We start from the raw sequence: 72,089 nt of genomic DNA, 5'->3' as shown, positions 1-72,089 counted from the left end.
GCTATACATATACATTTGTCTTTTGAATTCCTGTGCCCTTCACATAGAAGGTAATTACTACTTCATTATTTGCTATTTGAGTATGAATCTCATCATGTATGTTGTAGCTTAATGTGTTGCCAGATGCATTTTCACTAAATGTGACTTTGAATTGAAGAGAAAATTCCTGTTCCTCATGCCAAGTATGTTTTCAATATGAGAGTGTTTTGTTTAGAAAATAGCTGCCAGTATTTTTCTGTAAAATCTGAAATCATAGATTAAAATGAAATCTAAATCTCTGTGATAATTGTAAAGAAGAAAATAATATATACATTGACAGGTTTGAACAGTATTTAGGGTAACTGGGGGAGACAGACAAGTAATGGGATATTGGTATGTCTGCAGGGGTCTGATTCATTATCCTGCACAGGGTCCCATTTGTCCACAATCTAGTTCTGACTCTGGAGGTGTATACTGCAACAAGCTTGCATTATATGTTCATAGGGTCATAGGTTGGTACTAGGCTATCAGCCCTAGGGCCTATACAAGCCTAGCCATAACAATTCCCGGGCTATTTCTTCCCACACTATTTACTTCCCTGGACCCCTGTCTAGCAGGGCGACTGACATGATCCCTGGGGTGAATTTCCTTTCTCCCATCCAATCATCAAGGTTCCTTTTGAAGAAGGCCAAAGAGGTGCTCTGCTTGACATGTATGGTCAGTCTATTCCAGAGTCTGGGGAGTCTCTGGGTCAGGAACCTATCCCTCCAGCATGTTTTGTTTATTGTGATGACAAGGTTTAGATCCCTGGAGCATGTGGCTCTGAAGGATTGGGATTTCTTTAAGTGTAGCATGTCCAACAGCTCTGGGTTTGACATGGCCTTGTATGTTAAGCAGAGATCGCCTCGGAGTAGACGATATGTGACAGAGTATAGCTGGAGTTTTTTAAGGCAGTCAGCATAGGGCATCTGCTTTAGGCCTGTGATTCTTTTAGTGAGGTATTTCTGCGCCCTTTCCAGTTGTTACAGATGTCTTGAGAGGTACATACCAAATGGGGCATTGTATTCTATAATAGGTCTAATGAGGGATGAGTACAGTGGGACAATGACCTCCTTTTTTCTGGATGAAAAGCCCTTTGTGATGAGGTGTGCCACATAGAAGGATTTCCTGATTGTTGTGGCAATGTGGTTATTAAAGGTGAGACCACTGTCCACCTGTGTCCCTACGTCTCATCACACTTTCAGTGTTTAGTGTACTGCCACCTATGTGGTAATTCACGGGTACATGTTTTTTCCCAAACAGGGTAACTATACATTTCTTGGCATTGAGCTTGAGCCCATGGCTCTGGCACCAGGCATCTGTTTCTGTAAGGCCCTTTTGTAGAGTATCCACATCATTTGGGGATTCAATAATGGCTCCCAGTTTGCAGTCATCTGCAAACTTTGTTAGCCAGAGCCCCTTAGTGTTGGCCTGTACTTCAGAGTAGTAGATTTCAAACAAGAGAGGTCCCAGGACTGAACCCTGAGGTACTCTACTTGCTACTTGTCTGGAGCTGGATTTGGAGTCAGCTACCTTTACAGTGTGGGTTCTGTCAGTAAGCCAGTTGGCAACCCATCGAGTGACATAGGGATTAATGCCCAGCTTAGTAAGTTTTTCTAGGATTCCAGAGTGGGGGATGGTGTCAAAGGCCTTGGCGAGGTCCAGATAGGCTGTGCGGACTGCCTTACCCTCGTCCACGGCTCTGGAGACTGATTCGAAGAAGTCAATCAGGTTTAGGAGACAAGATCGGCCCTTCACGAACCCAAACTGGGTGGGGTCCAGTGTTTTAAGGTTGCCAATGTCTTTGTTTATAAGTTCCATGATAATAAGTTCCATGGCCTTGCAGATCAGGCTCGTCAGACTGATGGGGCGGTAGTTCCCGGGACCAAGGTGGGTCCCCCCTTGTGGAGTGGGATAACTGTAGCTGTGCGCCACTCAGTGGGCACGAAAGCCTGAGGCGAGGGTATGATTAAACATGATACTTAGGAGAGGTGCCAGTTCATTTTGTAGTTCATGTAGTACACAGCCCGGGATGTCATCTGGTCCCATGGATGCTGTATTCTTAGCTTTGGAGAGTGCGTTTTTTACCTGTGTGGCCATTATTACCTGAATTTGGCAATCTACCGATATTGAGATGGGCCATTAAGGGGGTGAGGGGGGGGGGGTGAAGTTGGCACTGAATTGATCTGCCCGGATATTGGCAATATCCTTGGGATCAGTATATTTAATGCCATTCTATTGTAGCTCAGAGCAGATCTGAGCATTGCCATTTACATTCTTGACATAGTTATAGAATGCCTTGTGGTTGTCTTTGGAATCTTTGGCAATTTTATTTTCATATTAGCCATTCAAATAGTTCAGACCTATACTGAGTGATGTCAGAGGTGATATCTATTTTTGATGAAAAGAAGACATACGGAGGTCATAAATAGGTTCATAAGTTCATAGGTGTGTACTAGGCTAATAGCCCTGGAGCCTTTATAAGCCTAGCCCATAGGATTACCCTGGCATCATGCCACCCGACACATACCTGATATATCTGTCAAGTAGAGACACTGGAGTGATCCCTGGTGTGAATTTTCTATTTCCCATCCACTCATCAAGATTTTTCTTGGAGAGGGCCAGTGAGGTGCTCTGTTTGATATGTATGGGAAGTCTATTCCATAGCATGGACAGCCTCTGGGTTATGAACCTGTCCCTCCAGCATTTTCTGTTGATTGAGGTAATAAGGTAGAGGTCACTGGACCGTGTGGTGTGGAATGATTGGGATTTCTTTAGATGTAGCATTTCTAACAGAGCTGGGTCAGACATGGCTTTGTAAGTCAAGCAGAGATTGCCTCTAAGTAGGCAATATGAGACAGAGACTAGTTGGAGATTTTGAGTCTGTCCATATAGGACAAGTGTTTAAGGCCTAGGATCCTCTTTGTGAGGTACTTTTGCAGCCTCTCCAGTTGTTGCAGGTGTCTAGTGAGGTACATGCCAAATGGAGCATTGAGGAAAGAGTAGAGGGAGACAATGACCTCTTTCTTCCTGGATGAAAAACCCTTAGTAATGAGATGTGCCACATAGAAGGACTTTCTGACCACAGTGGCAATGTGGTGGTCAAAAAATAGGTTGCTGTCAACTTGTATTCCCAGATCTCTTATAACGCCTTCTGTGTTCAGTGGACTACCATTGATGTGGTAATTCATGGGAACCGGGTTTTTCCCAAAGGGGATGACGACACATTTTTTGGCATTGAGCTTAAGGCCATGGTTCTGACACCAGTCGTTGGTCTCAGTGAGGCCTTTCTGTAGGATGTCAACATCACTTGGGGTGTTAATAATAGCTCCAAACTTGCAATCGTCTGAACTTTGTCAGCCAGAGTCCTTTCGTGTTGGCCTGGACTTCAGAGAAGTAGATACCAAACAGGAGAGGACCCAGGATCAAGCCCTGTGGGATTCCGCTCGAGACTGGTCAGCAGTCTGACTTGGAGTCAGCTACTTTCACACTGTGGGTTCTATCTGTGAGCCAGTTTGCAACCCACCAAATGATATATGGGTTGATGCCTAGCTTAGTGTGTTTTTCTATGATTCCTGAGTGGGGAATGGTATCAAAGGCCTTGGCCAAATCAAGGTTGTCTGTATGAACCACTATGCCTTCATCCACAGCTCTGGTGACTGACTCAAAGAAGTCGACCAGGTTGAGCAGGCATGATCTACCCTGCACAAAACCAAACTGTGTGGGATCCAGAGTTTGGAAATTCCCTATATCCTTGTTTATTAGGTCCATGATGATGTGTTCCATAGCTTTGCATATCAGACTCATAAGGCTAATGGGGTGACAGTTTGCAGGGTCTGCAATTGCTCCTCCTTTGTGGAGAGGGATGACTGTAGCAGTGTGCCATTCGGTAGGGACAAAGCCTGAGGTGAGGCTATGGTTGAACAGGGCACACAGGTGAGTTGCCAGTTCACTCTGTAGTTCATGTAGAACACAGCCAGGGATATTGTCAGGTCCCATAGAAGCTGTTTTCTTGGCCTTGGACAGTGATGTTTTAACCTGTGCAGCAGTAATACTGGGCGCCTGGCAATCTACTGGTATTGTGATTGGTCCTTTGGGGGGTAGAGAGGGGTAAAGTTGGCACTGAATCTGTCGGCCAGTATATTGGCAATATCTATTGGCTCGGTATAGGAGGCACCATTGTGCAGTAGCTCAGGGCAAATCTGGGTATTGCCGTGGAGATTCTTTACATAACCATAGAAGGCCTTGTGGTTGTCTTTACTATGTGCTGCAATCCTGTTTTCATAGCTAGCTTTAGAGTATTTGATGAAGGATCTCAACTTTTGTTGAGGCTGATGAGAGTTTTTCCAGCCTTGGGACTTCACCTTATTCCGCATCAGTTTCGTCCTCCTGTTGTAGAGTTTGTTTATGGCAGGGGACCACCATATTGGCTTCCTTTTTTGGAGGAGAGTGTCTTGGTTCTACTGGGTATGTATTGAGATATAATAGTCCTGCAAGCATATAAGACCCACCTAAAAACAATATTTTATATGTAGTAATTGTTCTGATTTTTGTATGACTTGTGGGTTGTATAAAAACTGCTGCAGCATTTATATTGTCTTCAATTATTTTGCTTTATTGTTTGCACTAAAGAATGAATTAGTTCCTTAAAAGCCCTGGATTGTGTAATATAGAATAAGCATGTGGCATTTTAGTAATATTTATTTATTTTACTTATTTTACATTTGTTTACTGGGAAAATTCAACTGGGATAAGACCCATTTTCAGTGGAACCCGGGGCAGAAAAGCTCCACATACAGAAATTATACAAAACGTATACAAGAAATTATACAAAAAAATATACAAGACATGATACACCAGAAATTACATTATATGCTATTATAGCTGACATTTGTATTATACAATCATCTGCTATAATTTCTTATTGTAGTGTAGACATTGTAGTTTCTCAAAGTAAGCTGAGGAAGGGTTTGTAGGGGGGAAACTGGACAGAAAAAAATGAGGTTAGAGATTATCTAGACATGAGAGAGAGAGAGAGAGAGAGAGAGAGAGCATAGATTATGAGGTGTCAGGGAAGAAAAAGTATGACAAGAAGCTATTAAAACTAGTTAGCCTGGAGTAATACATGAACAAAGCCAGGAATCATTAAGATAATTTTTTAAGAATCTTTTTGAATTGGTTGGTATTTGTGTTGGTTCTGCTGTTGTGAGGTAGTGAATTGCACCTTGTTGCTATATAATGAGAAAATAGTGAGTCCCTTGTTGCATTAGTGGATTTGGACACGTAGTAGAGATTTATTTGTTGAGCAAAGACTTCAATTTGTGGTATGGGGCTGGAGAATATTTAGAAGGGCAGGGTTTTTTTTCAGGTTGATATACTAGTTTGTGTGCTAAGGTTAATTGGTTATAGGATAGAAGTTGTGGGAGTTCTAACCAGGAGAGTTTCTTTAAGGAGTGACAGTGGTGGGTACAATGTGGGCAGTCAGTTGCAAATTTAGCTATTTTATTGTAGCATGTTTCAAGTTTAATTAAATCTGTCTTTTTAAGGCTGATGAGAATTTGTGAAGCATTCAGAAGTGTTGATAGAAAATGGGTTCTAGCAATGGCAACCCTAGAGGTGTTAGATACTTTTTATTTCTGTAAAGAGTACCCAGTTTTTGTGAACTTTCTTAATTGTTTATGTTATATGTAGGTCAAATCTTAGGTTGTTATCTATTATTACACCTAGTAGTTTTATGTGTGGATCGGGATTAATTTTAGTATTATTCCTAGCTGTAATGTAGAAGATGCTGGGGAGGAGAGGATCTTGTGGGTTGGAAGATCATGAGTTTTGTTTTATTGGGGTTGAGTATGGGCTGATGGTTAGAGAGTCATAGCTTGGTATCTGAGAATGATATTTGGGTTATATCATGGAGGTGTTGCAGGTTATTAGCAGCACATATAAGTGTTGTGTCATCTGCATATTGGATAGTTGAAGCCAATGGGATAGCACTATGGAGGTTGTTTGTAAAAATAGTGAAGAGTAGCGACCCAAGAACTGAGCCTTGAGGTACTCCTAGTGTGACGGGAAGAGTTGGGGATAGGACATTAAGCCATTTTACAGACTGTTGATGGTCCTATAGATAGCTTTGGAACTAACGAAGTGCAGAGTTGTGGAGGTTCAGTTTGGATCGTGTATTTAATAGTTTGGGTGTGAGACTGTATCAAAGGCCTTGGACATGTCTAAAAAGACAGCAGAGACTATTTTACCATTGTTTCTGAGTTGGTTGATGGTATTGGTGAAACTGATGAGTGCAGTTGCGGTACTATGATGGTGCCTAAAACCATGTTGACATGTTGCTAGCATGTTGCTGAAGGTAAGATAATGAATCAGTTGAAAGTGGATACATCTTTTGAGGAGTTTAGATAGTGGAGAGAGAATAACGATTGGTCTGTAGTTGGTCAGCTCTGTGGAATTTCTGCCTTTGTGTAAGGGGATAATGCGTGCGATTTTCCATATTGCTGGGACATGTTCCACTATGGACCTGTTAATAAGGATTGACAGCATTGTTGCCTCACAGCAAGAGGTTCTCCCGTTCAATTCTTGGCAAGAGTGTGGGGAGTGCCTTCTGTGTGGAGTCTGCATGTCCTCCCCGCGGCTGGGTGGGTGTTCGAAAGACATGCGTAAATGGGCGTACCTTTGTTGAAGGTTGAATGTCGAGCTGGCACCTCGGCATTTGTAAAAATCTACTGCCAATCATTAGCAGACCGGAGTTCCGCTGTGGCGACCCCTAACCGGGAAAATCCGAAAGACAAACAACAAAAAACAACTGGATAAGATATGGCTTCATTTGCTAGTTTTAAATATTCGGCTGGTAACTTGTCAGCTGCTATTGAAGAGGATTTGAGCTTTTTCAGTAGCTTTTTAATGGTAGCTGTGGGAACAGGCTGAAAGGAGAAGGAGATGGACTTAATATTGAGAGGTTTGAAGGCTAGTGATGGCTCTGTGGAATTACATTTAATTAGTGATAGTACACTTTCAGTGAAGTATTTATTAAATTCTTCTGCAACGGTGGTAGGAGAGTGTGGTAAGTTGGGGAAAGGGGTAGTGCAATGAACTGGGTGGAGAACAGCATTTACGGCATCCCAAAATTTTTAGGGGTTATACTGGTGTTTATGTTGCAGGTTATAGTAGAAGTTATTTTTATCTAGGTTGATTTGGTGTTTAGCCTTGTTTCTAATTTGCTGGAGTGCGATGTGGTTGATTTGGGTTTTACAGGTGAGCCATGTTTGTCATGTTCTGACTCTTTTCCTAAGGAGCATTCTGGTGTCATTAGTTAGCCATGCTGAGTATGTGGCTTTAATACAAATTGGCTGGGGGGGGCAATTTGTTTAGAATTTCAAGAAAGATACTGCTGTAATAATCTACTGCAGCATCAAGGGGCAGGGTTTTTTAGTAGAGACCAGTTACATTTTTTTAGAGTATTGATTAGGTCTTGGGGGTTAAAGTTTTTTTTTACTGCGGATTTGGCGCAAGGTGGTGAGCTTGACAGTATTGATGGTTTTTCTCAACAGATAGGTTGGCATATGGTCACTAAGGCTGCCAGGTAAGCAGCCACTAATCTTATAATTCTGAGGTTTGTTGGTTAGTGTTCAATCCAGTATTGATGGTTGGAGTTTTTATCAATCTGTGTAAGAGCTTGAATGAGTTGTGTGAAATCATAGAGGTTGATGTGATTGCCAAGGTTATGTGAATTACAAGTTGTCCAGTCTATATTAAAGTCACCCATAATGATAGTTGCTTGGGCTATGGAATTTGATATAGACTGGATGATGTGCTCTATAGTGGAGATGCTATTTCCGGGTGGGACATAGGTAGCTATAATGGATATGAATTTGTTTTGGTTAAATTGAAGTTTAGTAGGTAGGATTTCTATGTTTTCAAGGTTATCTATGTTAAGGCTTTGTGGTAAAAGTGTGAGACTGCTCTTAAATAAGATGGTTACCCCACCACCTCTTTTTACCTTCCTGTCTGTTCTAATAATGCTGTAACCAGGTGGTGTAATTTCATTGTCAGTAATGTGTGCTTTTAACCAGGTTTCCATTAAAACAGCAATATCAGGGTCATAATGGGATAGGGTGGCATGTAATTCTTGAACTTTGTTGACTATGCTTCACAGGTTTAGGTTTAGGATTAGTATTTCTGAGCTTTTTCGTGATAGATTGGTTATATCTTGTATTTGAGGGGGTGGTGAGGAGGTATACTTGGGGCCTGGGTTTGGGTGAATGTCTCCACTTATAATACGTTTGGTAGCTATGGTTACTAGTGTCTGGATGAGTGCTGATATATGCTTATGAAACTTAAAAGGGCTATTTTTGGGGTTTGGTTTAATATGGTGTAGTCTGTATGAAGTGGAATGGAGTTCTGTTATATTTAAGATGGCTGAAGATATTAAAATGGAGTAGTCAGTTAGGTGTGGAGAAAAGGTAGATGTTGTTTTGTGAAAAGTGTGAGGGGGGACTATTTGTGAATGGTAGTTTGCTAAGTAAGCAGCAGTTGGTAGCAGAGCTAGTAATGTACAATTTATTGATAGCATTTTGTAATGGTAAAAAGGGTAGGGATTGGTTAAAGGTTAATATGTGTGGTAATGGATGGGTGTTGTTAAGGTTAGTGTGAAAATGTGAGTTATTGTATAACTGGAAATTTGTGAGTGGGAGTGGTTAGGCTTCGAATAAATTTGACTGATTTGGGGGCGGGAGGGAATGGGGACAGGCCGACAGGGTAGGGAAGCACAATGAAGTCAGAGCATAACGAGGACGGAAAGGAGTGGGCAGAGACAAGTTCTATGACTGCACAGCAAGGAACAATCAGTCACTTAGACTACCAGGTACTGTGGAAAGTATCTATGCAGCTGACAATTTTGTAGAGTAGGAATTCTTAGAGAAATAGAAACTTTATGCCAGCAGTGATTCTGAAGTGGGAGAAATATGGGCAAGTGTATTGGGGAAGGAGAAGACTCAGTAAAACAATGATTCCAAACTAGACAGTACTGGGTTTAAAGAGATCTCTGGTGGGGTGGGGGTTACCAGTAGTGTGCATTCACTGAAAACATTCTAATGAAATTTACAATCATAAAAGGGTTAAAGCATTAACATACACTGCAATGTTGCCTTACTTTAAGTAAACTGGCCACAGACATTTGCAGATGCAGCTTGCTGGTAGAGAACTGCTATAGGGATGCCTCACAGTGCTTCTGTTAGCTGAGAACTGAAAATGGAAAAACAAAAAAAGATTAGGAAAAGCTGACAAGGAGACTGCTAGAGGAGGTAGGACTGTATTTATAATTGGAGAAATATAAGAAAGGAGTGGAAGAGAAATAGGTAACACAGCCTAATAACACAACAGTTACTAAGTTAAAAGTAACCCTAAGCAGTAATTTGACACTAAAAAATATGTTCAAACAAATACAACAAGCATCTAGGCATACATACAATGCACAACCAAGATTAATGTACAGTACCCAGCTTGGCCTGGGTGAGTCATCACTGTAACATAGGGCAGTCTAAATACAACAGAATCTATAGTACAAGGTATTACTTCACTATAGCAGCTAAGTGTCTGCAAACTATAAGGAATTACATTGCATCCCAGTATAAGCGTATAGTGAGAAGTTAAATTACTTGGCTGTTAATTGCTTAGTATTAATTTTTAAAATACAGCAGTAGGAACACAGCTGATAAAGCAAAGTATCTTCCTTTAAAAACAGTGATAATTATACAATGGTTTCAATAATATGAGCTCAATAGTCAGTAAAGTCACAATAAAAATAAATAAATAATAATAATAATAATAATCCCACTTAAAACAGTAATGCATAAACAGAGTTCAGTTTGTTACTAAGACCGGGTGTTGAGCATAACCGTTTAAATATATACACATGTAAATGGTGGCATATTTTACTGCTTTTAACAATTAATTAGCACATAATCTGAGAATCTTTGGATTTCTACAGAAAAAAACATATCTAACAGCACTTACATGGAGGACACACCACTGGAAGATGCCAAAACAGCAGGTAGAACAGGCTAAAATAGTGTAAAATGGTGCCAATCTGAGTGGGGTGTATTTGAAATGTTCCGCTAGCTTGTGATTAGAGTTTCTGCAGGGGGGCAGGGTGATATTCACCAAAAGGGAGAGTGAAATGACAGTTACACAGCTACTGGATTTTACAGTCCTTAGAGAAAAATAAAAAGTAAATGAGAGAGAAAGGTAAAAAGAAAGGTGTGGCAGTAGAGCAGATAGAAGGAAAGAAGATTTATGATTGAATAAGTAGAGTTCAGCAAATTCAGCAGACAGCAGTAGAAGCACTGAGGTACAAAAGGGGAGGGCAAAAACAGAAATAACTGCAAGAGCCAAGTTCTATGACTGCACAGCATGGAACAGTCAGTCACTTAGACTACCAGGTACTGTGGAAAGTATCTATGCAGCTGACAATTTTGTAGAGTAGGAATTCTTAGAGAAATAGAAATTTTATGCCAGCAGTGATTATGGAGTGGGAGAAATATGGGCAAGTGTATTGGGGAAGGAGAAGACTGTGTAAAACAATGATTCCAAACTAGACAGTACTGGGTTTAGAGAGATCTTTGGTGGGGGTGGAGGTTACCAGTAGTGTGCATTCCCTGAAAACATTCTAATGAAATTTACAATCATAGAAAAGTTAAAGCATTAACATACACTGTAATGTTGCCTTTACTTTAAGTAAACCGGCCACAGACTTTTGCAGATGCAGCTTGCTGGTAGAAAACTGCTATAGGGATGCCTCACAGTGTTTGTATTAGCTGAGAACCGTAAATGGAAATAAAAAAAAGATTAGGCAAAGCTGATAAGGTGAGTGCTAGAGGAGGTAGGACTGTATTTATAATTGGTGAAATATAAGAAAGGAGTGGAAGAGAAATAGGTAACGCAGCCTAATAATACTACAGTTACTCAGTTAAATTAAAAATCCTACGCAATAATTTGACACTAAAAATATGTTCAAACAAATACAACAGGCATCTAGGCATACATACATTGCTCAACCAAGATTAATGTACAATATCCAGCTTGGCCTGGGTGAGCCGTCACTGTGACATGGGACCAGGGTTGCCAGATGTCCCTATCTGAGCCTGACTGTCCCAGGATCAGCAGCCTGATCCCGAGTCCTGCACTGTCAGTTAAAATCCCAGCGAAACAGCCTCCGCTTTGTTTTTTTTTTTTTTGATTGTCCCATATGAGCTACTTCTGTTCAATGCGGAACTGCCTGATATTCCGCATTGAACAGAAGAGGGCACTGAACAGAAGATTGGCTCGTATACCAGCAAACGGGCCAATCAAAAATCGCCATAAATGGAGTTACTTGTGTTTAATGCAGAACTGCCTGATGTTCAGTATAAAGGCCTTTTTTTTGGTCTTCACTTAGCATGAAGGACCTTTTTTTGGGTCCCTACCTATCCCATAACAAATCTGGCATCCCTGCATAGGACAGTCTAAATACAACAGAATCTATAGTACAAGGTATTGCTACACTATAGCAGCTGAGTGTCTGCAAACTATAAGGAATTACATTGCATCCCAGTAAAAGAATATGAGCAGTTAAACTAGTTCTCTGTTAATTGCTTAGTATTATTTTTTAAAATACAGCAGTAGGAACACAGCTGATAAAACACAGTATCTTCCTTTAAAAACAGTGATAATTATAGCAATAACCCACGCCTGGGTGTGGGTAATGCTGGATTTACCCACGGTTGGCTTGGTTTGGTCCCGAGGGCGAAGCCCGAGGGACCAAACAAAGCCAACCGTGGGTAAATACAGCATTACCCACACCCAGAAGTGGGTTATTGCTATTATACCATGACATTATTTAAGAAAAGAAACTATTACTTTTCTTAAATAATGGCATAGTATAATGCCTGTTTACTGCCCTTCCGCAGATGTCTGGCATCCGTGGCAGTTCTGATGTACTGCGCACCTGCGCAGTACATCAGAGCTGTGGGCAAAAGCAACGGAGAAAGCAAGATCTCCGTAGCTTTTTTTTTTTTACTGTTTCGCTATGTTAAATGGGTTTAACATAGCAAGACAGCTTTAAAATAAGCAACGGAGATGTCCGTTGCTTATTTTAAAACTGTCTCACTATGTTAAATCCATTTAACATAGCGAAACAGTAAAAAAAGCAACGGAGATCTTGCTTTCTCCGAAACCTGTCTTGCTATGTTAAATGGGTTTAGCATAGCGAGACAGCTTTAAAATAAGCAATGGAGATCTCCGTTGCTTATTTTAAAGCTGTCTCGCTATGTTAAACCCATTTAACATAGCGAGACAGTGTTTTAAAAGTAGAGTTATACTAATGGAAAAAAGTCCGGGCGACCGGACCTTTTTCCATTAGTATAACTCGATTTACAATGTGCACGCTGGCCAATCAGCATGCACGTTTTGGGGGGTCATGGTATAATACACAATAGTTTCAATAATATGAGCTAAATGCTCAGTAAATTAACAATAAAAACAAAAAACAAACAAAGTAACAATAATAAAGATAATCCCACTTAAAACAGTGATGCATAAGCAGAGTTCAGTTTGTTACCAAGACTGGGTGATAAGCATAACCCTTTAAATAAATACATATGCAAATGGTGGCATATCTTACTGCTTATAACAGATATGTAGCACATATTCTGAGAATCCTTGCATTTCTGCAGAAAAAAAAACATTTAACAGAACTTAAATGGAGGGCACACTATTGGAAAATGCCAAAACAGCAGGTCGAACAAGCTAGTATAGTTTAAAAATGGCACTGGTCTGAGTGGTATGTATTTGAAATGTTCTGCTAGCTTGTTTTTAGAGTTTCTGCAGGAGGGGCGGTGTGATATTCACCAAAAGGGAGAGTGAAATAACAGTTACACAGCTACTGGATTTTATAGTCCTTAGAGAAAAATAAAAAGTAAATGAGAGAGAAAGGTAAAAAGAAAGGTCTGGCAGTAGAGCAGCTAAAATATACTTTTGCAGTACCTTCTCTGCAGCCTCCAGCAACTGCAAAGTGGTTGACATTTGTCAGGTCATATAGTCTGCATTACTTTGAGTTATTCTCAACAATATTGGATTGTAAAGAATTTCTGCATTTAGTTAAAAATGTTACTGTGGCAGTTAGTGCAAAGGACTAAAGCTCAGCTGCTTCCTGTGGCAGGGTTTCAATTGTTCCACCTTCATTTACCTACTGAGTGACACTGAACAAATCAATTAACCAGATAGTGCTCTGGAGCAATTGGGAATTTGGGCTTGGCTCCTTAGTGGTCCCCAAGACTGCATGCCTAGAAACTATGAACCTGTTTTCATTATTTGTCAGCTATTCCCTACTGCATATTTAATTAGATCTGGAAACGAACATTATGGCAGTCTCACCAGCACAACAATTCTTTTTAATGTAACATAGTCAATTTATTCTTCAAGGGCAGCCGACAGCATTTGTAGGTAAAACACTGAAATGCAAAGCTGTTTGCCAGCAACAACCTCTGCATTAGTCGTAGTTCTCTTTAATGTGAAATTATTCAGATGATTTATTTCAGCTGATATTATGCAAATTGACTTAGCATATGTTATCAGGTGGTTAATATTTCTTATGATTTCATAAGTATTCTTCTGTATAAACTGTTGGTCGGATCTTATGGTATGATGCTCCTCATCTATATACAATTTCATGTAGTTTAGCCAAAGCTACCAATAAAGTACAAGTAATTTATTTCATCATAACAGTAATGGGTGTATGCCGTCAACAAACTGTCTATAACTGCTGATGGGTTTGGGGGCATTCAGTGGATTAAAGGAATTTATAATCTTATCATCTGGTCATTTTTAAACAGTTTTTAATCTGGCTTTGCAGGACTAGTGCACAAATATGCGTAAATGAAGTTGGAATACTTTGGTTGCTGTGTGTATGTGTGAAACAATTTTAAAATATGTGTCATTGGTCATTAGTATTGTTATTTTAAAACAGATATCTGAGAAGGATGCTGTTAACAGTATAGCTATAATTGCTGGATTGGGGGATGTCTGTGAATAAAATGACTGACCCTGCTGAGCTGATAAAGTTAAAAAAATCATTAGTCCGTGTTTGCAGGACTAGTGTGCATTTCTGTAAAGTAAATCGGAATACTTTATTGTGGCCATTTTTATCACAATCAGAGATGTGATATGTGTACAGTTGAAAAAGTGGTCATAATTGTTGAATATAGATATTGGTGGATTATAATGACAGCAGTCTGTGTAGCATTTATGGTTGAAATGCTCTGAAATCAGTACTTTTTTCATTATTGGTTCATACATTTTGTTTTACTGCTTACTAGAAAGAATGTTCAAAACTACAAGTCTAAATCACACTCTAACAAATGTTGGTGTATTAAACAAGAAATGTAATTTAAATCAACCAGGAAGGTGAATAAAGAAACAGAAGCATTTATGTGCAGTCCTAAAATGTGTGCGGGAGGCCATTGTTTGAAAAACCGCACAGGGCCCAAGGTACTCTTAATCTGCCACTGGCCAGATGTATTTTCAATGACAGTGAGTTCCTAGGGAAGAGAAGCTTACTGATGCTCACGATAAGTCTGTTTTCAGGGTGAGACTGTTTTATTTAGCAAATGAACACTAGTGCTGTAAATTTATTTTAAAGTTTTAAATTAAATCCAAATCTCTGTAATCATTTCACATGTAAAGAAGAAAATAGTGTGCATTCTGACAAGTTTGAACAGCGTTTTTGGCAACTGGAAAAAGAGAGAAAGAGAGAGAGACAAGCTATGGGAACCTTGCATGGCTGCAGGAGAGAGACCCTGATCTATTTTCCTGCCTAGGGCCCCATGATCTTGCTCTACCCATATCTCAAGCAGTTCTGCTTCTTCTACCTTAACCCTGTTCTTCTTTTTCTGTTCTAATTATGTATTTGTAGCCGCTTGCTCTGAAGATGGTCCTGGGAAGGCTGTAGACAGAATTAAATATACTGGAAGGAAGAAAAAAAGCAATCTGGAGGATATCCTGTAAGGAGAAGGAGTTAAACTCTTGAGAGGAGTAGTTAGCTGGATTTATCATTGCCTGTACAGAACTGAACAGAAACTGAGAAAGGGACAGAGGAGTTTCTTATTGAAAGAAGAAAAAAATTAGAACTAGAATGAAGCTTCTCACTGCTCCATCAATGCAGAGAATCAGCAAGAACCAGAAGCCTAACTCTAAGAGAAAAGCAATTGAAACTACCCCTCAGGAAGAAAAAGAGAAACAGATAATTCCTCTGGTGAAAGAAAGTTGTTTTTATGAGTTGCCTTTTATAGGGTATGACCTAGATAAAGGGGTAAATTCTGTTCCTGTACTTGTAGATGATGCCACTGCCTTCAGCTCATGTCAGAATACAAAATAAAATACTGGTTTAGTTGACCTCCAGATAAGCTATATCTGTTTCAAGAAAGATAAGTAGGGAAGAGCTAGAGAGAATATAGAGACATGGGAATCAAAATAAGAGAAGAGACTCACTACAAGCCCTCGTGTCAAGCTAAGAAATGGCCTGATATATAGAGTAATCAAAGAAAGGGAACAGACACCGAGACAGCTATTAATTCCCACACCTTTTAGAACTCTTGCAATGAAATTAGTAAATAACCACACTCTGAGTGGTCATTTAGGAATAGACAAACCAAATGCTAGTGTTTACGCTAAACTTTTCTGGCCTGGTGTTATGAAGAACATAGACAACATTTGTGTATCCTAAGTATTGTGCAAAAGAACAGCACCCAACACAGGATTTAAGAATCGTCTGATACCTTTTCCCAATGCAGAGATCTTTTGAATGCACAACAATGTACATTACTGGTGCACTTATTAAATCAAATGATGGCCATTAATATATCTGGATAATGGTTAATTATGCAATGACATTCTCTGAGATAGTACCCCTTTGAGGAATCACTACAAAGTCCATAGAGAAAAAATAATAATCCTCTTCTCTAAGGTAGGAATTCCCCAAGAAGTTCTTACTGACTAATGCACCCCAGGGTATTAAAGACCAGAGTGAAAGATGAAATTTTCACTTCAAAGTGAATGCCCTGCTACATTTAAATAGATGGGCTACTTGAATATTTACCAAACTTTAAAGGTTATGTAGCAAAAGAGTTAAAGTTGGCTGACTGCATACAGGGATGTTTACAGCCCAATGGTGTGGTACAGGTGAGATTCAGGATTTTAGAAAAACTCAAGATGGAGCTACATAAAAGTGAAGGAAAGAAAATGCAATCCTAGAGAATATTCCTGTGAAGAGAAGTAGGTGACCCCATTTGTATTTCTCACCTGTGCAGAAGAAGTAATTTTGAATTGTCCCTCCTGGTGGCATTGTGAAGAGAGTTGTTCTGCTGTTATGAGATGTCCAAAAGTATTAATATTATTTTGCCAGCTACTAAGCCAGAATCATGTCTATTAGAAAATATTGCACCTGACTGTAATGAAAGACTAGTTTTTATTACACAAGTGTATTACAAGACACAGATCTAAACTGTGAACTGAAAAACCTAAGAAAAGAATTTAATCTGAACTGCAGACTGAAGTATTTGATATAAACTATTCACTTCAAACTGGAAAGCTGATTCCAGTGATTGTTCTTCTCTGACCCAAACTATGTATATCTTTCTATATCTATATGTATTAGTTATTCCAGAACCTACTTTACTGGACGTCATACCTCTCAACTGTCTAGATTTTCGCAGAATGTTCAGATTTTTGCCTCAAATTTTTAGTTTGTTCTCTTGTGAAAAAAATGTTATGTCTCGTGTTTATTCTTCACTAAATACATAATAACCTGTAATTTCTTCATAAATAAGTCAAATAGAATATTTATGATATTTTATGTCAAAAAATCTAAAAACAAGATGCATAATTTTGCAAGATATATTTTCTTATGATTCCTATAGTAGCTTTATATTTTCAAGTGCCTTACAATTATATTCTTCTATTAGCAAACTGTAGTTTACTGTTAATAATTAAAGGGAAGTAATTGCAAAAGGAGTTACGGGATGTTAAAATGTCTAATTTCAAAAAGTTAATAAATTGTTATCTGGTGAAAACTGTATTAATCAAATAAGGAACAGTAGTTATACTCCAGCCTTCTCAGGTTGGGGATGAGTTTTTGCAAGGTTCTCTTTGAGATAGTGCAGACTGGTTCTAAATGTTATAAGGTTAAAGGGCAATAAATTTGTAACCACAGATGGGTCATATTTAAAATGCATATTTCTAAAGTGTTCACATAATGGTCCAAGTAAAAAGCACAAGGGTTAAAAGTATTTTAAAATAAGCTGGTTTGCTAAAAGTAATGTAATATCAAATTCTGCATGCATGCAACTGATAAAAAAGTATATAGTGCATATGAAGTGTTTTTGTTCTTTGAGACTGATTCTGAAAATTTTAGCAGGCAGTCCCCCAGCACTGTTTATTGAGTAAATGAGTACTTTGTTCATCTTGGAGTGTCATTATTGACTGAGTAACAAGGTAAAATTCTTTATTAGTTTGTTTATTTAATTTGTACTTTAATAGTTGGTACTGTGACTCAGATTCAAGCCAGGGGTGCTGCAGGACAGCATGAAATAAATTACAAGAGTCCAACACAAAAACGTTATTCTGTAAATTCCACACTGCTTTGCATGGGATATTCAGAGATTCAAATACCTAACTATTCAGGCTGTGCAAACATGACAGAATAAGGGAAAAATGACTGTTGTGGAAAGAATTTTATAGATAAGTGTAATTAAAAGAGTAAAATGAGCGAATAATTGTTTCAGTTAAATGACTGAGTTTTGCTTGACAGGTTTAAGTAAAGTAACTGTGAGAGGACCCCACAAAAAATAAAAAAAGGTTATTAATGTGTATGAGCATACGACAAAAAAAAATTAACACAAAAGGTGTCTTGTGTCAAGGGTCGTACCCTTGAGAGAAAATAAAATGTAAGAAATACAAAAATATCATATGCTGCTAATTATATGAGTGAAAAAAGTTAAATCAAATTCATGACCCCAATTTTGCAATACGTAAATAACTTACTAACAGCATCTGATTTTTTTCAGCACTGTCAGCAAACTATGCAAAATCTTTAACACTAAATTAAACCTTCATTAGCCTAACCACTCACAGTCATCTAAATTGGTAAAAAGAGTCAACAGGGCTAGGTAGGAAAATCTGTGCTAAAACAAATCTTAAATGGACAGAGGCACTCCTGTTAGCTTTAATGAGTATAAAAAGTACATTAAATACTACTAAAAAATTAACTCCTAATGACATATTAATGGAAAGACCCATGGCCCTTCAAGCTACTTCATGCATCAAATAAAAAAACTGATTCTGACCAATGATGTTGTATAGTCTTACTGTACAAAGCTTAATCACTTCTTGCAGCAGTATCACAGGACTGTACAAAAAACACTTCCTGAACCTCCTGATCAGCCCTTTCACCAACTGTGGCCTGGTAGTAGGATCTATGTTAAAACTTTCCAAAAAAAACTGTTTAAGTCCAAAGTAAAAACGTCCTTTCCAGGTATTACTCACCACCTTTGCTGCAGTTCCTTGTGTTAGTTTACTGAGCTAAATGTATTCATCGCATTGTAAAAAGACATTGTGTAAAGACCTGAGACAAATCATCCTTGTTAACAAAAAAGATCAACAGAAAAAAGATAAACCAAACAAAACAAAAAATCGACTCAGACTATAATCCATGATAATCCAGTAGCGGCAGGTATTTCCATCTTGTTTTTGTTGTTGTTTCCTCCTACAAACTAGTAAAAAATGTAGTTTCCTGTTGGTTCTTGAATAATATGCTGTGGATTAAATGTGGAAAACTGTTGGGTGTGTTCACATATACGTCATCATTCCAAGGCAAAAACTCACATAATTCCGATCTCTGCATCACAACTGATATTTAAAAAATGTAATCATTCTAACTTAACTTGGCATAATGTGACTGATTTTTCAAAGGTTATGCTCCCCAGCTCACAACAACAAATCGTGAAGACACATGTTACACCAAAAATGGGACTGTGCCAGTAAAAACCACCAAATGTAATGATACTAGACATAAACGTGTGTTGAAGTCTTTACACCTAAAAAGCTATAACTAAAGGCATGGCATGGGCATAATAAAAATCATTATTATATTTGTGGTGATTGTGCCAATCCCTGGTTGCCTACAAACTGGTCTAAATGTTGTATTGTGGGCTATATCAGCCCTGCTATTCAACATTTCAAAAAACCTCCAGTGGGCAGACTGAAAAAAAGGGCAATTCACTGGGCAAAACAAGTATTTTCAGCCTTTGTGCCTGTGCATAGAGTGCAAAAAACAATACACAAAATCAGCGTGCTTGCTCAGATTCTTTAAGAGGTAGCAAATCACATTTCACATCACATCAAAACATCAGATCAAAAAATGACTGAAATTCAAACTATGGTACTAAAACATCGACAAGTACTTGACATAATGCTAGCTGCTAAAGGGGAGTCATGTGCCCTCATAAAAAGTTGTCATTGTTGCTATATCAGTAACTATCATAATAAACAATAAAATTGGCCAGTTTTATAGAGAAAAGGGTCAAAGACATAACTAGTAGAGCTAAACAATGGACACTTTTTAAATGATTGAGTCATGCATTTAGTAACTTAAAAACCAGTATATTACATGGTACCATTACAATAATTGGTATTATTCCTTTAATTCTTTTAATATTTTCTATTTTAAATGCTGTAATTACAAAATGCTTGACCTTACCTGCATCATGTCTCATGTTTATTCTTCACTAAATATATAATAGCATGTAATTTCGCCACAAATAAATCAAATAAAAGGTTTATTATATTTTTATGTAAAAAAAACTAAAAAAATGCATAATTATGCAAGCTATATTTTCCTATGATTCATATAGTAGCTTGATATTTAACTGCCTTACAGTTACTTTCTTCTATTAGCAAATAAAGGCAAAATAAGTGCAAAAAATTAAAAAATATTAAAAAGCCTAATTTAAAAAAAATAATAAATTGTTACAGATATCTGGTAAAAACTAAATTAATCAAATAAAAAAACAGTTATATTCTGGCCTTCTCAGGTTGAAAATGAGTTTTTGCAAGACTCTCTTGAAGATAATGCAGACTGGTACTAAATGTTACAAAGTTAAAAGACAATAAATTTGTAACCACAGGTGTCTCAAGCTTAAAATACATATTTGCAAAGTGTTCATGTAAAGCTCTATGTAAAAAGCAAGAGTGTTAAAATATTTTAAAATATATCGATTTGCTAAAAGTAATGTAACATCAAATTCTGCATGCATGCAACTAATAAAAATAGGTATGTATGTCAAGTGTTTTCCTTTGTTTTTGTTTTCTTGAGACTGATTCTAAAACAAAATAGCAGTCTCCCAGTACTGTTTATTAAATAAATGAGTACTTTGTATATCCTAAAGTGTCATTATTGACTGAATAACAAAGTGTAATTCTTTATTAGTTTGTTTATTTAATCTGTGCATTAACGGTTCCTCATTAAATTTTTGGTTTTCTGGCAAATTGTTGAACATTGAAGTCATTAAATAATGACAGATATTTGAGCTCCAGACTTCATATCCTTTAGAAAACGTATGCCAATGTAACTCCTGTTATTCTAGCAACTTTCTAAGTTTGTAAGAGCAACATTCAAATTCTGTCCCTAGTTGTGGGTATTTGTCCTTGCATTATTTTTAGCTTTGTCCAGATTTCTTGATCTAAGAGGATGAGAGGTATGTTGGAGGCAATACAGAAGACTGTATTTTACTGACTTATAAGCAATGCAGTTCACATTATTTACCCCAAACTCACAGCAGTTTTACAAAACAGAAATGAAAATACTTTGCTTTAGCAGATGACTGAAACAAGGCACTGTCATGCTTGGTTATTCAGATTTAAGCACTCTGCATATACTAGTAAATGTAAGAAGTGTCTCACAAGTGGCATTACATAAATTTAATACATTTAGACAGGATACAATTCCTTTAGATTAAATTGATTTCAGATGTTCATTTTCCTTAAAATTATGAATGATTCTAAAATGAGAATTAGCACGGAGGATATTTTTATTTGGAAGGGGTGCAAACCTTAACAGTTCATACATCTAAAGGTGGCCTCAATCTAATAATCCCATAAATATGCACTCTGTCATACTGCCTTTTAAAATATCATGGTGGTATGCAGAATATTCTAATCTCCTTATGAATAATTTAACTCAATTTGGCAAAAACACCTCTCCACCTGTTCTGAGCTCATACATCATACAGTACCAGAATAGATAATTCATTTATTTCTGCTACATTTAACTTATAGAAAATAATTTCCCAGTTTATCTAATAATTATTTTCATTGGATTAAATCAAATTTATTAAGCTGCTCTACTTATTAGTCAAGCGAGATTGTTTTTTTTTTTTTTGGACTTTGGAACACTTAATTAACTTCTCAAAGAAGCTTAATTTATTACTCATTTCAGCGTTTTTATAATCATGGCTAAAGTCAGATTGTCAAAGAATTGCATCTCTTTTTCCTAAGTGCTAGTTAATTCTAATACTACTTTCTCAGTTAAAAAAATCTAAGTTGTCAAACAGTATTAGAATTACACCAGGGATCACTATTTATTTTATTATGGAATGAGAAACAGGAATAAATATAAAAAATATGTCTTTGAGAAAGATATGGACTGCTTTATGTCTGCATGCAGTATAGCAAACAGAAATATGTTAATACCTGAATGTAGTGAATACTAATTAGTTTTTGTATGCAACCCAAGTCTAATTTGTAAATGTAACACTTTGATTTGAGCTTCATATAATTAAGTAGTTTAAATGGATGGGCAAAAGACAAACAGATGTCCATCACTGGCTAAAAAACAGAAAGACCTAATTGGTGAGTAGTCTGATATGAGTAAAGGCAAGTGATGCCAATCTCTACAATGATTATGGGGAGTGGAACTGGTGGACATGCTACCAGCTCTGAAGGAATTTATACGTAGGATGCAGTATGGAAGTAACTGCAGCAAGAGATCAAGGGTGTGAGGAAACAGATCAAGAGAATAAAAGTCAAAAGAGCTGCAGATAAGTAGCACTAAAGACCCAAGCCAGAACTGCAGCAAGTATTATATGCAGCCCTTACAGGGTACATACAGTTATAAATGACAACCAGCAAAGGTAGTAAACGTACAATGCTCATACATTGAAGCATACTATACTTACTTTGTGTCCCCAACATGAAGGAAAAAGACATCAAATAGTAGCTTTTCCCCAAGACTGAAACAGGTTGATCTATTATAGTGACATGACCAAGGGAGAAAAGGCCCTATGGACACATATGCTCATCTCACCAGTGGATACAAGGCACAGACAATGCAGAAATGTGAAATAATTGTCTTACAATAAAGAAAAGAGCAAGCTTGTACAACATGTTGCCAAGTTGGGTAGAAACACTTAACATCACCTAAGAAGCAACATTTTTAAGGCAAGCAACCAATTTAAGGGGATGGCTGTATTTTTGCCAGATAAACCTAGGCTAATGTCACTTTTCAGATGCATAGGGACACAGAGAGTGTGACAGAGACCATGTTGTTCATAGTTAAGTCAAAGGTGTCATATTGCCAGTGCAATTAGTTCCTGATTAGATTAAATGTCACCAGGCAGAGACTTTCTCCCTGGGATTCATTAAACTTTTTTTCCCATGCAGGAACAGTGTAGCCACTCCTGCATCGAATATGGCCACTGAGAGATTCAGCAAACAGCTGATATGATGTGCACGAGCCTGCTGACACTGTTCCTGCACAGAAAGCCATGTGGAATGCTAATTACCACATTTGTTGGTAAAAAAAACATGCAAATGAGGTGAATTAGTGATTCAGGAAGCAGGCAGTCATCCGTGCAGGAACAGTGCTAGTTGCAGAAATGTGTTCGGTTTCTGCAAATAGCAAAACAGAGGCATGACAGCTCAAATAAAAGCATGTATTATAAACTTTAGGCATGCCAATGGCCAAATATATGGCCACTGGCATGGGGAAGTGTTTAATTTAATAAAAAAAATCAAAGTATTTTTTTGGCCAATCTTGGCCGTTTAAGCATAGAGCAGTGGCAAGAAAATGGGATTGTGCCGAAAATAAAACAAAAAAAATGTAAAAACTCAATTTTAGGAGAAATCTGCATTTTGCCATTATAGTCAATGATATGCAGAATCAAAATATTACCTGGGAACACTTGTTGTCAAGGGGAAAGGCTGTGTGTCAGAGCAGTAACTATGGACTAAGGCAGTGAGGTATGCAAATGAGGGGAAACTTACTGAATCACAAAACATTGTAAGTCGTCACACTGCACCTAACCGTGTAGGCGCTAGAACAGGACAGTGTATGCAGGAGGAGCAGCTAACATGAAAAGGGGGTGTGTCATGCTTGCTGTAAGCACATTGGAGCTCTGTTGCCCAGGTTTGAGCTTAGCTAAACACAGCTAAGCAAGGGCGTGTGTCTGAGGCTGTAATGTCTTACACCATGAAATGAAGAGTGTGTTCGCATCCAGGGAGGGCCATTTCTGTTAAAATGTGTTTACCTTAGCTAAACAGGTGTGCTTGGTGCACACTGGGACTTAAAAAAATGGAAATGGCAGCACTGTTTATATTTAGGCAGCAGGTTTACGTGCTGCGTCTCAGAGCTTAAAAGGGGCAGAGATGGGACGGGGGAAAGAAAAGAAAGGGAAATAGCAAAATACAGCCACTCAAATGCAAGTAAAATAGCTGGCAGATGGAATGTCTCAAAGTCAGCCAATCACACAGGCAGTATCTGCCGAACACCAATATAAACTATGCAAACACCTTCAAGTCTGGTTTTTCCCACAAATCCTGCACCATAGGTGTACACATACGGGGGAATTTTAACTGACAAAACTAGCAAAAAATGTTAAGGACTGCTGTCACATTGATCTATCAGTATATGCAAGAGGCCAAGGGCACTCAGGAGGATAATGCTGACAACCAACTCAGACCGAGGAGGAGGAGAAGAGTGTTCAGACCCAGGGTAACCTAGCAGGGGATACATGATCTGGAGATAGTAGAATGCTACAGGGTGGACAGGGACATACTTCAGCAACTTGTTCAGCTGTGCTGGCCTTACCTCAGACCCAGAACCAACAGAGGGGAACCCATCCCAGTGGATACCAAGGTATGTGTAGCCTTAAGAATACTAGCTACGGGTACTTTCCAAAGACCAACTGGGGAATTGATGGGGGTCTCACAGGCATCTAGGTCCAGGATACTCCACCAGTTCCTGGATGCCATGTGACCACATGCCGCTGAGTACATTTACTTCCCAGCACCCCTGAGGTGAGGACCAGCAATATGCTTCTTTTCCACCATGTAGCAGAATACCTGAAAGTACTGGATGCCATAATTGCACACACACCCATATCAAAGCACCACATGGTGACCAGGGTAGGGTCTGCCTAAACCCCAAGGGGTTCCACTCCATCAACTGCCAGGTCATGTGCGATGCCCAGGGCATTATCATGAATGTGTGTGCTGGCATCCCTGGAAGCTATCACAACTCCCACATCTGGCATGTATCACAGCTGTACCAGGCGTTTGCCACTGGGGACATCCCATATGGCCATCTGATGTGGGATGCTGGCTACGCACTTGAGCTGTGGCTGATGACATCCATCAGAAATGCACACACACCCACACAAGAACACCGTAATGAGGCACACGCACAAACCAGGATCATTATAGAGCATGTGTTTGGGATGCTCTAGTCACAGTTCCGCTGCCTTGATATATCCGGTGGAGCCTTGCAGTACTCTTCAGCCACATTAGCACACATGTTCATAGTATGTGCTATGCTACACAATATGATCCTGTGGAAACAGCTGCAGCAGGAACAAAATGTGAAAGGGCCACACAGCCCCCCCCCCCACCATTGCCAAGATCTCCACAGGCATTGAGGGACTTGGAGGAGGAACATCCTGAGCCTGCCCCTGTAGGTAGACAGAGGCATGCCCAGTATGCCCTGTCCTTGGCAAAGAGGCAATGCATAGCACATACACTGACACAGTAGGGCCCAAGGGACTGATCCTCTCTCTGACTCATACACATGGTAAAATGGATGCCAACTGTCAGTAATATCTGACTTCAACCCTGTGTGACTTTCAAAACAGTTTTCCTTGAAAACCACACTTGTTTGGGTAACCAACCAGCTATATAAGTCATGAATCTGGATGTTCTGTGATATTCTGTACTGTCAACAGGTAAGGCTAGGAGTCTAAACATGGGAATGCACTCATTGCAGGCAGTCCTAACCCTGGAAGATGGTGACATGGCTGCACCCACAGAAACCTGGCCCACAGCCATGGGGAGTAACACACCTTTCCGTGATCACTCTTCCTATGCAACATCCTGACCCCAAAATGTGGCCAGCCAAGCAAAATGAGGTGGGCCATACATATATGAGAGACACATACACACCTCCAGGCTGGTCAAACATTCTGACATACACAAGACCCTCCAAGTGCAGTCAACATTTGAGAAGACCCCTATGCAAAGTACTGATAGCTATAAGCCAACATATCTGACCCAGGACACCCCCACATATCTTATCCCCTACAAATCTGTCTGGATTCTGCCTGCCACCCTGATCCTGCCTGACTTATATTACCCAACCGTGGACTGGAAATCAGACCATGCCAGAACAGAAATGCACAGAGATTCCACCATTGTAATATATCACCAAGTTGCTGGACCATTTCTACAGCTCCAGCAATCAACTGGTTGTAGGCACACCTCTCAACAGGCTGGATTGTGCAAGAATGCATAGCATTTGGCCCATAATATTGGTGTGTGCATCATCCATCCTGTATTCCTCTGGTAAATCACTGTGATGATCTGAGGAGGTATGTCACGAGGTACTGAAACAATACATGACAGTGTCAAATGTCATATATGTCAGATGTCTGCTAAAACAAACCCTGTAACACTAGTAAACCATGCATTACTGAGAGAAATATTCACAATCACTGTATGGCCCATTGTCTCCCCATTTTGATAGGATATCTCCAGATATCCTGCACCAACAGGTTGAGAGGTGTGGCTGTAGCACAAAACAAACTGGACTGGATCCCTGGAATGCAGTCCCACATTTACTATAGAAGGTCACACTGGGAATGCTCATACACTTAGAGAATTGTCAGTAGGATCTAGGAATTAACAGACCTTCCCCACCCGGTGCACTTCCCATTGCCCTACTTTAGCAGTCCTGAAGATGTCTGTCACCACAGAAGTCCCTTTTGCCAGATCTCAACCATATAAGCTCTGTGGCGCATGTGATAACTGCATGACACTATAGTACAAATAACTAGTTAGGTAGGACTTCTAATATTAGTCCTGGCAAACATAAAAGTGTGTGTGTGTGTGTGTGTGTGTGTGTGTGTGTGTGTGTGTGTGTGTGTGTGTTTATAAGTTAAAGATTTTGGATCCATTCAAACCCAGTACACTTCCCATTGCCCTACTTTAGCAGCCCTGCTGATAATAGTCACCTTAGAAGTCCCTTTAGTCAGACTTCCACCCCATAAGCTCTGTGGCACGTGCGATAACTGCGTAACACTGTAGTACAAATAACTAGTTAGGTAGGAGTTCTAATCTCAGTCCTGGTAAATGTAAAAGTGTGTATTTCTATGTTTATAACTTAAAGATTTTAGGTCCATTCAAACCCAGTACACTTCCCATTGTTCTACTTTAGCAGTCCTGCAGATAACAATCACCTTAGAAGTCCCTTTTGTCAGGTCTCAGCCCCATAAGCTCTGTGGTGCATGCAATAACTGTGTAACACTATAGTACAAGTGACTAGTTAGGTAGGAGTTCTAATCTCTAATCTCACTCCTGGCAAATGAAAAAGTGCATGTGCATTTATACGTTAAAGGTTTTGGGTCCATTCAAACCCAGTACACTTCCTATTTCCCTACTTTAGCAGTCCTGCAGATAACAGTCACCTTTGAAGTACCTTTTGTCAGGCCTCAGCTCTATAAGCTCTGTGGTGTGTATGATAACTGTGTAACACTATAGTACAAATAACTAGTTAGGTAGGAGTTCTAATCCCAGTTCTGGCAAATGTGTGTATATGTGTAGTTTAAAGTATTTTGTGGCCTCTCTCACCCAGTACATGACCCGTTGTCATACTTTACAAGGGCTGGTGATGTTCCTCACCTTAGAAGTACCTTTGGACAACCTTCATCCAATAACCTCCATGGCTCATGTGATAAATGCATAGCAATGCAGTAGTAATAAATAGATAGGTAAGGGTTCTAATCTCAGTCCTGGCAAGTGTGTGTGTGTGTGTGTGTGTGTGTGTGTGTAAGAATAGTATCCTGTCTGTGGGGGTTGTTGTGTTTGTGTGAGAAAAATATTCATTGGGAGTGGGTTTTGCTACTTTTTGCTGTTGCCCACCCAGTACATGTCCCAGTATCTACATTACTAGCCCCACAGTTGTCATCCACTGTAGAGGGACCTGTATACTGTCTGCAGTCCTATAAGCATTGTGCCATGTGAAATAACTATGTGACAGTAATGAATAGATAAGATAGGCAGCCCATCTAATCCTTGGCTATCACTCCCCCACTCAGGAATCATACAGAAACACACTCTGGTAGGCAGCAAACCCTACATCAGTAGGTGGCCTGCAAACTGGCTCACAGATAGAACCCACAGTGTGAAAGCAGCGGACTCCATATCAGACTGCTGAACAGTCATGAGTGGAGTCCCACAGGTTGTGGACCTGGGTCCCCTGATGTTTGGGAATCACACCTCTGAGGACCAGCCCAATGCAAAAGCACCCTGGCTGACAATGTTTGCAGATGACTACAAGGTGGGTGCTATTATTACCCCCCCAAGTGAGGTTGACATCCTTCACAAAGGCCTCTATGAGATCTATGACTGTTGTCAGAACCATGGACATAAGCTCAATACCAGATGATGTGCTGCCATCCCCTTTGGGTACAACATGGTTCCCATAAAGTAATACATTGATGATAGTCCACTGGACACTGATGTTGGTATAACGGAACTGGGAACACAGTTTAACAGTGAGCTCTCTGGTGACCACCACAGTGCCGCTGTCTTCCAAAAGTCCTTCCATGTGTCACTTCTCCTGACTAAGGGTGTTGAATCCGGGAAGTAAAAGGACAGTGTTTCCCTGTACAATACCCTCAGCAGGCCAATCAATGTATACTATGGCCCATTTGCCATGTACTCCATTGGACACCAGCAACAACAGGAGAGGCTGCAAATGTACCTCACAAAGAGGATCTTAGGTACTACACAATTGCCCCACATGGACAGACACCAACAACTGCAATGAATCTCTTTCTCATATTGGCTACTTAGGTGCGATCTCTGCCTGACTTACACAGCCATGTTTGACCCAACCCTGTCAAGAATGCTACATCCGAAGAAACCAATCTGTCCGCACAACATACCCCAGATACCTCAACCTCATCCTTACAATCAACAGGACATGCTGGAGGGACAGGTTCACAACCCAGAGACTGTCCACACCATGGAACAGACATTGGTTACATGTCAAGCAGAGCACATCACTGGCCCTCTTCAAGAGAAATCAGGGGGAGTGGATGGGGAATAGAATATCCACCCTGGGGATCACTCCAGTGACTATACTCAGTAGACACACTGGGGAATATTGTCAGGTGGCATGATGCCAGTGTATTCCCATGGGCTAGCCTTGTAAAGCCTCCATACACACCTATGAATCTTTGAACCTATGGATCTCAGTACTGCCAAATGTGTGTGTGTGCATTATTGTATATAAAAGTGTTTGTGAGTGTGTAAACATGTGGGTGAAAGTAGCTGGTGGCCCATCTCACCCAGTACAACTACCATTGCCATACCTTACAACTGCTGTAGATGTTATTCACTATGTAGGTACCTCGGGACACTCCCCAACCTATAAGCTCTGTGGTGTGTGCGGTAACTGCATAACACTATAATACCAATAACTACATAGCCAGGGGTTCTAATATGAGTCCTGACAAGTGTGTGTGTGTGTGTGTGTGTGTGTGTGTGTGTGTGTGTGTGTGTGTGTGTGTGTGTGTGTGTGTGTATTATTGTGTGTAAGTGTGTATATGTGTAGGTTACAGTATTTTGTGGCCTCTATCACCCAGTACATCACTCATTGTCATAATTTGCAAGGCCTGGTGACATCCCTCACCTTAGAAGTACCTTTGGACAAGTGTCACCCCATAACCTCAGTGGCACATGCGATAAATGCGTAACAATGTAGTAACAATAAATAGATAGGTAGGGACTCTAATCTCAGTCCTGGAAAATGTGTATGAGAGAAGAGTATCTTGTGTGTGTGTGTGTGTGTGTGTGTGTGTGTGTGTGTGTGTGTGTGTGTGTGTGTGTGTGTTTGTGCATGAACAACATCTATTGGATGGGCATGGTTTCATATTTTATGCCATGGTACTCACAGTACACATTTCTAGGTCTACTGGACAAGGTCCACTGTTCACATCAACCATAGTGGTATCTGTAGACACTCTTCAGCCCTATAAGCCCTGTACAACAGTATGGAATAGTATGGTACGAATGGCAAGATAGGCTGGTCTGCTACTGTCAGTACTGGCAAGTGTGTGTGTGTGTGTGTGTGTGTGTGTGTGTGTGTGTGTGTGTGTGTGTGTGTGCGCGCGCGCATTGGTGTTTATAGCAGTGGTTGTGGGTGTGTAGACTTGTATGTGACACTATTATGAGTACTCTCACACCCAGTACCCAGTACAGCCAACATTGCCATACCCCACAAAGCCACATGATGTTATTCATCCTACAGGTACCTTGTAACACTCATCACACTAGTAGCCCTGTGCCACCTGCAATACCCGCATAATAGTGTGGTACCACAACTTGATAGGTAGGAGTTCCAAACACAACACTGGCAACTGTGATCCTATGAATGCGTGTGTGTGTGTGTGTGTGTGTGTGTGTGTGTGTGTGTGTGTGTGTGTGTGTGTGTGTGTGTGTGTGTAAACAGTATTCTCTGTGTGTTTGGTTGCCACAATATCCTCTGGGGTTGAGGGCATTAGCAATCTGAGGTGTGTTCCACCCACCACACTTATTGTCCACTATACTAGAGCTGATGTCAACCACCATAGACTGAGATACAACCCCTCAGCCCTATAAGCTGTGAGGCACATGCAAGAACTGTTACACAGACCTGGGAAATGTGTGCAGATACAGTTGTACCCTGACAATGACGTGGTCGATGTGTTACTACACTGCCATATCCCTTGTTGGTGATGCCTGCAGGGCCACATCCTGCTGACACACAGACACCCGGAACACAGAGTAAAGCATGTGAGAACACATTCACTTTGTGTTACTAACACCAATAATGCATCATGGCTGAAAAAGTACACACACACTCTGATGAGCACCCATTACAAATGCCAGATGACAGCACCTTACACAGCATTAAATAGCTACAATCTACTAAAGTCAACCTGTTTATCAGACCCATATTAGCATGTCCTAGCATTGATGGTATGGATGGCATGGATGTGGTACAGGTATCATCATATGCACAGGGTGTTGTGTGGGTTTGCCAGAAGCCTAGGCTGGGCCATACGGTTGACATCATGTCTGTGTGTTTAGGGGGTGTTCATGGGGTGGTGTGTGTGTGTGTGTGTGTGTGTGTGTGTGTGTGTGTGTGTGTGCGTGCGTGTGTGCGGTGTGTGTGTGCGTGCATGTGTGTGAGTGGAGGTGACTTGTCTGATGGTGATGTGCGTGTGTTTTATGCACACAGTCACACCATGTGGGCACTCTACACAGTGGTATTTTGGACAGCTGTGGGCCATACATGGCAGTGTGTACGGTTCACTGTCTCTGGTCACATACATGGGAACTGGGCTTGCCGAGGCCATCACCGGCACCACCAGGGCCGAGTCCAGATGCAGTACTACTCCCCGATGGTGATTGCTGCCTGCTGGATCCGCATCCTTGTTGGGACCAGCCAGGATCACATGCCCATGGCCTGCTGCGTTGTGGCATGGACAGCACACCCCCTTCAGTAGTGCTGGTGGGACTGCCAGCATGGGAACGTGATGGTGCACGGCCACATAGACCCTCAGCTGATTGTAGTGCTGCCCTACATCCACATGGCTGTTGGCCAGCTAATCACCCTTGATATCCACATCCTGCCCCCACCCCCCATTAAGGAAACCATGGTAAAAAATTCTCCAAAGCCAACTTCATGCTTCTTAAGACAGAAGAGGTGAACTTCATGACACCCATGCAGATGGACAATACAGTTACAACTGCTGAATCCTACACAAATGCACTCTATAAGCACTTACACAAGTGCATGGATCATGCTATCCCAAACAGAACCAAGACGCTATCCTCCAAAAAATGGAAGCCAATCTGGTGGTCCCATGCCATAAACAAATTGTACAACAGAAGGAAGAAACTGTTGCAAAAGAGAGGAAAATCCCATGAGTGGAGGAGCTCCCTGGTCAGCCTCAGTAAGTAAGCTGAGATCCCTTATAAGATCCTCCAAACCTAGCTACGAAAACAAAATCACCACTAATTCTAAGGACAACCACAAAGCACTCTACAGCTATGTCAAGAATCTCGATGGCAACACCCAGATCTGCTCTGAGTTACAGCACAATGGCACGTAAATTACAGAACCAACTGATATTGCCAACATCCTGGCAGATAGGTTCAGTGCTAACTTTATCCCCCCCCCACACCCTAAAGGGCCCATATCTATACAGGAAGAATGCAGAGTCCCTGTAATCACAACTACGCAGGTAAAAGCTGCACTCTCTAAAGCCAAAAACACAGCATCCATGGCAGGCTGCATTTTACATGAACTTCAGAATGAACTGGCTCCCCACTTAAGCACCATGTTCAATAATAGCCTTGCATCAGGCTTTGTGCCCACTGAATGGCACACAGCAACAGTTATTCCACTCCACAAAGGGGGAGCCACAACCGATCCTGGGAACTATCGACCTATTAGCCTGACGAGCCTGGTCTGTTAGGCCATGGAACATATCATCATGGAACTCATAAGCAAAGACACTGGTAACCTCCAAACTCTGGATCCCACCCAGTTCAGGTTTGTGAAAGGCAGATCATGCCTCCTGAACCTGATCGACTTCTTTGAGGCAGTCACTAAAGCCGTAGATGAGGGTAAGGTGGTTCAGACAGCCTATCTTGACCTCGCCAAGGCTTTTGACACCATCCCCCATTCTGGAATTATGGCTAAACTCACTAAACTTGGTATAAATCCCTACATCACAAGATGGGTTGTCAACTGGCTCACTGACAGAACCCACACTGTAAAAGTTGCAAACTCCAAATATGACCTCAAAGCAGTGACAAGTGGAGTACCACAGGGTTCCATCCTGGGACCTCTCCTGTTTGGTATCTACTTTTCTGAAGTACAGGCTAACACAGAAGACCTCTGGCTAATGAAGTTCAAAGATGACTGCAAACTAGGAGCCATAGTCAAGTCCCCAAATGATGTGGACATCCTACAGAAGGGTCTCACTGAGACAGATGCCTGGTGTCAGAGCCACGGCCTCAAGCTCAATGACAAAAACTGCAGTGTCATCCCCTTTGGTAAAAACTCTGTACCCATGAACTACCACATAGGCAGCAATCTACTTAACACCGAAAGTGTGATAACAGACCTTGGGACCCAGGTGGACAGTAGTCTCTCCTTTGATAGTCACATCGCCACAGTAGTCAGGAAGTCCTTCTACATGGCACACCTCATCATAAAAGGGTTCTCATATAGGAAAAAAGAGGTCATTGTTCCCCTCTACTCGACACTCATTAGACCCATTATAGAGTACAATGCCCCTTTTTGAATTTACCTCACAAGACATCTGCAGCAGCTGGAAAGGCCACAGAAGTGCCTCACAAAGAGGATCACTGGCCTCAAACAAATGCCTTACACTGACCGCCTCAAAAAACTCCAGCTTTACTCCATAGCATATCGCCTACTCCATGATGATCTCTGCCTAACATATAAAGCTATGTCAAACCCAGAGCTGTTGGACATGCTACACCTAAAGAAATCCCAGCCCCTCTGAGCTACAGTTGTCACCACAATAAACAGGACATGTTGGAGGAATAGATTCCTGTCCCAGAGACTTCCCATACTCTGGAACAGGCTACCCATCTATGTCAGGCAAAGTTCTTCATTAAAACTCTTCAAGAAAAATCTTGATGAGTGGATGGGAAATAGGAAATACACCCCGGGGATCACATCTGTGTCTCTGCTCGACAGTGGCACAGGAAAATAACTTTCTTGGGTGGCGTAAGCCAGGGAACCTTGTTGGCTAGGTTTAAGTAGGCCCTTGGGCTGATAGTCTAGTACCTACCTATGAACCTATCCACCAAATGATCAAGCACAGATATTCCACGGTAGAGGAGTGCCAAAGTCTCCCCCCACTGTCTATCCATGACATGAGTATGCTCATGGATGGCTGCAGTGAGTTCACGAATATCGTCATGGACACCAGGGACGTGATCATCCATGACCCTGCGTATATGTCTGGTATTATGTTCATTACATGCCTGTGCCCCCATGGTGGCCTGAAACATGTGTCTGGTGACTGCTGCTGTAGCACATGCAACAGGGGCATGATGGGCTGCAACCCTCCTACGAGCACCCCTGCCCATCTGCCTGTGTGGGACCTAACCAGCACTGTGGCTATGGTTAGTGCCTGCACCTTCACTTGCCATAGTCACCACCGTAGCCTGTTCCATGCCACTACCCACCAACTGTCTATTATCTGTGGCCGTGTGGGCATTGTGACTGTGTATGGGGATAGGGTTAACAATAGTGAGATGCCAACCAATGGTACAGATTCAGCCCCTGACAATCTCACCTGTGCTTCAATATGAGTATCATCATGGTCAGAGTCTGCAGAGAGTATCAGAGTGAGAGGGACCACAGCCACCATGTCCACCTGTGAGGGAAAAACAACATATGTAAATTACTACCAGCACTATAAGATTTGCTGGTACACACACACACACACACACACACACACACACACATACAGGTGAGGTGCCTCAAAGGCATTACACAGACCTCACATCAGCTGACTAGGGGCATTCACGACACACAGTAAGACAAGAACCTACACACTCTGGACAGACCCTCAGCATCATGCAGTGCAGCCCTTTCCAATTACCATTACTACTAATATACATCACTGGGTGTTAGTCGGTGATGGTCCTTCACCTAGCACACACTGCACCCATGTAAATTATTGCTGTTCACCTGTATAGCACTGTGGCAACTCCTACAGAACATACCTCCCAACTGTACAGGGTTTTGCTGAATGTCTACATGTGTTGGTCTGTTCCTCATAACACCTGCATTTGTCTGATACATTACTGGGTTGACCTGTGGATTGGTGCCACTAATTAATGTCCTAATTTGAAGTGCAGACTGCATAACCTGCAGTACATGTATGTTAAGACAAAGCCGGTTACTCAAACAACTTCCCAAGCTTACAGTGGATATAGTAAGTGTGTACACACCTGTTAACATGCAAGGTTTTTGTGATATATCACATGAGACCTCAGAAATCAGGTCATAATATTGCCATCATTTTGTATGACATATAACCTGTGCAATCCAAATGAAGAACATACACATCAGTTACAGGTAACATTTGGTAAATGAAATAGGTACAATAGGCTGGTTGCATGAGTGTGCACACCCTTAAAGTAATACTCTGTTAAAGCACCTTTTGATTTAATCACCGCATGCTGTCTTCTTTGGAAGGTGTCTATCAGCATGGCACATCTTGACTTGCCAATGTTTGCACACTCTCCCTTGCAAAACACCTCCAACTATGTCAGATTGCAAGGGCATCCCCTGTGCAGTGCCCTCTCCAGGTCACCCTGCATATATCCTATTGGATGTAGGTGTGGGCTCTGACTCGGCCAGTGCAGAACGTTGCATGTGTTCTGGTGAAGCCATCCTTTTGTTGATTTGGATGTATGGTTTGGTCCATTGTTGTGTGGAAAAGTGGAATTACTCACCATCCACAGCTATGTGGTAGACACCAGAAGGACTGGAGCCACAAGGGACCGGTGTTTGGAATTGTTCATAATCCCCTCCAACTTGGCTGCAGCCTCAGTTCCAGCTTGTAAACAGCAACCCCAAAGCAGGACACTGCCATCCCCATGCTTCACCGTGGAGGTGGTGTTGTTGTGGAGATGTGCAGTAGTGATATTGCGCCAAACACACCTGTCAGAATTGTGCCCAAAGAGTTCAACCGTGGTCTCATATTACCATAACACATTTTCCCACTTGCTTTTTGGAGACCTGATGTATTGTTTTCAGACTTTCACCAGGCCTGGATATTGTTTGGTGTGAGGAACTTCTGCCATCTTCCAACCCTACCCTATAGACAGGACAAATGGAGACCATGGAAGATTGTTGTGACATGTAGTACACACCCAGTACTTGATGGAGATTCCTGCTACTCCTTCACAGTTGCTGTAGGGCTCCTGGCACCCTCCCTGGCCAGTTCTGGTCTTGCATTCTCATAGACTTTGGTGGGATGTCCACTCCTTCGCAATGTCACTGTAGCCCCATATTTCACCACCTTTTGATGACTGTCTGCACTGTGTTCCATGGTATGTGCAATGCTGTGGAAATGTTTTGGTACCCTTCTCAAGGCTGATACATCTGAAACATGTTGTCCCTTAGCAGCTTTGTCCGCTCTATGTGAACCATGGCTGTTGCTGTACCAGGCAACTGGGTATATGTTAGGATAATCCTGGTAGGACAACTGACCGTTATTTGCTGTTAATCAAAGAGTCTCTGTAATTGATGGCAGGTGTGTACCCAATAAGATGTACTGCTGTAGTTATATCGAAAGCTGCCTCAACACAGTACTAACTTCAGCCTGTGCACACATATGCATCTAGGTTGTTGTACTATTGTTATGTGTCATTATTGTTCCCCCAACAGATTTGTTTGCTTTACAATTGAATTGTACAGGTTATAGGTCACATGAAAAGTTGACAGTATTTTGAACTTGTCTGTTGTGCTCTCATTTTTGAATATCACAAATACCTGGCATTCTAACAGGTGTGTACACCATTTATATGCACTGTATACCACTAATTTATACACTATGACCCTAGTTTTGGGCCTTTGTCCCCTCATTTGGTCAGTCTTTGTCCAGATATCCTGCAATGACAGGTTGTGAGGTATGCTACAGATATGTGACATCTCCTGCAAATAGGCACCTGTGGTGACCACCGTGATGCAATGCAGTAAACACCACCACAAGTGAATATGCAGATATTGCCAAATGGCTGAGTAACAGCTGTGTGCATGGTCACATGCATTAACTTTAACATGCCTGGGGTACTGGTGAGCCGCAACAGGAAAATCCCATACTTACCGGCTTCAGGGTGCTGTCCTATGTGCAGACCAGAGGGACATATGTAGTTGTGAGGGAGAGGTATTCTCAGCAGATTCACATTAAGCATTGTTACAAGATGAACGCTATGTTTCTGCACAGGTACAGTACACACTATGATATTACACAATGTGCTGTCCTTCACCATAGATGTGCACTTGTGTGCATTACTAAACCCCACCCACTAATCCATTTTTCACTGACATATGCAGCTAGAGACTTTATAGAAGACAGTTTAAATGCTTCCTCATTACATTGATGTTGCACTTTGGTCTTACCTGGATGCTCCTTCCCTGTTGCCTGGGTGCCTCCCACCTCCATGACTGCTGTTTCCCATGTTTGAGTTTGTGTGGGGGCTACACCAATGTTAGCAAGGAGCTTTTCTGTCGCCGTAAGAGGGCCCTGTGTGGCTGGCCCCCTACCAGTAGCAGTATGGTCCCTCGCTACAGCAGCAGCCCTTTGCCAGGCACAATGTATCAAGTCAGTTGCTCTATGCCTGACCTGATTGTATGTGCGACCATGATGGCCCAAGATGTTCACTCTGTGAAAAATCTCATCCCACAGGGTAGTCCGTTCCCACAGATTTTGCCAGCTATGGCCAGAAAGGATGGCATAGTTTAAGATTACAGCTTCTGTGATGGCTGCTGTCTCCACATTGGTGTAAGGCGATTGCTGCTGCATGGCAGCTGGAAGACATAAACAGAGAAACACATCACCGGACCTCAGACATTGCCCAGAGTTCTTTACAGAGCCAGCACATGAATATGGACTATCATTAGCCACCACTTACAAACACATTATACCCCTGTACCTGGCAGCACTGTATGAACATTCATTGTACTTCTGGTCCTGATGTGTCATGTTCCCGGCCATTCATCATTCATGTTTGTGTAGAGGCATGACAGTGGCTGTGTTCCTTGCAGATGAGATGTCAATGGTGTTCTGGCTTTGCTTGCATACAGTGTGTAATGGAGCTGGTAGCATATGCCTGGGTTCATGTAGGATGCAGACAGGGATGTTATCAGGCCCCAAGGGGACTTGCTTTTGTCAACTTTGATTAGGCAGTTTGCACCTGATCCATGATGATGAGGGGAGGGGTGCATATACTGTGCATATCCACCTATACTGATGGTGAGCCAGAAGGGTGATGTATGCCGTAAACCTGTCTGCAGCAGGTGGGCTGTAGCTATGGTGTGTATGTGCTGTGATTAACCACCATTACAGGGTGGGTTGGGTTGTTGCCTCTGAGACTGCAGACATATGTGAAGATGGCCTTGTGATCATCCTTAGTGGATGTGTCCAATTTGTATTCATAGTTAGCCTTACAGTAATCCACCTGTGACCTACTACGCTCATTCAGACAAAAGGTGACATGCTGCCCAGTTGGTGTCTGCTCCTACTTTGCACTGCACAGCCAATATAGCATCATGTTATGTGCTTTGTGCATTGCTGCTGTCCAGCAAAGGGGTTTACTCTATTTTGATGGAGACAGGTTTTACAAGTAAGGTATTGCTGAGGCCATACAGCTATGTGTGTGGTCATATATCTGTTTGTAGTAGGCATGGACACAAGGTCAAAACACAGTTGGCCACCTCTACAATTTCAAAGTGATACTCATGCTTATTATACTACCCATGTCTGTGTCAGGGCAATGCCACAACCAGTAGCTTATTTACCTGATGTTTTGCATCCCATGTCAGTTGTTGTGAGGCATCCAGGTACACCTACCCACATACATACATATGCACACGTAATACCTTCTATACATTTCTGTTCTATCTCAGTATGGCACACTGTAATTACAGTCTTGCTGATCAGTCTGTCATGTCAACCTGTTAGGGCAGGACATCTGGAGGACACCACACATACATGGTGGGCTATGGGCCACAATTAGTGACACTTTCTTCATATTGCTGTAACACACATATGTCATTTGATAGTGCAGTAGCCTTTGCATTCACAGACATACACTGGAGGATGTCTGATGCTCATATGGCAGGCAGAGAGGAGAAAGGCTAGGGGTGTGGTAGTGAGGGTAGGAACTGTTAATGTTGTGAGTATGACTGGTATGGGGACAGAGCTAGCTGATATGTTGGACAGAGGAAAGGTGGACATATTGTGTGTGCCAGAGACCAGATGGAAGGGGTATACAGCTGTGTGTATCAGAGTCGGGTACAACTAGTTCTATCATAGTGTGTATGGGAGGGTAACTGGTGTAGGGGTTAACCTGAAAGGAACATTATGCCAAGAGTGTTTGTGGAGGTGATAAGAGTGTTGGGTTGAATGATGTTTAAGAGGCTGGAAATTGATGGTGTAATGATGACAGTTGTTAGTGCATATGCTCCTCTAATTGTGTGTGTGATGGATGAGACAGACGTACATTGGTGTGGTTGGATGTAGTGGTGATGAGTGTACCCAAGGGTGAGAGAGTGGTGATTGGAGCAGATTTCAATGGGCATGTTGGTGAAGGGAACAGAGGGGATGCAGAAGTGATGGGTAGGTATGGTGTTAAGCAAAGGAATGAAGAAGGTAAGATGGTGGTGGAGTTTGCAACAGACGGTGGACATGGCTGTGGTGAATACATAGTTTTACAAGACCGAGGGGCATAGGGTGACATAAAAGAGTGGAGGAAGATGCACACAGGTGGATTATCGCCTATGCAGGTGGGCCTGTTTGAAGGGGATTGGTAACTGTAAAGTGGTGACAGGAGAAAGTGTAGTTAGCCAGCATTGAATGTTGGTCTGTGGGATGACATTGGTGAGCAAGAAGAGGGGGAGGAGTGTGAGGGCAGCACCATGGATCAAATGGATACTGAGAAAGGGTGATTGTGAAGTTGAGTTCAGAGAAGAGTTAAGACAGGCAGTAGGTGGCAGTGAAGACTTAGCAAATATCTGGATAACTACATCCAAGCTTGTAAGGGAGATGAGTAGAACAGGGCTTGCTGTGACATCTGCACAGAGAAAGGAGGACAAGGAGACCTGGTGGTGGCATGAGGAATTACAGGGGAGTATACAGAGAAAGAGGTTGGCCAAGGAGAAGTGGGATTGTCAGACAGATGAAGAAAGTAGACAGGTGTATAGAGAGATGGGGTGCATGGCAAAGAGAGTGGTGGCAAAGGCTGAGGGTGGGGCATCTGAAGGGCTGTATGTAAGGTTGGACACCAAGGATGGAGAATAGGATCTGTACCAATTGGCTAGACAGAGGCATGTAGCTAGCAAGGATGTGCAGCAAATAAGGCTGATAAAGGATAATGGTGGAAGTGTACTCACAAGTGAGGAGAGTGTATCAAGCAGGTGGAAACAGTACTTTGATGGGCTGTTGAATAAAGAGAATGAGAGAGAGAGAAGGTTGGATGATGTGGGTATGGTAAATCAGGACATGCAACAGATTATCAATGGCCATGTAAAGATAGCTATGAAGAGGTTTAAAAATAGAAAGGCTATTGGTCCAGATGACATACCTGTGGAAGCATGGAGGTGTTTAGGACAAATGGCAGTGGTCTTTTTAACTGCATTGTTTACTGTAATCTTGGAAAGGGAGAGGATGTGTGAGGAGTGGATAAAATGTGTTTGGGTACTGATTATGAGAATAAGGGTGGTGTGCAGAGGTGTAGTAACTACAGAGGAATAACATTGATCAGTCACAGCATGAGGGAATGGTAAAGGGTGGTGGAAGCTAGGTTAAGAAGGGAGGTGAGGATTATTGATCAGCAGTATGGTGTCATGCCAGGAAAGAGCAGTACAGATACGATGTTTGCTCTGAGACTGTTGATGGGGACATACAGAGAAGGCCAGAAGTAGCTGCGTTGTGTCTTTGTGGACTTAGAGACAGCATATGACAGGATGCCTACAGGGGAGTTGTGGTATTGTATGAGGAGGTCAGGAGTGGTGGAGGAATCCATAAGAATGCTACAGGATATGTACAAGGCTAGTGTGACAGCGGTGAGTTCTGCATTGGGATTGACAGGTGCATTTAAGGTGGAGGTGGGAGTACAGCAGGGATCAGCTATGAACCCTTTCTTATTTGCAGTGGCGATGGACAGATTGACAGACATGATCAGACAGGAGTCCCCGTAGACTGTGCTGTTTGCAGATGATATTGTGGTCTGTAGTGAGAGTAGGGAACAGGTTAACGAGACCCTGGAGAGGTGGAGGTATGGTCTAGAGAGGGGAAGATTGATGGTCAGCAGGACTAAGATGGAATATATGTGTGTGAATGGTAGGGAGCATAGAGGAATGGTGAAGATGCAGGGAGTACAGTTTGCAAAGGTGGATAGGTGTAAATACTTGAGAACAGTTCAGAGTACTGGCGAGTGTGGGGGAGAGGTGAAGACGAGAATACAGGCAGGATGTGGGTGGTGGAGAATAGTGTCAGGTGTGATTTGTGACCAACGAGTACCATTAAGAATAATAGGGAAGGTCTACAAGAGGGTAGTGACACCAGCTATGTTATATGGGTTGGAGACATAGGCATTGAAAAAAAGAGGCATGAGAGCTGGATGTAGCAGAGTTAATGCTGTTAAGAGTTGCACTGGGTGTGATGAGGGTGGACCGGATTAGTAATATGTATGTTAGGGGGTCAGCCCAAGTTGGACAGCTTAGGGACAAAGCCAGAGAGTGGCAGGATTATGTTGGTTTGGACATGTAATGAGGAGGTATGCTGAGTATATTTGAAAAAGGATGAGGCTGCCAGGTAAGAAGAAAAGAGGAAGGCCTGAGATAAGGTGTATGTATGTGGTTATAGTGGACATGCAGGTGATTGGTGTGACAGAGCAAGATGCAGAGGATGGGAAGACATGGAGACAGATGATCTGCAGTGGCAACGACTAACAGTTACAGCCAAAAGAAAGAGAAGGAGATGTTGTAATGTCAGTGTTCACAGATTTACAATTATTTGCCAGTCATAACACAACTCTTGATAACATAACTACAAATATGAGGCACACATATGGTCAGTGTGCATAACACTGGACAGTTGAATGGTATGAGCTCAGTATATCACATGCAGTTCAACACATACAGCTGCAACAGTATTTCAGTATGCAAATACCCTGTATAGGTCCATCACATGTCTGAGACAAACATGTATATCATATTTGTATTGACAATAAACATATGGATATCTGTGGCATCCCAGTAGCTGGCCTAGCAGTGTCACAGTCAGTATTGTCCAACACACACTCCAGTAGTGGTCATATGTGAGCCATCCTTTCCTGGGGTGAATTAGGGCCCTGAGCTGTATTCTATGTCACTGCAGACAGACACAGATGCTATGGCCATATGTTCTGCTCAGCAATATATCAGTACAGCATGTGTTGTTGAGACATAATATTGTTTGAACTTCCTATTTTCCACATTTACATACCCCCTACTACATTCCATTACATGTTTAATTGTTTGAAATACCTGTGTTTTTTTTTTTTTTTTTTGGTTCAGTTGGTATAATCCATCAGTTTCAGTGTGTGTGTCTGTCTTTCTGTCTGTCCATTTGTTTGGTTTGTTTGTCTTTCTCTCTCTCTCTGAGGCAGATGTAGGATATACATCTGTTTTGTATAGGCAGCAGCTTGCCTTTTGTGGGTAATGCTGATGAGCAGCTGATGGCCTGTGCACCAATTGGAGTCCCCCACTTGCTAATTGCATGTAGAACAGCTGTGGTATCATTCCCATACCCAATAGCATGGAAACACACTCCTATAACTGAATAATTCATGTGGGCATTGCCCCTTTTCCTTGCCTGTGAAGAGGAATTTGTGGAGGTGTGTAACAAACAGCATCACAGAGGGTAGTTGTAAATTGGTCTATATTACCACAGCGAAGAACCCTATGCGCGAATACTGAAACATCGACCCCTATACCGTGAACCTGCGAAAATCCCGAACGTACTAAACCGCGAAAAAAAAATATCGAACTGTCATAGTCGGCCAACCCCACCACCCACTACATACTACCTACCCAAAATAAATAAACAAATCACATACATACACTAACCAAACCCTACTTCTAACCTAAACTAAAGCACCAAAACCCTACCTCCAACACTACACTAAACCCCACAAACACAACTATATATACACTCTCCTTAACCCCTCCCTAACCCTAAGGTCCGTAACTACCGCACACATCCCCTACAGACATACAGCTAAACAAAATAAATGATACACATACATACACTTAAAACAACCCTACACCTAACACTACACTAACTCTTAAATACATTACCTATCTATGCACTTATCTTAACCCAAATCCTAACACTAAAGTCCTATCTATCGCACACTTACCTTACGGAGCTATACCACAGACAGGCCAACCAAAACAAATCGACATTTCGAAATTCGCGGTTTTGAACGTTTGGGGTTTATGTACTTCGCACAATATGGTTCGACGTGTTCATATTCGCCTAAAAGGATTTTTGATCGCATAATAGGAACCCATTGGAAATATCTCTTACAACAAAGACTGGGGAGACAGCCCAACAAACTGGGGGAGAATGCTCAGGACATAGGGACAGAATGTAAGTATTGCTGTTATACAGTTGAAGTAATGCTAGTTTGACAGGGTTTGTGTGGATATGGCTGCTCTGTGTGCATTTAAATCTGATAGTGTTATGTGGTTGACATAACTCTCAACTGTAGGGCTATCTGCAGATGGGACAGAGTCTAGACTCTTATATTTGGTGTGTTCCTCACACATTTTTTGGCCTTGAAAATTCAGTAGCATACTCTGAGGATTGCAGTCAGTAAATGGTAGCATATGTGTGTGTGTTTCTGACTTCATAGCCCTCAGAACATATATGTTACAACAACCCTGTTACACCAGCAACTTTGTCAGTTTATAACAGCAATATGTTAATAATGCCCCTGTGTTTGGGCCTCTGTCCCCCAAGTATGTCAGGCTTTGTCCAGATGTCATGCTGTAAGAGGTGGATATCATCCTAGTGATGTAGCAGCCTGACAGACATGTTATGTGTAGGAGGCCTTATATATGAGGACAAAGCCTGGGCATTCTGTGGGACTCTATACAGTTGAGTGGGCTGTGTATTTCTGGCAATTGTTGACAGACTGTCAGGATTGTGTAGCAGTGTATTGTGCATGTGTTATTTGGCTCATGTAGGGAGGGTGGTAGATGTAAGTGTTATGGGTCTTCTTCTATCTGACTTTGCATGCTGCTCCAGTTTCTGGTGCTCTGTCAACTGTACATGTTGGCAGGGGCAGACTGACACATGTCCCATACCACAGTCAGGCTTCAGACTACACTGTGAATTTGGCCAGTATATGTAGCAGTAGTGTGTGAGTGGCAAACATGCTGATGATTCTGTTCACGCAGTCCATATACTCTACTGTTCATGTGGCTTACCAGTATGTCAATTTGAATGTGGTGAGAGTGGTTATGGGTATGCACTTTCACACTGGTGTCTGCTTGTCAGTGCTGTTACATCCCTGTATTGCCTGATATATTTGCAATTACATGTGTATTCACCCATAGCAAAATTAGGTTAGTTTTGTGTCAGTCTGCCTGTAGTTTAGACAGTGTTTGGTGATATACCTAGCAGCTCAGTGTAGTTTCCATACTGTGATGTTATGTCCAGATATATATCAGATGTACTATTGCCTAGCCCCCATACGTGTTGTGTATTTCTGACACATCAGTGGGATGATGTGAGAATTTATGTCAGTAACTAATGATGTGAAATGTGGTTTTGGACTTGGGCTATTCCAGTCAATATATGTCACAGCAGACAGGAGGGTGTTACTGCATCAATTGTGTCACCTTATCTACTCCAGTATTTGGGATATGTTCCCAGTTTCATGGCTTTATGTCAGGCTTGGTCCAGATTTGTTGCACTAAGGGGTTCTGAGCATACCTCTTGACTGGCCAGATTGTTTCAGACTGTCCAGGTGTATTGCTCATATTTCTGGCCTGTTCCAAAGAATCATTATTTTCATTTCTGTAGTAAATCACTGTGAGGATCTGAGGATTTCTGACAGTAAATGATGACATACATTTCAGTTTCAGAACTCACATCCTTCTGAACATGTATGCTGACACAAACCCTGTTACTGTAGCAACATTCTACATTTATAACTGCAATACGTACATTATGTCTGTATATATATATGACATATATGGGACCACAGTAGGCATTATAACAGCATGCAAGTTACATTGATAGCAACAGACCACCAATGATAGTATTTGAACAGGGAACATTAAAATTCAAATGGTTCAATATTTGTATAACAATAGGACACGTCCCAACAGTAGGTTTGGAGAAGAACATACCCATTTAATGTGTATGAAATATTGGTGCAGATATGGTGGGGAGAGATATCAATTAACAACTGTCCAGGCTTCAGTTTTCAACAACTGTACAGATCATTATTCTACTCATTACTCTTCATGGCTGACCTCACTGTATATCTACCTATGGCCTGGGGATGGACAGTGGGATTGTTGTACACAGTGTATTGGTTAAGCCTTCTTACAGCTAATAGACACATTTCCTTACCTGGCAGACCTGTTGAAGAAATATGTGTTAACACTACCTGACTGTTTATACACATCTTTACATCTTCACAGTTACATATGTGACACTGACAGGAGTGCCTGGCACTCGTGCTTGGGGGGTGTGGTACTGACATACTCCACCGGGGTATCTATCTGTCCCCCTGGTAATTATCAGCAGTGACCATTAGCCGTGACATTGTGACACTTGAGGGACATGTATTGGAACAAAGTGCTTGGTGTATGTACTTATCTTGCTGTCATTTGTAGCCTTGGAGTTGGACAGTGGCTATGCTGAACACAGACTGTGTTGGTAAAGCCTTCTTACAGCTATGACAAACATTTCCTTACCTTGCAGGCCTGTGGAGATAATTTATGTTAATACTACCTGACTGTTTATACAAATATTCATGTATTCTTGTTTGACAATATGCATTTAGCGGACTACCACTGCCAGGATTCGAACTACGTCTGTTTGTGCAAAAAGGTACACCACAGCTGTGTTGCATTACAATGAGCTACTGCTGACTCATGCTTCTTGCACAATCTGACCTTGTAGTTAGACAAATAACTTAAATAATTACAACTGTACTGCAATTTTCAGACAACATATATGTGTTAGGTTTTCAGTAATAGTTGCATGAAACAGTTATTTTCTACCAGAAACACATAACTATGCAGAACTTGTACATATTTATATTCCTACCACAACATGACAAAGTAAACACAAGTGTCTTGGGTTTTTATTTTTATTTTTATTCAGTGTTACAGAGACCTTTATTCACCTGATGACAGTCCTTTATTCATTGAACACACTACACAGTTTACCTACTAGTTGTTGACAATTTACTACTTTGTATTTATTTATCCTGAATAATCCAAGCTAGATATTTACTCACCAGCCTCCCTTGCACAGCCTTAGAAGCCTGCTGGCATGTGCATCAATATTTGCAGCCCTCTCATCTGCAGCTGTACAGGAGATAAATAAACATTTATGCATACCTATTGATTACATACTCAGGCTGGACTTTGCAGAACACTAATTGATACTGATACTTACACACTTCAGGGACATTCCGGGCCTGTGTGTCTTGGATCCACTGGTCCAAGAGATCCCTCTTCCTATGCTTCAGGTCAGCATAATGGTGCCGGACCTGCTCACTAGTCCAAGGGATACCAGTATCACTGGTGAGGTCATGTGTGAGATGGTCCCAGACCTCCACTTTGTATTGGGAGCCCTGGTACTGGTCCTGCAGCAGTCTCCCTTCATGGTCTTTTACAAGGAGGCCAACCATGACCCTGGACTTCTGAATGCCTCAACGCTGCGCCCAAAAGTGCACACCCTCACCACCGCCAGCCATAGTGCCTGCAGTGATCAGCTACAACTGGTTATGAGCTGTATTCCCACCTGTGAGGTTTAAATAGGGCTGATATCCCACCCTTTGCCATGATTGGACAATTTTGAATATGCTGAGCTAAGCTAAGTAACGGGCAAACCCGCTTAGCACAGATAAGCATTGCTTAAAGGGGTAGATGCTAAGCACTGCTTACCAGTGTGCAAATCCACTTAGATACGCTAATTATTGCTAAGCATTCAAATTTAAGCAATGCTTACATTGGCAAAGCATAGCTGAGCACAATTTAGCATTGTTCAGCTTACATTTTATGGACTATCAGGATTGTGGGGTTGATTTCTTCTTAATGACATCTTATGATATGTATGTTTACCTTCCATAACACCCCCCTATGTGCTTTCATTACATTATATTCTTTTGTGGCTATACTGTATGGGACACGTTTATATGGGGGTTTCACATCTGTACTACACTGACACCTCACATTTGGACCTGCTACACTGTCCTGGTTAACAAATATATATTATTCACTACCTATTTATAAAAAAGATAATTTTAGTGCTGTTTTCACATATAAAAATGAATGGATTGTATTGGGGCTCGAACCGTGAATGACTGCATGCTAAACAAAAGCTCGAACCACTACACTATTTCACATTGGCTGCTTTGGCTGTATATTTCTATTTAGCTCCTTCAGATGTTTAAGCAATGCTATACACAGCTGCGTGACATGCACACCCACTCAGCTACACTTAAACCTTAGTGGGGAAGGGAAAAAAATAATTATTTGTTTTATTTTTCTTAGTTTAGGGATGTGCACATAGCTAACAGTCATACCTCTCCACCTCTTACAACATAAAATCTGGACAAAGCCTAACATGATGGGAGGGCAAAGACGGGCAGATTTTAAATATTGCACTTACAAACTTAGGAAGTTGATGAATAATAAGATTTGCATTAGCATGACTTACTTGAAGGATGTGGAGTCCTAGATTCAAATGTTTGTCATTATTTAATAACTTCAAGCTTCAGCTCTTTGCCAGGACAGTAGGAGGAACACACCTGACATATGAGGCACAAATCTGGACATTCTGCAAATATCTGTTCAGTTAGGGGTATGCTAACAGTGTCTGTGGACACTATTTTTGTTTTCCAAGTACCATACGGCACTTCCTGAGTGCAGGGGGGGTGTTTACTGTGCGATCAATGCTCGGACACACCCCCTGCACTCGTTCACAGATTGTGCCCATGCAGGTTATACAGCAGGGCGCCTTCATGAATATGCAAGGCATGCTGCTGTGCTGAACAGTCACAATCTGCTCCGTGCAAGAATAGACTTATTCTTGCACGGAGCTTTCATGAATCCCAGGGTCTAATTTTCTGAAATTAGCAAGTGGCTGCTATTAGCAGTTTTAAATCATGGAATTGTTTAGGATGCCACTGCCAATGTAGTATTGTAGTTCCAGTGTTACCATAATTTTCCTAAGACTGACCAAAGTGGCTTCACCCAAATTAAACTTTCCCAACCATTCATACATGTAAGCAGAAATGTTTAAATACCAGTTTTTGCTTCACTGTTTTTTTTTGTTTGTTTTTTTGCAGCCAAGTATGATGAGCACAGAGTTAATATATGTAGTAATGTGGGTGTGGATGGACTCAGCTTACCCCATATGGGTGGGTGGCTTTTCCATTTGCTGGCTTTGGTACTAATAGGGAGTTTTGTAATAGGCCAGTGTACTTCTGTCAGTGCTCACAAACTGAGGTTTAGAAAAATATATTGGTAATTGCAGAGTCACTCAGTATATAGTCACAGTAACTACATATCAGTTTATTCTCAGAGGTCTAGTACAATAACATTTATATAAGTAAAAGCACCAAAGTCTAGAATCTTTTCAATAAAGAAAATCTTTTTGTGCTATTTAATTTTTAAGTGAATTAGGGTTATATTTAAAACAATTGTCCCTGATTTTAGTTGTTTCTTATGTCACAGATAGCATGTTTCTGTTGACATGGTTGGGGATTTAATGTTTTTTTTTTCAAAGTGCGGTAGCCTCACAGTGGGCTACAGACAACCATTAAAGTAGTCTTAGTCTGCTACATTTAGTGGTTACACAATAATGACAAATAGAGCAGATGCTTTAAACCACAATATAAACGTCTCATTGTAATAAATGCACACCCAGAAGCTGGCTTACACATAAATGTATTACTTAACTTTTATGTGACTGGTAAATAAATGTGAAAGAGCAGAGTCATGAACTCCATCACAGACTTCAGGCCACTTACTAAATAGGTCTGAAATCCTGACTGTACTCATGAGAAGGGGTGGCAGCACTTGTCTTTTAGTTCTATGTCGAGGGCTGTTGCTGGATCTAGTTAAGGTCCTAGATGACAAATAAATGGTAGGGGTGTTGGTTGTTATACTAAATCTGTGACATGAAGATAAACCTTTGTTTTAAAATTACACAGCTGAGCCAAAACTAACTGAGAAAACTAAAAAAACTATGCTAAAAGGAAACACTTTCACTGAGAAGGTGAATGTGATGGAACTGAAATGTAGAAAATGTAATTTTTTTTTAATCACCCTGTAGCCACAAGCCTTCATTGACTGATACAATGTCAATACTGTCTTTCTATGTAAAGAACAGCTAAATAAAAACAGTCAATGTATTAATTAAAAATGTCAAGAACAAGTCAAGTTCCATCACAGGATCACAGTTAATCAGAGACAGAGATTAAATACAAGCATAACTCCAAATGTGCTTAGGTAGTTAAACCGAATGTAGAAAGTAATCCTTTTGATGAGTGGTTTCTACTAACAGCTGACAAGCTAATCTGACAGGCAGTTCTCTGGGAATCACAGTATAATCACAAAAACAGTTTGAAATTCTGTAGACAAGATGCTACATCTCTTGAGATGTCAAGTACCCGCTAAATGCATTAAACATACCAACTTTATGCCTAAGCAGATAAAGTTTTCAGTTACTCTCAGCAACATTGCCTGCATTTGTTGTTACTGCACGTGTTTGCTTTATTTCTCTTTCTCTTATTTATCTTCATTTGTTACTCAAGAACACAACTATGAACTCAAGAGTTTTCTACATTATATGCCAAGCCAGTTCTCAGCATTTATGCTAACTTGCTGCTGCTGATTTCTGCCGCTCAAAAAATAATTGCCGTCCCTATCTTTTCTAATGAGACATAACATGATTTGTGATGAAAAGGCATTAATGGCAAAAGTTAACTTGCATACAGCTTACATAAGATAATTTCTGATATTTTTTTTGTAGACAGAAGATAAGACTCAGCTGTCTTTGCTTATTTGAATACTCAAAAATTAAATGTGATTTATTGAAAAATTATGGACTGTTTTTGTTTTCTTCTCTAATGATTTTTCTCCTGTTTTTCATGCTGTAACCATTCTCTGTATTAAAGTCATGCAACCTGTTGTTAAAAACTCACTTTCCACTTTTTCCCCTAAGTGTGCAACTTGCCTTACTTATTTAGCACTTTAATACAGAAAGCACTAACAATACAGAAAAGTGTCTAGTCTGACGTGGATTTCTGTGCTTTAGAATTTGCAGTAACCTTCCAGATCTGATGCAAGCTACCCTCCAGCCACTAGCCCTGCTATGGGCTATCCTCATGCAAAATAACTGGAGACATTATTTATGCATTTCGTTTCCTAGACAGTGCTAGACCCATAAAACCAAATGTTATTTTACAGCAAATGCCCAGGGAGAGTAACACCACAATATAAACAAAAATGTAGTTTATCCATTGTAGCCAAGTAACATTGGTAGCATATCTTTAGAATGTGGGAGGAAACTGGGCTGTCCACAGAAAACTGATGCAGATATAGAAAGAACATATGGCTCATTCACATAGTATCCAGAGTTCAGGATCAAACCACAGACCCTTGAGATGAGATGCAGCACAATTAAGCACTGAAATATTATGCTGTATCATAAAATAATTTTAAATACATAAATAAATGCACAGTAAAAATACTATGAATAAGCTCCAGCAACATGGCACAAAACTGTAAGTCAGTTTTTGTTCAACAGTACTCAATTTCATTTGGGAATGTGCAACCAAACCAGATATTGGAATAGATTTATCACATATGACTAACAAAATGAAATGGAATTTTCAGTTTATCTGTAAAATAAGAACACTGGAAATTATTTGGAGCCCCTATTGTTATACATGGCTCTCTTTCTGATTAAAGAAAATATCAATGTTAGGATGCATTAAGTGGCAACAATGGGTAGAACACCCCAATACCATGCAGAAATGGGGAAAAACAGGGGTTGAGGATGATGATGCACGATTTATATTTAATATTTCATAGTTTTAAATTCTGAATTTTCATTACACTTTGTCCAGTGATTACATTCATAGTTGCATAATATAAAATTGTCACAGAGGTGCTACAGATTTATATTCATTTATAGACTGGCAATTGGTTAAAGCAGATTGCATTGTTTGCTATATAGACAACCAGGCATCAAAACAAAAACAATAAAAAAGAATGTTTTATTTTGCAATGGCAGATACCCTTTCTTGTCCCACCCTATACTCTCCTACAAAATACTTATTTCCAACACAGAGGCTACTGTGGGTCAAGGAAAATCAAATTTCTAACAACTGAAGCTTTGACTTTAAGCATTGTCTCAAGCTCAAGAGATAGAATCATCTTTTAAAGGTACAGGCTTCATTTACAAAGTGTGACACATTCATTGAATGTATTCTAGCATTCAAAACTTTATTTTTTAATGTTTTACTTGTATATAAAATGTCAATTACTTTAAGCAACCATATGGCTAGTAGTTCAACAGTATGGCAGGAAAAAGCTTATTGCAGTCACAGACAGGAGCAAAATAATCCCAGAGAAGTAAAACAGTGTGTGTGTGTGTGTGTGTGTGTGTGTGTGTGTGTGTGTGTGTGTGTGTGTGTGTGTGTATGTGTGTGGAGTGGCTGGAGGCAGAGGTGGATGGAAAATGATTTTCTTGGCTGAAAGTAGAAAAACAGTAACAGAAAAGTTTGACTCATATAGATATTGCAGGGTTGCCACTGTTAATTAGTCATGGAGGGGCAAACATAATCTTAAAGTTAGAAAATGGATGAAATGAACTGGGGAAGAGTTTTGAGGAGTTAAATGTGTTATACAAAGCTAAACAATCGTTGTGGCTTTTGCATTCTCTCTCAACACCCATGTGGGTTTCAAAAAAGGCATTCTGATTTCCTCCCACTTGACAAAACATGATGCTTGGCGACTACAGGTAACCTTTACTCTTGCACTAGTGGCCTGGTATATGTCTGGAAATGATCTTCAAACTATAGTCCATTTACCCCCTTTAAGAAATGAATAAATAAATACTAATAATCTTTCAGACATAATTATAACTGGGCTGGTATGTGAACAGTGCTGTCTCTATGGAGAGACCTGAGGTGATTATGATGATCATGATAATAATTAGCATTTCTAAGCATTCTGAGGAAGTTTAAGAGTTGTATGTGGTTTAGGGAAACACACCAACTGTGACAAGCTATGAGAATTAACTGGCAAGTAATTCAGACCAGGCAAAAGATGTTTGGAATCCCTTGAAGGAAGAAATGGATAATGCAAGCTGAGAATATATAACTGAGTTTAGAAATCCTACATTTTGTTTAGCCCCTCAGTCTTTCGACATCCATTAAGCCTATCCGCACTGAGATTACTGGGGGTAATCCACATGTCCAATAATCTATGTCTGTTTTATAATGCTTTATGATAAATATAAGCTAATAAATGAATATACTGTTTTATTTTAATACACAATAATAGCATATATTCCTGATACCTAATATAAAATAAGCTTAAGTCCAAGAGAAGTGTAGATGCAAGGTGCTGAGGCTATAGTTATGGCAGGTCACCTGGGGTCCCCATTAAAATAATATAAATCAGCCCCTCAGTTACGAAGGCTGGCCCTGGTTTGAACCAGTTAAGGGACCAAAGTGCCAGAAAGTGATGTCTTGGTTAATGTGGTTACTTCAAACTGTGCAATTATATTATAAGATCACTCCAGTTTGGCTAGTTGGCAAAGATTTATATAATATACAGGAGACTAGGCAGTAGATAGGACTGAGCTATAGTCTTGTGTGCACATCAAAAGATAAAGAAAATAGCTTAGAGTTGCTGAAATCTTTAGCGATGACAGCACCAGCTCTCAAATGCTACGATGTGTCACTACTCACAATCCTGCATGCTCATACAAGTCATAAAAAAAACTACAGTTTATGTGTCCAGGACACTGACAGAATTTCAGGCATAATAAGCAAAAACTGAGAAATAAATGCTATCAATACTCTCTGGATGCCAAAATTTTCATGATTATGCTTAAGGCAAAAGCATTACAGTGGAGTTTAACCACCGATTACCTTATTGTAAAAATGTCTTTGCACAGAGCTCCAGCTTATCTGAAAATAATGCTGCTGCTGGTGATACAGAAGTATGGCTTGTAGTACAGTACAAACAATTGAAGTTTATACACATTGTGGATACTCTAAGTCAGATATGTTTAAATATGCACAGGGGGATCTCTTACAGAAAGATCTGGAAATGCTCTGAATTGTGTCACTATTACCAATTATAGCAGAGCTGCTGCAAGAGCTGGAAGCTTACACTAGAGATTATTTTAAGATACAATAGCTATGAGACACCCTAATGAAAAGACTGTCTTATAAGGATAAAGCCCTGACTACAGCAGCTCAGGAAACTGGCAGAGTAGCATGGAAGGCATCGGCATACTCATCTCAGTAGGTGGCCAGTTACATGGGTATTACTTGTGGTAATCTCTAGTTGAGACTGGAAAGGTCATGCTGGGGGGAGCATGGTCTAAAGACAGGAAAAAGGGTGGTGGGCATGGCTGAGCTGTCACAGGGGCATGGTTAGCCACTGCATGCCCCCATATCATGCCCACTCCATAGACAAAACAATGAGACCTGAATGAGGAGGGGGAAAGTACTGGGGTAGGCCCCCAAAAAAGTGAAAACCCTGAGGTGATGATGACAACAGAGACCCACAGGACACCCTTAGTTTCCACGACTGGCCTCAACTACTTAAGATTAAGTCCAAGGAAGAGAGAGAGAACTGATAGACCTAGCATGAATTCTGTCACTGGGCAGGAAGGCCTTAACCTGAAAAAGGGAGTATAAAATAATCAAAAAGTAATGACAGAATGGTCTGATGAGATCAAGTCATTATTTCCCTTCACTAAACGATATATTCCATTTATAGATAAGCTATCATGGGCAAGGACAGACATTTAATGGTAATAAAGTAGCTTTTCTAAGCAGCTAGATGTCCAGATACTGGCAAAACTAAATAAATAACACCAGAGCATGACAAAATGCAAGAAAAAGGCAAGTGATATCATGTAGCAGCCAAATATTTATGTATAAAAAAACCAGGTGATCCATAATTGTGAAATATGTGGCATGTTTGAATCAAAAGGAAGAATTTGTATGTCCTGCTATTCCTTTAGTGCTATGGCTGAAGCTATGGCTAGACTAATTTCAGTGCGAGAATATACAAGTTCTATTTTGTGTTGATTACTACTCAATGTATTCAGAAGTACTGCAACTGAAAGATGCAGCTCCAGCAATGATTACTGTTCTAAAGGCAGATTTTTCAAGGTGTGGATACCAGGACAAGTGGTATCAGACAATGGGCTACAACTAGCTATTCAGGAATTCCACTCTCTTGCAAAGCAATAGGAATTTACCCATATCACATCAAGCCCACAGTATCAACAGTCATATGTAAGAAAAATATAGTCCAGACTGTAAAGAATATTCTAAAGCATTGTGAATGTACTGAACTGACAGATTATTACTTGTCGCTCCTTTAATAAAGGTACAAACACAGCTTGGATGAGCTTATAGGAAATATTATTGAACCAGCAAAGTGAAAGATAATCATTTTTATCTACTAAACTATTTTCAAGAGCTTAGACTTCCACAGGTACTGTGGTAGAAAAATTGAGCTGAAGAAGTATACAGCTCTTGAAGACAGTTAAGTGGACAAAAGCCCTTAATTTTCACTTAAACACCCCAATAAAGTTTCTTGGTAGTTCATCCAAACTATTTTTTTAATTTACTCCGTGATGTAGCTACCTGAGGCTTACTGCACAAAGGTATGGGGCCATTGGCTGCTTTATAGTGGTTCTACTTCTTTAAGACAGTATATATTCTGGTATTAGCACCAACAGAAACTTGTATGGGTAGGAGACTGAAATCTAAAATTCCTGTATTATTTCCCCCAGCATAACTTCCTATGGATGTAAAGCTAAAATCCAAAGTTCCTAAATGGTTTATACAATTAATTCTTAGCAGCAGACTGTTAGCACTTGAAATATTTCAGACCAGACGCCCACAACAAAAGTTTTTCTATCATAAAACTGAAGACATATGCATCCATTTTAAAGAAATGAGAAACAAGCAGAATATCTCAAGATTCAGGTATTAGTCACAAAATCTCAAATGCAAGCTACAGTGATTGATCATTCTGGATTTACTGGATCATATATAGTCCAAGTCGATTGGACTGGAGTCCAGGTAGATATATTTGACAGATATGCATGTACCTAGCCAATTTCGAGACCATGCACTCACAACTTAACACATCCTGTGAGCATCACTAAACTGCATCACACTCTGCATATACCCATACTAAATTATCTGATGCTGAGGCAGTTAAAAATACTTGCCCAAACTTCAATGGTCTAATAGGAACAAGACCCAGCATGAACCAAGCACTGCAACACACTGATTAGCAATAATACAGCTGGAAATCACCAGAAAACATTGTATCCCTAGCCCATTACACCAAGGCAATCTACCCACACAAATAGAAGTGTATTAATGATTGGTGGCTCCATACATAGGCACACTGATTACACACTCATGAGGCTGGACAAAAGCGAGGGGGCAGTGAGTAGTGTCTCAAGAGCCAAGATTGCCAACAATACAAGGGTTCTGAGGACCTTAAAGCAGACTAATATGATTCCAGCACGGTGGTGGTTCATGTTGGGGTAAACGTCCTGGTGCACAAAACCCTGAGGAATATCCAGAGAGACATGGCAGAGCTCTCCATGCATGTTACAAATGCAGGAAAGACCATAGATCCTTCTGTCACCAAGAATGATGCTGAAGAAAAGATGGTTGGCTTTAATAATTGGTTAAATACCTGGTAGCTTTCTAGGGAAGAATCCAGTAAGTGTCATCATGGGATGATATGCTTGACAACCGTACTTGCTTTGTCAAGGATGGTATTTATCTCTCATTCCAAGGCTTCCACTTATTGGCAAAATCTTTTGCCAACCCCATTGTGCAGCTTCCCAAACAAACTAAACACTGGACCATATCAAGGTGTCTCTTCTTAATGTCAGAGTTATAAACAACAAACTGCAGGACCTTGAGGACCCCATGCATTTAGAACACATGCATGTATGTGTTGTTATAGAAACCTCCCATGCATTTAGAACACATGCATGTATGTGTTGTTATAGAAACCTCCCATGCATTTAGAACACATGCATGTATGTGTTGTTACAGAAACCTCCCATGTATTTAGAACACATGCATGTATGTGTTGTTACAAAAACCTCCCATGCATTTAGAACACATACATGTATGTGTTGTTACAGAAACCTCCCATGCATTTAGAACACATGCATGTATGTGTTGTTATAGAAACCTCCCATTCATTTAGAACACATGCATCATTTAAGAGCCCAGACAGCACTTCCTCAGTATCCACATTTTGTGCTTACCCCTCATTTAGACCTGATGGAAACTGTGGGGGCAAATCCATATTTGTTGGAGACCACATCATCTTCAGACAGATAACCCACAAGCAGAGCGGAGCATATACTGACAAAAGAAGAACAACTCATTCATGGGGCCTGACCACACATCCAGCTGCCTAATTAATAGCACTAGTAAGCACTGATGGTCCTACTCCTTAACATCTTTAACCAGAACCTAGCAACTGCATTTGTCCCACAGATATGGCACACAAAATTTGTGATGCCAGTCCACAAGAGTGACCTCAGGAATAACAGACCTATCAGTTTAATGAGTCGTATATGCAAAGTCATGAAACATATTAACTATGATACAAAAATTGCATCCAGCTCGACCCCCTGTAATTTGACTTTCTCAAGGTTAGATATTGTCTGATGAATCTAGTGAACACCTTCAAGAGGATTACTCAAGCCTTAGACTGTGGGAAAGCAATTTATACTGTGTACCTTGATGTCACCAAAGCATTTGATACTACAACATGCACATATAATAAACAAGCTACAGAAATTCCTAATTGACCTGCCTGTGGTTAGGTAGATAGCCAGTTGGCTTAGAGACAGGACTCACAGTAAAAATGGGGGGATACATCCTCCAAGAGCAATAAAGGTAACCAGTGGAGTTCTCCTGTATCTGTGTTGAGAACTCAACTATTTTGTATGTGCTTCTCAGATCTCCACATATCAAGGAGTATCTCTGGTTAACAAAGCTTGTGTATGATTGTAAGTTGAGAGTCATCATCAAGTCCTCCTCTGATATACAGGCACTCTAACAGGAGCTTCACATGTCAACAGCTAATGCAAAAAATGGGTTTAAACTCAATGCTAAACAGTGCAACATTGTGGTGCTTAGTAAGCAACCCCTAGCTCTAGCTTACAGTATAGATAACACATCCTTCCAGAATGAAAAGATAGTGAGACACCTGGGTACTTTTGTAGATAGGTCCCTCACATTTCACCATCACTTTGTATTAGTGGTTAGAAAATCATTTTATCTTGTACAATTCATAGCTAAAGGTATCTCCTCTAGTTCAAAAAATATTCTCACCTCCTTGCACTGAAAAGACCCATCATTGACTACAGTACCCCCTTTAAGATGTACTAAGCATTACAAGCAAGTAATTGGAAAGTCCCCAGTGGCTGTCAACTAAAAAGATCATGAGCCTGAAAGACCTGAGCAACCAAGAGAGTCTGGAGGATTTATCTTTATATTCAGTGTCATATCGACTCTTTAGGAACAATCTGTGCCTTTTTATGGGGTTATAAGGGAATCCAGTAGTCCAATGACTCTTAAACCTCCAAAAATCAAACAGTCCTACTAACACTCGAGCCAGTGATCTAAATTCACTCTGACAAATAAATCTGACAGGGTGGAAGATTTGTTAAGCAGTGCCTACCCCTTCAATCTAACAAGCTTCCTCTCCAAGTTAAACAGTATGAAACACTGTCTGCCCTTAAAAAGGAGTCGAACAACTGGTTGGGTATTCATAAATCACCCCTGGTATGACCGGCTTGGCCCTCCTTGAAAAGGGAGGCAAGATTTTAGCGTGTTACTGGCAAGGAGGTAATGGCCTCATGGTTTGGTTACCTTGTAGCTCTTATGATCCTATAATTATGTGCAGACCTACTGAATAAATAGAAAACACATCCTCAGAACCTGCCAGACATACTAATTTATTAAGTAAGAAGTTCTATAAACTCAGTTAAGTGTAAAGCAGGTGAGATCAAGCTCAGGGATTTTTGTTTCTCAATTTTGAACTCTCAGGTCATGTTTTTCATAGGAAATCATTAGCAGTAAATCTTTAAAGTAGTAGCTAAGAAGATGCGAGTCATGTTTTGGGGGAGTCGAATCAGTCTTCCATGTGTTTAAAGTGCAAACAGCTCCTTCACTTACTTATCCTGAAATTTTATATTTTAACCTTGAACCTGATGAGTGTGTGTGTGTGTGTGTGTGTGTGTGTGTGTGTGTGTGTGTGTGTGTGTGTGTGTGCGCGTCCTTGTATGTGATGCACAGGCCATTAAATGGTGCTCAGAACTTAAATTCTCACACACGGTAAAACATGCAAAGTTAATATGGCATCTGGCTTTTGTATCTTACATCTATTAAAATGGTAGCAATATGCACTGCTCGTTGTATGCATTATATTCTAAAAGTGTAACATTAAGTTAAACATCCACCCTACAGCTGTGTGTTTAGTCAGGAATTATTTCAATTGCCCACTAGAGGGCGAGATAAGGTCACAGAGAGTCCTCTGCAATTATAATTTCAGTAGTGCGACATGGTTACAGATTACTCGTTCAAGACAAACTGGATGAAAGAGTGATATTTTAAAGCATCTATAGCAACCTTCTTGACTGGTGGATGTGGATTAAAAGTGAATCTTTCTAGATTACTCATTAAACAGTTCAACGTTGTGTCTTTCGGCTTAACCCGGTTAGAGGTCACTGCAGTGGAACTCCGGTCCGCTAATGTTTGGTAGTGGATTTTTACGTGCCGAGTTAACAGCCCTGACGCACAACCTTCAATGAAGGTACGCCCATTCACGCCTGCCTCCACACAGAACACGCTCTAGCTGAGAATCGAACGGGACAACGTCTTACTGTAAGGCGACAACGCTACCGCAGTACCCCTACCGCGGGATTCAGTACACGGTTCAATAATTTTACTTTATTCAGTTAAAACTGCATGCACTTTATTACCATAGGTTCATAGGTTCATAGGTTCATACTAGGCTATCTGCCCGAGGGCATTTACAAGCCTAGCCCATCGTTTTGTGGCTTAGGCCACCCCTTTAGTATGGGGAACTATACCCATTATTTTTCTGTGCCTCTGTCGAGCAGTGACACTGAGGTAATCCCTGGGGTATATCTGCGATCTCCCATCCATTGGTCAAGATTTCTCTTGAACAAGGCCAGCGAGGTGCTCTGCCTCACATGTACCGGGATTTTGTTCCACAGCATAGGGAGTCTTTGGGTGATGAATCTATCCCTCCAGCACGTCCTATTAATAGCCGTGTCAAGGTTTAAGTCTCCGCCCTTGTGGCTCTGATGGATCTAGATTTTTGAGGTGAAGCATATTCATCAAATCTGGGTTTGACATGGCCTTGTATGTTAGGCAAAGGTCACCTCTGAGCAAGCGGTGGCGACTGAATAGAGCTGGAGTTCTTTCAGTCGGGCAGCATAGGACAGATTTTGAGACCCTTTATCCTTTTGGTGAGGAACTTTTGTGGCCTCTCCAGCTGCTGCAAGTGTCGGGTCAGATACATTCCGAATGGGGCATTGTACTCAATCATTGGTCTGATGAGTGATGAGTAAAGGGAGACTATGACCTCCCTTGATCTAGATGAGAATCCCTTCATGATAAGGTGGGCAATGTAGAAGGTCTTCCTAACTACTTTAGCTACATGGGTGTCGAATGACAGACTACTATCAACCTGGGTCCCCAGGTCCCTGATAACTTCTTCTGTGCTCAGTGGATTGCCACCTATTTGGTAGCTAGGGGTAACCTTGTTTTTCCCGAAGGGTATGACTATGCATTTTTGGCATTTAACTTTAGGCCGTGGCTCTGGCACCAGTTATCCGTTTCTGTGAGACCCTTCTGAAGGATATCTGTGTCAGATGTGTTTTCTACTATGGCGCCCAGTTTGCAGTCATCTGCAAACTTTGTCAGCCATAACCCTCCTGTGTTTGCTTGTACTTCGGAAAAGTAGATGCCAAACAAGAGTGGGCCCAGGACTGAGCCCTGTGGGACACCACTTGTGACAGGCTTTGAGTCTGACATGGCGCCAGCAGCTCTGACCCTGTGGGTTCTGTCACTCAGCCAGTTTGCAACCCATCTTGTGATGTATGGGTTGACATTTAAGCTGATGAGTTTTTCAATGATACCCGAATGGGGTATTGTATCGAAGGCCTTAGCCAGATCGAGGTAGGCTGTATGGACTGCCTTTCCCTCATCAATGGCTTTGGTGACTGTTTGAAAAAGTCAACCAAGTTTAAAAGGCATGATCTGCCTTTGACAAAGCCAAACTGGGTTGGATCCAAAGTCTGCAAATTCCCTATGTCTTTATTTATGAGGTCCATTATGATCCTCTCCATGGCTTTGCAGATAAGGCTTGTCAAGCTAATGGGCGGTAATTTCCAGGGTCGGTGGAGGCACCGCCTTTGTGAAGTGGTACCACAGTTGCAGTGCGCCACTCCTGGAGTGCGTATCCAGAGGTAAGACTTTGATTAAACAGCTGTCCTAGCTGTGGGTTTAATTCCTCATTGAGTTCATGGAGCACACAGCCGGGGACACCATCAGGTCCCATGGATGCTGTGTTTTTGCTTTGGAGAGAGCAGTTCTCACTTGGGCGCTGGAGATGTTTGGGGGCTGCAATCGTTTGGTATAGATATCTCTCCTTTTGGGGGGGGGGAGAAGTTTGCACTGAACCTGTCAGCCAGTATGTTGGCAATGTCTGTAGGATCAGTAATCTTCACATCATTTTGAACTAGCTCTGAGCATATCTGGGAGTTTCCTCCCAGGTTTCTAACATAGCTAAAGAAGGCCTTATGATTGTCTTTTGAGTCTTTAGCTATTTTTCTCTCGAAATTTGCTTTGGATGATTTTATGAGAGCTCTTAGTTTTTACTTATAGTGATCAAGGGTGTCTTACCTTTTAAGGATTTTGCTCTATCTTGTAGTAGCTTCCTCCTTTTGTTGTAGAGTTTGTTTATGGCTGGGGTCCACCAGACTGGATGCTTGCCTTTGGTACAAAGAGTCTTTGTTTTGCTTGGGATTGCCTTATCCATGCAGTCCTGCAGGTGCTGGTAGAAGGCATTTCTAAGTGATTCAGCGGCTTGAGTACTGTTTTCCATGACTCGGGGCCTTAAAGGAGACCACACTAGTCTTTAGAAGTGTGAAGTCGGCTTTTGAGAAGTTCTTTACTGTGGTCTTTTTATTTCAGGTGGGGTGGGATGAGGACCTCCAGCGAGATTAGTTTGTGGTCTGATCTCACCAGTGAGGGGTACACCTCCGGTGTTGAACATTGTGCTCCCATGTTCGTGATGATGAGATCAAGTATGTTATCTCCTCTTGTGGGGATGGTGACTAGTTGTTCCATGGCATTTGAGTTTATGAATTCCAGGAACTTTTGGGCTAGGGTGTTTGGGCTTGAGTAGTGTTCCCAGTCTATATTAGGGTAATTGAAGTCACCTAGTATGATGGTGTTTGGTGATACATTTATCCCTCTAGTGTTTTCAGGAAGGCCATGTGAGGTTCCTGAGTTTGTGAGGGTGGCCTGTAACATGCTACAATTTGCAGAGCAGTCTTGCCTATGGTTAATTGCACCTGGATGGTCTCCGATGCATCGTGCGTTGCCACCAGTCTTGAGGTGTGGGTGTCCTTGATAAATATGGATACCCCCCCTCCTTTCTTGGTATTGTCCAGATTTTGGGGCGGACGCATGATATGAGGTAAAACCTGATAGCGCCGGGGTGCTCTCAGGAGCCTTGAACCAGGTTTCTGTCACAGCACAGACATCGATGTTCTCCATACTGAGAAGGGCCTCGAGTGCATGCATTTTGAGATTTAGACTTCTGGCATTGAGCAGCATTACCCTTAGTTTTTTCCTTTTTGTGTTCTAGGGTGGTAGGTTTAGAATTTGAGCCTTGCCTAAAAAGGCACTATGGGGTGGCAAGAGCCTTTGCCAATATCCGGAATCCCAGGGTGACAGGTGCAAGCCGTCCCTTGCGAAGCAGCGTGGCTTGTCCAGCATGTCATCCCAGGCAGACAGACACTGGATCCCCTTTGAATGACACCAGTGTTTAAGCCAATTGTTAAAGCTGATCATCTTATCTCTGTATTGTGGCATCATTCTTGGTGAAGGTAGGATACTGCTCAAGGTCAGGGTCATACCTGTCTGGGCTACATAATCAGAGAGCTCCTCAATGTCTCTTTTCATGTAGTCCAAGGAGGTGCGTCTCAGGTCGTTTACACCAGCGTGGACAATGACTGAATCATATTTGTACCTGCTGTTGAGAGACCTGAGTGCTTGCGTTATGTGGCGGATTCTAGCGCCCGACAGGCAGCTTACTGTGACCTTCTCCTTACTCAGTCTGGTGAGCGGGACGTCAGTGTGTCTGACTATGGAGTCACCAATGACTAGTGTGTCTGGCATTGTGTTTGGCCTTAAGGGCTGTGACTGTTTGACACTCTGACTGTGAGGTCTATGTGTTGCAGGTGTTGTGTTCTGAGGTGGTGGTTGTTTGGGTGTCTGCTTTGGTGGCCTCTGCTGTTTTGGTAGATTTTTGATCAGAGCCTCCGAGTATGTCTTTGTGTGTTTATGTGTATGATTTGAGGTTGTAATGGTAATATGTGAGACTGGGTCTATAGTGTGTGTGGTAACCTTCTCCTCCTGACTGGTCTTGCCAGTCCTATGTTGAGAGAGCTCAGCCTCCAGTTTGGCCGTGTAGTTGCATCTCTCGCATGTATTTGTGTTTTGTGAGAGGAGGAGAGGGTTGTCTGTGTACATGAGGCAATTGTAACATTGCCTCAATATTCCCAGGTTCACCAGCTGAGCATGTAATTGTAAACAGATTAAACCTGCTCTAACAAGATCAGCTGTTATAAAACTGCCTGTTTAATTGTGACTGTCCTACATTTGTACAGTGTACCGAAAATGTTTATGTTTCTCAAAATGCCCATTTTCTATATCAGCAGTCCTGATGAGAGTCGTGGCAATAGCAGGCTAATCAGGGAAAAATAGATTTTAAAGTCCCAAGCAACAGTTTCCAGTTCATCATGTGGAATTTGCAGAAGTTCCTACGCAAGTCAAGAGATCTAAACCCTCTAACATGTCCTGTATGTGGCCTAAGACTTATTCCTAGTGGGCTGTGATTAGTATATCTCTGATGGGAGGCATCCAAAGGATATCATCACTAGGTGGCCAAACCATCTTATCCCACTCCTCTCATTGCAGAAGAACAGTGATTGTACTCCAAGAACCTCAGGGTTGTCAAACTCCCCATTCAGCCATGGACAGTGAATGAAGTTACCCAGCGCTAGGGCCCCATTTCTACCACATGTATCCATGATCTCATCCACTCAATCATTAACCAAATGTCATGACCATAACTGAGGATAAGGATATAAACTAATAGGATATAAAGGATATAAACTGACTAGAAAACTGAGAACTTTGTTCTATTACTAAATTCTGACTTGACCGCCATAGTCCAGTACAATACCTGCCGTACTGCTGCATGCATTTGCTAGTCAGTCTTTTCATTTCCTCTACATTCACCAAAGTCAAAGACCCCAAAACACTTAAACTCTTCCACTTGGGTATCTGCACCCCCTTTACACACACACACACACACACACACACACACACACACGCCCGCGCACACACACACACCACCTGCACAGACAAAGACATTCTTTTCTGATAGAGAACCATAAACTGTAATTTGGAGGTGCAGGTTTTCATCTCAACTGCTTCTCATATTCTGCAGTTCATGATGGAGAGTGACATCATTTTAGACGAAGAGGACATCATCATCTGCAAACAGCAAAGATGCAGCCCTCATGCATCCAGACTCAATGCTCTCCAGGCCTTGGCTGCACCCTAATATTCTGACCATGAAAATTAAAAACTGAAGGGTTATATCCTGTCCATGAAAATTAAGAACTGGAGTAGGGACAAGATACATATTTAGCAGGGTTCTGAGTTAAATTTGAACTTTTCCAGCTTAACTCTGGTATTGTAGATGCTATTTTTCATCCTCTGTACAAAGACTGAATGTCACACAGCAGTGGCTCTGACATGCCTCCTCCTGGTATAGCACCTCCCTGAAGACATTCCTATATATGTGGTTGTGGTCCTTCTCTAAGTCCATCAATGAACTTCTACAACCCCAGTCAAGACAGAATCTGCATTGCCCGCCTGAATCAGAATCTTGTTTCTTTTCCAGCATGTTGGCATACCTTTTCCCAGGAAGTCTGATAAGTGTGGTCCCACAATTATATGCTCCCGAGATTGCCAAACATAAATGCCTATAATAATTTGAAGGATAGTAACTATGATCATCAGAAAAGTAAGACTATATTAGAAAATGTGGGGGATACATACTAAGTCTAACCATCACTATGTTGGAATATTCCCTGAATTGTTAGCAGGGGTGCAGAAGCATAGCCCCATGTCAGGGGGTTGGTTTCACTGGAAAAAATGTTTCAATTATATAATAACAGGTTTCAGAATTTGCAGTTTTAGATCGGACATCACATTCATTTTTCACTGTATCAGGACTTACAATAGCAGGAATGTGATCTTCATATAGGGAACCTACTGTCCCAGCCTTCTACACAAAAGTAACACGTATATTAACTTTGACCCCAACAATGTCCATCACCTTCAGTATTTCTAGATGGATACCATCCACTCCCGCATCCTTGCCTCACAGGAATTGTTTGCTTAGTACACTCACCTCATGTATAGAAATGGATTCCATCTGAGTAGTTGCTTCTAACACTGCCTCCTCAAAGCACAGTATATCCACCATATTCAAGAGTTCCTCAAAGTGTGATTTCTACCTCTTAATGTCCACAGCTGAGGTCACAATTTCTCCACTTTTGAAGGCAACAGCTTAGGCAGTGTCCCTTCTCTTTGAGTTCATCCAAAAGTAATTCTCCGTGACCTTAGGAAAGCCTTCCCCACTCAGCCTTCAGTCCTTCACACGGGTAACTGCCATAGCTGCTTCCATCCTTTCTTGTCTTTACCAATTGGTCACATCAGAAACACTCTCTCTGCTTGCATTGCATATAAAGCCTCTTTCCTTTAACCTAATGGCTGGAACTCACCAGCTAGTGTTTCTGTCATGTTAAGCAACAACCACTTTTTTGGGCATAGTTTTTTTTTTTTGCCACCACCTCAACTGCTTACACAATGCCCATTCAGACTCCAAATTCCCATCCTCTTCAGGTATAAAGAGAAAGCTCTCTTGAGGTGGACGTTGGACTTATCCTACATAGAAGCATTGGCTAGACATTCCCGAGGCACACTTATTACACTTTAAGGCTTTCTGAGTCTGGACAGACAGATTCAGAGCACAGCCAGGTAAAAAGAGTCAGGTGTGATGCCAGTCAGGTAGCAGGCACAACCAGAAGATGATGGATTAGACTTCAACAATGGAAGGCTCCTGGGACAAGGAATATCATGTCACTGCTGGGAAAGTAGATAGAGGTAATGCAGGTAGATGGAAAATATCAGCAAGATTTAATTGGTCTTATCTCTTCTGACAGTATTGGTTCTGGAGCTGGAGTAGTAGAGTGGTGGAGTGATCTCTCACCTTCTCTAGATTTGGCCCTTGGGAGAGGTCTATATTGGTGTTAGGATTCACCAGCCTGGGACTGCCTGCAGTGGTGGGTTCCAATGTTCATGTTCAGGGCAAGATATTCTGAGTCTTTAACTGAACTCTCATGGGAGACATTTTTTAGACTGATGTTTGTCTGGCACCCTCCTATTAGGCCAGTTTGTTAAGAGTGACCTTACCAGGAGTGTAAAGCTCCAGAAAACCTTCATCTAAGGAAGGGTGTTGTGGCTATTCCAGATCATGATGACATGTTGATTCTGCTCAGGGAACCCAAGGTATACTGTGACATGCAATTGAAAGATGAATGGTTCTGCTGAAGATTCCTTGCTGTGTCTGTTTAAGGCAGCCTTACAAGAAGAAAAGATTCTAATAATGATTGACAGATTATATGTTGCATCCATGAGGTAGAGGCCTCCTACAGCTCTCTTCCAGTCAGTAGGAGAGACTGTTGGTAGCAGAAGATAAAACATCTCCCATGTCTAAGAACATGGATGCACAGAAAAACATTTTGCAACATGGTGAAATCAAAATAAACTTACTGGAAGGCATCGCACACGGCATGCAAAGGAATATAGACAGTCTGGAACATTGTTCAGAAGAAATAACAGGCATCTCGTAGGCCTTTCTGAAATAATTCATGACATAGACATAATGGAAGTTGTTATTGAATTAATGAAGTATGTTATACGTATAACACCATCTGCCCATGAAATTGACAGGATACATAGACTGGCACAAAACATGCAGTAGGACTTTTCTCACCATGTGCTTAGAGCCCTGGAATCTTCTCTCACCATGTACTTATGAAGCTGGAATCCTAAGAATAAGGGAAATGGGTGATATGTAACAGTAGATGATATAATAGTGTTCCCTAGGGCAATTACAGTATAAGGTTCATAGAAGGCATTACTCCTGAATTATAAGAAGCCTGTAAAGACTTTCATAAATTTAGAAAACAACTGGAAACTGGCCCTAGATGTTTTCAAAAGACTCAAAGACATTGGAACACAGTTTTTTTCCATGCTAGTATTCTTCAAGTTTCTTTTTAGCCATTTGGAAATAAATGATATACTTTCCTTTCTAGGACCAATTGTATAATTAAGTATTCCAATTAACATCAGTAACTTAATAACACCCAATGAAGAACTCATGCCAGCTGGAAAGCTTGAGTAATTGGAAAACCTATGTTGGTCCAATAAAAGGTATTAAATCACATCTGTGTCCTAGTGTCTTTCTGTTTTGTTAGTATACAAACATCGCATTTCTTTTTTTTTTTTTTCTTTTACAGAGACTTGGACACTATTAATGATTACTGCTGTCTGGCTCAAGAAGTGGAAACACTCCCCACAGATAGGTTTCTCATTAAGCAACAGTTATAAGATAAGGGCTAAGAGAGGAGAACCAGAAACAGTAATTCCTCCAGATGTCTGGATAGATTTACATCAGTTTGGCTTGGAAGAACTGCTCTGTTCTGTTTCTGTTGATAAACTTTGAGTTTAAACTAGATTCTGTAAATCTCTAAGTTCTGAATTTTGAACTGTGAGTTACTTAAAACTACACTATGCAAAAGTCTGCAAATCATATTAAATCTGTTTTCTAAAGAAATCTTTAATTTTTCATTTTGTAGTAATTAAACTGCACTTAAACTGACTTCTAGAGTGTTATACCTGTTACACTATGTACATTGTTGACATGACATACTAGTTTAACATAATATATTATACTGTACTAAATTACACATCTCCTATGGAACTTGATTGGTAGTATATATAACAGACATCTATTTCTATGTTTCCTTTTCACCCAGATGATACATTTTCGAGGTAACTGTTCCTGCATACTGTTTCAGTAGATATATCTATTTGTAATATCAGCTTTGGCATTGTACTACCTGTTATGTACTGTTAATTAACTATGTTTATGATGTGTTTATCTGTTGCTTTGTTAACTCGACCTATTACTGCTTTTTTGATTAAATCAATACAAATTACTTAACCCAGAAACATATCTAAAGACTGCAGTTAATTACAGAGGAAGGAATGTAATGTTTACTGTGGTGCAAATATGGTAAAAACAATTGGACCTAATTTTTTTCTAAGCCCTCACTGCCTATGAAATGACTCATTACAAGCAGGTATTTCACTTTTACGACTAAGGTCAGTAAAGCCATCACTAATCAATGATATGATTGCAAGTCATTGTGAATTCTGCATGGTTCCAAAAAACTCTACAGTTCTGCTTTCTGTAAAAGTCTGCCTTCTTCTGTGGAAAATGTATAGCAAAGATTGAATGTGACAGCTAAAACAATTTTTGGGGAAGAAAGGAAGTATTTAGAACACCCTTGGAAATCCACAAGTAACAAGTAGAGGGGGCTTTATATACCTTGAATTCTATCTATGTCTGTCTCAATACCCTACCAGTCATCAAGTGTAAATCGGATGGAGGTTAAACTCCACAAATTCAAATTGGCTCTGGATGATTGTCATTGTTGATGTGACACCCTGACCCCAAGTGCAAAAATGGAAAAAAAAAAGGAGTTGTGGATGGATGGATGTTGAACTCCATGATGTCTGTTCACCATAAAAAAATCACTACCAGTGTAGTTTAAATTTGTTCTCCAGCATTTTCTCTGTATGATTTTTTCTGTTTTCTTCAGGACTATACAATCACAGAGTTAGGGTATATAAGTAAAGTGGTATGAGGGAATGAAGGCCCTCACATGGCGGGGTACGGAGGGGCTTGGGTCCATTGAAAAAAATGACTTTTGTCATTTTAAGAAGTTGGAGCTTTGATCAGCTTCTTTCATCTGGATGAACCTTCATAGAGTTGAGACTTGACATATTATTAAGAAACCCATTCATTTAGCTGTCTGTCTATATATCCTGAAGAGCCTAATACTAAAATAAATATCAATAGCACAATGAACTACAACAAATGCTTTGCGCAGTGCCTTCCCAGATCATGGAATAAGCATCCCTGTATAAGCAGAAGCTCAAATGATTCTTATGTAGTTAAAAAACATGAAGCCCAGGGGATGAATAAGAAGCCTGGCCCAAATTCCCACCTGCCCCAGAAGACTGTATGGTTAAGTGACTTGCTTAAAGGCACACAGCAGGCAAATGAAGACTGATAAAATCAAACCCTGTAACACAGGAAACTGCTCACAAACAGGTCACACCTTTAATCTCTTGTATTAACTACCTTCAAAATTGACCATATGAATATATATATATATATATATATATATATATATATATATATACATATATATATATATATATATATATATATTTCGATACGTATGTATATATATATATATATATATATTTCGATACGTATGTATATATATATATATATATATATATATATATATATATATATATACATATATGGTTTACTATCAAATGGTTGAAAGACCAATAGATGAAACTCACATAGTTGATCATCATAAATGGGAAAATCCTTTAGTAGACTGCCATTATCTCCCGTAAAGATTGTCGAATGTACAATGCAATTCAACCAACTGAATTCGATCATTTGATAGTCCTCGCCAAAAGCCTATATCACCAAAAACGCAGTACACCACATTACATTTCATCCGAACATAGTAGTGGCAGTGTATATGCCCTTTATCCCCACTATAGTGCAATCCCGGAGTTAGAAATATATAGTTGGGAGGGTGTGGTGGGTGAAGCCCCCCCAAATAGCTTAGATCCATGCTGACCATTTTCTGTTAATAGGGTATGCAAGTAGTGTATAATTACACTAGGTTTGACTTGGTGGAAGTTTGGATTCGAAAAAACATTGAAAATGGTTGAAAATGTTGAAAAATTGTGATTTCCGACCATGTGAATGCTTTACTGTTCTGAATTTCGACAGTATGAGTTGACATTATGATAGCTTTACGTTCTGACTTTCAACTATTTGATAGTAAACATATATATATATATATATATATATATATATATATATATATATATATATATTTATATATAATTAGCAGGGAGTGGAGGGGGCAAGCCCTGCAAAAAAACAGTAGATTTCTTTTGCATGGTCAAAGGTTGTGCCTCACAGCATGTGTGTTAGCCTGTCGATGTATTCTTTTTCAACTTTTTGCAGTTGCAGTCTACCAAAGTTTACTAACTTCAGTAGCTATATATATATATATATATATATATATATATATATATATATATATACACACACACACACACACACACACACACACACACACACACACACACGGGTCTACCTGACAACACCGAAAGCTGACAACACCGACGATGAGAACACCGACACTAGAAGATCGAAAACTGAGATGACCGACGGATGAAAACCCCGACACTGAGAACACCAACATGTGAAAAGGCTGTGTAAGTATGCGGTAGTGATGGACGTTAGGGTTAGGGTGCGAGTAAGGTGAGTGTGCGATATTGACGGACTCTAGGGATAGGGGTGGGTTAAGTGAGTTAGGGTTAGGGCGCGGGTTAGTTGAGTGTGCGATAGTGACAGTCTTTAGGTTTGGGGCGGGTTAAGTGAGTTAGGGTTAGGGCGCGGGTTAGGTGAGTGTGCGATAGTGACGGTCTTTAGGGTTAGGGGGCAGGTTAAGTGAGTTAGGGCGCGGGTTAGGTGAGTGTGCGATAGTGACGGACCTTAGGGTTAGGGTTTGGGTTAAGGTTATGGATAGTTGTGCATGTAAGTTTTAGTGTGGGTTTGTAAGGATTTTGGTGTGCTTGTGTTGTGTGTGTGCTTTTTGGACAGGGTATTTGTTTTGTTTGTTGATTGTCGGGATTGTGGTGTGTCGGGCATGTGAGGTTTCATGTTTGTGAACTTTCAGTTATGTGGTGTTGGTGATTTCGTTTTCAGTGTTGTAGTGCGTCAGTGTTGTCAGGTAGACCCATACACACACACACACACACACACACACACACACACACACACACACACACACACACACAATTAACATATAATTAAATCTTTATTAGATGATTGAGGAGGCTAATTTTTTATTGAAATCATACACACATAGTTTAGCTTTAGTTCTGAAAAAGTCTGATGTTATAAGGATGAAAATGCTTAACTAAATCTATTGATGTGTGTTTTTTATTAAATTTTACTTGTTTTACAAACATTAATCATTTTGTAGTTTATTGGTATCTACATCTTCCACATTGGAGCTGTGGCATACTATTCTGTGAGGGTGCAGGTTTTCTTGGTCTTTAAAAGTGACTTTATCCTGCATATCACTACATATTTTTCCTTGGTTTGGTTAGCTATATATATATATATATATATATATATATATATATATACATGTGCATGTGTGTGTGAGTGTGTGTGTGTGTGTGTGTGTGTGTGTGTGTGTGTGTGTGTGTGTGTGTGTGTGTATGCTTAATTCATTTTTTAATACAGCCTTGGCCAGTTAGTTTGTTGAAATGATGAAGGAAAAAGACAATATGATAAGTTATAGAAATGCAAGATAAAAGTAATACGGATGGGTGGGGGAACCAGCTGAATAAGCTAGAATTATCATGTTCGGCCAACCTTAATACCTAGTATTATGGATTCTGCCTTTAATGTCTGTTTAAAACTGATTTGCTTTCCTTAATGTGATTAATGAGAGTGTTGTTAAAGGAATTCTTTAAAATGTTTGTTGACTAATGCATGCAATTTTTAATAAGAAACTAGCTGACCTGGACGTTTATATTGAAGAATTACTCTTTTGACATGTTATTTATAACAGAATCTTGGTTTAGTAGTATTATTAAACTACTGCCTATCCCTGGTTTCTGTGGTCATCATATTTACAGGTCTAATGAGGTGGTTGGGGGAGTATCTGTTTATATTTCTACTAAATATAATTTTATATCAACACTGAGTGATGAATCAACAGAGCTTATGGCTGAGAAATTAACTATTAATTGTGTATGTATAAATGTGGCCCTTTTTTATCATTCATCCAATTTATCCAATGACTTAATGCTGTGTTAAGTCATCAAACAAGCACTTATTTTAAGAAGAATTATAATATAATTGCTGTAAATTTAAATGCCCCAATGCATTCTGCTCAAAACCACTATCATCTAGTAATTTGGAAAATAAGATTTTAAATGAGAGTATATAATGTGGATATACACAAATTTTAACTGAGTATACAAGGGGAAGTAAGGATGTAGTTTGTCTTTCTAACAAATTAAAATTGAATTATTGTAAGATATCTCCAGAGTTGGAAATTCTGATCATTTGTGTGTTATTTTTGAAATCTTAGAATTTAATCTTCTATTAGTTAAGAACAAGGAGAAGATTAAGACACTTTACAGATGTGATTTTGCAACTATTAATGCTGAAATCTTACAATGGGGCTGGGCATTTGATATGAAAGGAAAAGCTACATGTGATAACTGGGAAACATTTTATAGTTATACTGGTAATTTGACTGACCAATTTGGTCCAACAGGTACATTCACCGGAAGGAAAAATGTTAGATCTC

This window comes from Protopterus annectens, chromosome 1.part1, assembly GCF_019279795.1.
Source record: "Protopterus annectens isolate FY-2018-M chromosome 1.part1, PAN1.0, whole genome shotgun sequence".
Classification (NCBI taxonomy): domain Eukaryota; kingdom Metazoa; phylum Chordata; order Ceratodontiformes; family Protopteridae; genus Protopterus; species Protopterus annectens.
This window is presented reverse-complemented; position numbering follows the sequence as displayed.